The sequence below is a fragment of the Nicotiana tabacum genome, chromosome 17 (assembly GCF_000715075.1).
Source record: "Nicotiana tabacum cultivar K326 chromosome 17, ASM71507v2, whole genome shotgun sequence".
NCBI lineage: Eukaryota > Viridiplantae > Streptophyta > Magnoliopsida > Solanales > Solanaceae > Nicotiana > Nicotiana tabacum.
In genome coordinates this window covers 10,169,918-10,242,006 of record NC_134096.1, presented here as the reverse complement: position 1 = coordinate 10,242,006, position 72,089 = coordinate 10,169,918, and the positions used below count along the sequence as shown (strand labels likewise).

Below are 72,089 nucleotides of genomic sequence, written 5' to 3'. Positions count from 1 at the left end.
AAGCATCTATAAAGGAAAACAAAATAAAGTTTAGACTCACTTGACTTTTCAAAATGATGTTGAGGCAGGCCCTATGAATAATCATGATAAAGTTGAATCAAACCTTGCCTATAAAGATGATATTTTTGAAGGCCTTGCAGATATTACTCATTTAGAAGTTGGAGACTTCTTTGAGCGTCATAACTGAAGACTTATTATTGGAAAAAATTATAAGAATAAATGTATTTTTTTTATGAAGTTCATATTTTGAATAAAACTTTTTATGTTGTCAGTATTTAATTTCATAAATGTAGTTTCTTTTGTTCTTAAATTTTTCAATATTACTTATGATGTATTTTTTTATTCTTCTTGAAGAATATGAAAACTTCCCAGTCTTCAATTGTCCGTATGAATAATAAATAAGAAATATGTCTTCTGGATAGTGCTACGATGCACACCATATTAAAAGATAAGAGATATTTCTCTTATTTAATTATGAAAGAAGCCAATATCATAACAATATCTGGTAGTACTAAATTAAATAAGGGATCTGGAAGAGCGACTGTATTACTACCAAGAGGAACTATATTGGTTGTTAATGATGCAATATATTGTAGTAGGTCTCAAAGAAACTTGTTGAGTTTCAAAGATATTCGCCAAAATGGCTATCATATTGAGACTGCCAATGAAGGAAAGGTTGAATACCTTTATATTACTACAATAAAAGCAAAAAAGAAGTATGTGCTTGAAAAGCTTCCCGCATTTTCCTCCGGATTATACTACACTAATATTAGTGTAGTTGAATCACATGCCATAGTAAACAAGGAGTTTACTAATGATTTTATTATTTGGCATGACCTGTTGGGCCATCCCGGTTATAATATGATGCGCAAAATAATTGAGAATTCACATGGTCATTCATTAAAGAACCAGAAGATTCTTCAAACTAAAGAATTCTCTTATGTTGCATGTTCTCAAGGAAAACTGATTATTAGACCATCAGTAATAAAAGTTAGAGTTGAATTTCCTGCATTTTTGGAACGTATATAGGGTGATATATGTGGGTCCATACACCCTCCATGTGGACCATTCAGATATTATATGGTTTTGATAGATGCATCTACAAGATGGTCACATGTGTGCTTGTTAACAACCCGCAATTTGGCCTTTGCGAGGTTACTAGCTCAATGAATAAGATTAAGAGCACAATTTCCAGATTATGTAATTAAGATGCTTCGTCTTGATAATGCTGGTGAATTTACATCCCATGCCTTTAATGATTATTGCATATCAACTGGATAACAAATGAGCATCCACTTGCTCATGTTCATACTCAAAATGGTCTAGCGGTGTCACGACCCTAAATTTCCACATTCGGACCGTGATGTCGCCTAACATTTAACTTGCTAGACAAACCAACATTAGAATAATATTATCTATTTTTAAAATAATTTTAAAATTTATTAATAACAAAGAAACAAATGCGGAAGTAAAGTCTGAAATGTAGGAAATAATCCATAAAAACAACGGTGTCTAAATACAATCCCAAAATTAGTATCACAAGTGCACGAGCTTCTAGAATAATACAAATAAAGGTATGAATAAAATAAAATTGTCTGGAAACAAACACACAACTAAAGTAAAGTAGACGGGGACTTCAGAACTGCGAACGCCGTGCAGTTATACCTCAAGTCTCCTCTGATAGCTAAAATCCGAGCAAGTTTATGGTACGCCGCTGGGACCAACACCGAAATCAGCACAAGAAGTGCAGAGTGTAGTATCAGTACAACCGACCCCATGTACTGGTAAGTGTTGAGCCTAACTTCGACGAAGTAGTGAAGAGGCTAAGGCGGGTCACTTATATTAACATGTATTCAATATTAGTAACAACAAAAAATAATAGAAATAAATCAGATAACTCATTTATAATAATTGAAGCCAACTCGGCAGTCATAACCCATTATTATTTCAACCAATTTCCGTTGCAGCGTGCAAACCGCTCTGTAATGACCCAACCGGTCATTTTGACTTTTAGAACCTCGTTCCCCTAAATAAAACTTCTTGTATGTGCTTTTAATAATTTATGACTTGCGGGGATGGTTGGTTCGAGATTTGGAAATATTTGGGTTGAAATCGAAATACTTGGTTCCTTAAGTTGGCTTTAAAAGGCCAAGTTTGACTTCGGTCAATATTTTGAGAAAATGACCCCAGAATAGAATTTTGATGATTCCAACAACTCTGTATGGTGATTTTGGACTTAGGAGCTTGTTCAAAATTTTATTTGGAAGTCTGTAGTTAAATTAGGCTTGAAATGGCTAAAATAGGAATTTAAGTTTGGAAGTTTGACCGGAGAGTTGACTTTTTGATATCGGAGTCGGAATCCAGTTCCGAAAATTTTTATAGCTCTGTTATGTCATTTATCACTTGTGTGCAAAATTTGAGTTCAATCGGACTTAATTTGATAGGCTTCGATATCGAATGTAGAAGTTGGAAATTCTAAGTTTCATTAAGCTTGAATTGGAGCATGATTCGTGATTTTAGCATCCTTGTATGTGATTTGAGGTTTCAAATAAGTTCGTATGATGTTTTAGGACTTGTTGGTATATTTGGTTGAGGTCCCAGGGGCCTCACGTGAGTTTCGGATGGTTAATAAATCAAAAATTGGACTTAAAAAGCTGCTGCAATGTTTCTCTTCTGCTTGATATTCTGGGCTGTGATCGAGCCCAGATATCAAGCCCAGGATCGACGGCCAGGGTCGCAGCCAGAGACAAGGCTCATCCTCGATGCCCTGATCGAGGCCCTGATCGAAGGCCCAGGCTCGATGCCATAATCGAGGCCCTGATCGAAGGCCCAAGCTCGATGTCATGATTGAGGCCCTGATCGAAGGCCCAGCCTCGATGCCATGATCGAAGGCCCAGTCTTGATGCCAGGATCGAGGCCATGATCGAAGGACCAGGATCGAGGTCATAATCGAGGCCATGACCGAGGTCCATGCTCGATGCCATAATCGAGGCCATGACTGAGGTCCAGGCTCGAGCCTGTGATCGAAACCACGATCGAGGCCCAGTCCCGAAGGTTGCCTGGGCAGATTAATAAAAGAGGGCATTCGTCCCATTCTCCATTTTTAACAAATTGGAGCTTGAGCAGAGGCGATTTTGGATAGATTTTTAAGGAATTTTATTGGGGTAAGTGATTCTAACTCGGATTTGGTCTATATACACAAATATATCATTATTTTCACCATTTAATTAGTGTTTTGAGATTGAAATTTGGAAATTTTTTGAAATCTCATAGAAACGGATTTTCGAGATTTCGGTATCGATTCGGAGTCGGATTTGAGTGAAATTGGTACGGTTGGACTCGTAATTGAATGGGTTATCGGATTTCATAACTTTCGCCTGATTTTGAGATGTGGGCCCCACAGACAAATTTTTAATTAATTTCTGAATTTTTATTAAAAATATAGTATTTTCTTATGAAATTGATTCTATAATTTTTGGTGACTGTATCGAATTATTTTTGGTTAGATTTGAGCCATTCAGAGTTGGATATCGAGGAAAGGGTCTACTAGTAGTTTAAATTGGAGTAAGACGTGGTAAGTCTCTTGTCTAATCTTGTGAGGGAGAAATTACCCCATAGGTAATTAAAGTAATAATTGTTGCTAATTGTGGGGGCCGCGTACGCACGAGGTGACGAGAGTCCGTGCGTAGCTACTATTAATGCTAAAGTCTAGGTAGTTTAGGACTCAAAGCATGAATTACTTGTGTAAATTGTATTCTTTGTTTATTTAATTTTATTCGATATATATATATATATATTGTGATATGTTAGATAAAAAAAATATTAAAGGATGAAAATCTCATATACTTGATTTTCTGTTTAAATTAATTAATTGTTAAGAGCCTCCCGAATATATCTTGTAATAAATATACTCTCCTTCCGGAGGGACATAAGAAAATGTCCTCCTTTCTTCTAGAGTGGGCCGAACGCCTCGGCAGGATAGATGCATCTATGGATCGTGCCGCACGTCCCTCGGCAGTGTACACGACACTCTGGATCGGGTCGTACGACCTCGGCAGAAATTATGCTTAATAATAATAATTAAACGATATTTGGATAGTTTATTGCAGCTTGTGAAGCTAATTGATAAATTAAAAATCTTTGGAATTTAAAGAATTAATTATCTCTGCTTGTTAAGGAATTATTGTTATCCCTGTAAATGAGGCTAATTAATAGATGGGAAATTGTTGCATTTGAAGGAATTTAATTATTTCTGCTGGTTAAATAAATTATTGTTAACTCTCTGAATCATGTTGATTTAGATATTCTAGTTTTATTTCAATTATTATTATTGACCCATAGTGAGTGTCAAAGCCGGCCATCTCGTCTCTACCACTTCGAGATTAGGCTTGATACTTATTGGGTACACGTTGTTTACATGCTACACTTGCTGCACATTTTGTGTAGGATCTGAGGCAGGTACTAGTGGAGGACCTATCATCGCACATCCATGTTTTCCAGAGGCATAGTGGTGAGTTGCCTTTCTGAGCCGTTCTGCAACTACCTGTGCCTCTTCTTACATTTTATTCTGTCTATTTTTATTTCAAACAGTATTTGGAGTTTTGTATAATCTACTAGATGCGCATACACTTGTGACACTAGGTCTTGGCACACACATTGGCAGAATTTGGAATTGTATTATTTTCTTAGATTTAAGTTAATCGGTATCTTTTTTAATTTCTTAATATTGCTAGTAAAATAATAAAATTTCTTAGAAAATTATTCTGAAAATAATTGATATATGTTTAATTTATTTGTTGGCTTGCCTAGCTATAGTGTTGGGCGCTATCATGACCTACAGGTGAAATTGGGTTGTGACAATATGGTATCAGAGCACTAGGTTCACGTAGGTCTCACAAGTTATGAGCAGACCTAATAGAGTCTTGCGGATCGGTACGGAGACGTCTGTACTTATCTTTGAGAGGCTATAGGGTGTTAGGAAACTACCTTTCTTCATATTTCATCGTTCAATTAATGTAGTACTAAATATCCTTCTCTTATTCTCTCACAGATGGTGAAAACACGCTCCAATGAGGTTCCAGACTAGGGAAGAGCTACTCCTCCAGTTGCTAGAGGCCGAGGAAGGGCTCCAGCCCGTGGTAAAGGGCGAGGACGTCCCAGGACTGTTCCAGTTATACCACCAGTGGGTCCAGCAGAAAACCCCATTGTTGAGGAACAGGGTAAGGTACCTGTGGCAGAGCCAGCTCCGATGGATTTCACATCTGCACCGGAATTCCAGGATGTTATGGGTCGTATGCTGCGGTTCATAGACAATATGACTCAGGCCGGTTTATTTCCGGCAGACCCAGCCACATCCCAGGCGGGCGGGGGAGCACACACCCCTACCGCATAGGCTCATGGACAGGCAACTATTGTATATCATACCCAGGGTGCACTACCCGTGGGTGGAGCCAAGCCAGTGGCAGCAGCTATACCTGAGCCCAGGCCAGCTGCAGCCGCTAATCAGCAGAAACTATTGGACAGATGGACTAGACTACATCCTCCTATCTTTGGGGGTGAGTGACATGAGGATCCCCAGGATTTCATTGATCGGTGCAAGGATAGACTGTACAACATGAGGATATCAGAATCTCATGGGGTAGACTTTGCTACTTTTCAGCTAGACGGTAGAGCCCGTAGATGGTGGCAGTCTTATGTTCTTGGCATACCAGCAGATTCTCCTCCCATGACTTGGGACAGGTTCACCCGTATCTTCCTGGACAAGTATATTCCACCCTCCCAGAGTGAAGAGTTGAGGTTTCAGTTTGAGCAGCTCCAGTAGGGTCATATGTCAGTGACCGATTATGAGGTGAGGTTTTCTGAGTTATCTCGCCATGCACTTATGATACTCCCTACTAAGGCGAAGAGAGTACGAAGGTTTATTGCGGGTTTACATACTGGCATTCAGGCCACTATGGCTTGAGAGGTTGAGATGGGTACTTCTTATGAGCTAGTCATGGAGATAGCCCGTAGGATTGAGGGTGTACGTCAGCGGAGCCGAGAGCAGGTTATGAGAGATAAATGGATCAGGTATTCTGGAGAGTTCAGAGGTGCGCCGTCTGGGGGCAGAGGTCAGTTCATGAGAGGGCAGTCCAGCAGGCCCCCATATCCAGCACCACCGCCTCCTCTAGGTGCTCTAGTGCGACCTTATTTTAGTGCTATACCAAAGATTTCTTATCACCCACCAGCTATTTAGGGTCCTTCTAGTGGGTATTCAGGTCCCTAGGGCCAGACACTTAGTCAACAAGCCATCGCACCAAAGAGTTGTTACGAGTGCGGGGATCCCAGTCACATACAGAGATTTTTTCCCCAGGCTTCGGAGTAAACTAGTTCAACAGGGTCAGCAGCCTATGATTACCAGACCAGTTGCTCCACCAGTTTTTCGACCACCAAGAGGTGGAGGACAGGTGGGTAGGGGCCATCCTAGAGGTGGAGGTCATCTAGGTGGAGGCCAGCCAGTTGGCACTCCAGCTCGGCTCTATGCTTTTCCTATCAGACTAGATGCAGAGGCCTCAAATGCCGTGATTATAGGTATTATTTCTGTTTGCGGCAAAAATGCCTCAGTATTATTTTATCCATGATCTACGTATTCATATGTGTCATCTCTATTTGCTCCATTCCTGGGTGTTTCTCGTGAGTCCTTGAGTACTCTTGTTTATGTGTCCACTCTTGTGGGCGATTCTGTTGTTGTGAACCAGATCTATCGGTCCTATATTATTACATTCTTTGGTTATGAAACTAGAGTAGATCTTCTACTGCTTGAGATGACCAATTTTGAAATTATTCTAGGCATGGACTGGTTATCTCCATATCATGTTATTCTAGATTGTCATGCCAAGACTGTTACCTTGGCTATGCCAGCGTTGCCTAAGCTAGAGTGGAAGGGTTCGTGTGTTAGTTCATTTAATTGAGTTATTTCTTTTATAAAATCTCAACACATAGTTGAGAAGGTTGTTTGACTTATCTAGCCTATGTTCAGGATACTACTGTAGAGACTCCGGCTATTGATTCATTGCCTATAGTTCGGGAGTTCTCCGATGTATTTCCTTCAGATCTTCCAGGTATGCCACCTGATCGTGATATTGATTTTTGTATTGACTTGGCTCCAGATACCCAGCCTATATCTATCCCGCCGTATCGTATGGCTCCGAAAGAATTGAAAGAATTAAAAGAACAACTTGAGGAGTTACTAGCCAAAGGGTTCATCAGGCCGAGTGTATCGCCTTGGGGTACACCGCTATTATTTGTGAAGAAGAAGGACGGAACAATGCGGATGAGTATTGATTATCGCCAATTGAACAAAGTCACTATTAAGAACAAGTACCCATTACCGCGTATTGATGATCTATTTGACCAGTTGTAGGGTGCTCGAGTGTTCTCTAAGATCGCCTTGAGGTCGGGGTACCATCAGTTGAAGATTCGGGATTCGGATGTTCCGAAGACTGCTTGCCGAACCAGATATGGTCATTATGCGTTTCTGGTGATGTCTTTCGGTTTAACTAACGTCCGGTAGTGTTTATGGATTTGATGAACAGGGTATTCAGGCCATATATTGATCCATTTGCCAATATCTTCATTGATGACATTTTGATCTACTCGCGCAGTAAGGAGGAGCATGATCATCATATGAGAGTAGTGCTTCATACGTTGTGGGAACAAAAGCTATATGCTAAGTTCTCCAAATGTGAGTTCTGGCTAGAGTCTGTAGCATTTTTGGGGCATATTGTATCGGGCGATGGGTATTAAGGTTGATTCCAAAAAGATTGAGGCAGTTCAGAATTGGCATTGTCCCACTTCGGCGAGAGGAGAGAGGGCAGAGGTCAGATAAGAGGCCTCGTCAGTTCAGTGGTTTTAGTGGTGCCTCGTCTGGAGGCAGGGGTAATTTTGGTAGGGGTCAACCTCCCAGACCGTTTCATTCAGCACTTCATCCATCTCCCGGTGCTTCAGGGAGTCACGGTCCTATTATGCCCTACTCTGGGCAGCCAGTATTCAGTGCACATTCAGCTCCTATCAGTGCACCACCACTCCAGAGTTACTACAATGGTTATCCGGCCCATCTGGGTCAGCTTCAACTTCAGCAGCCACGACATCAAGATGGGTGATATGAGTGTGGAAACATTGGCCACATCAGGAGGTATTGCCCTAGATTGGCGAGTAACAGGTCTCGGCAAGATTCTCGTGCCATCATACCGGCACCGGTTGCTTCACCGCCTGCTCAGCCAGCTAGAGGTAGGGGTCAGGCAGCTAGAGGGGGAGGTCAGGCCATTAGAGGTGGAGGTCAGACCGTTAGAGGTGGAGGCCAGCCAGTTAGAGGCCGTCCCAGAGACACAGTTCAGAGTGGTGGGGCCCAGCCCCGATTTTATGCTTTTCCAGCTAGGCCTGAGGCCGAGTCATCTGATGTTGTGATCACAGGTATTATTCCAGTCTGCCATAGAGATGCTTCAGTTCTATTTGATCCAGGATCTACTTATTCATATGTGTCCTCCTATTTTGCTCCATATTTGGTTGTGCCTTGTGATTCTCTGTGTGCTTCTGTGTATGTATCTACATCGGTGGGAGACTTTATTGTAGTAGATCATGTCTATCATTCGTGTGTGGTTACTATTGGTAATCTTGAGACTAGTGTGGATCTTCTACTTCGTGATATGGTAGATTTTGATGTCATCTTGGGTATGGATTAGCTATCTACTTATCATGCTATATTGGATTGTCATGCCAAGACAGTGACCCTAGCTTTACCTCGGTTAGAGTGGAAAGGAACTCCTGGCCATTCTGCTAGCATGGTTATTTCTTATATGAAAGCTCGGCGTATAGTAGAGAAAGGGTGTCTAGCCTATTTGGCTTATATTCGTGATCCCAGTATGGATGTCCCTTCTATGGACTCAGTACCAGTTGTTCGTGAATTTCCAGAAGTATTTCCTGCAGATCTGCTGGGGATGCCACCCGATAGAGATATTGACTTCTGTATTGATTTGGCTCCGGGCACTCAGCCCATTTCTATTCTACCATACCGTATGTCTCCGCCATAGTTGAAAGAATTGAAAGAGCAGCTACAAGACTTGCTTGATCAGGGATTCATTAGACCCAGTGTCTCGCCCTGGGGTGCACCAGTATTATTTGTAAAGAAGAAAGATGGCTCTATGTGGATGTGTATAGACTATCGGCAGTTGAACAAGGCCACTATCAAAAACAAATATCTGCTGCCAAGAATTGATGACTTATTTGATCAGCTTCAGGGTGCCAAGGTATTTTTGAAGATCAATTTGAGGTCTGGTTACCATCAGTTGAATATTAGGACATCTGATGTCCCTAAAACAGCTTTTCGAACACGGTAGTTGGGTACCGATTTGGTACAGGATGCCTTGGATAAGGTCAAGATTATTCAGGTTTCACGAGTCACGAGCAAGCTTAGTAGAGTCTGAAGGATCGGTACGGAGACGTCTATACTTATCTCTCTGGGGCTATGAAGTTTAGGAACAATATCACTTCTTTCTTATTTTGTCGTGCGTTTTTATTCTATCGTCGATGATTGAACCATTCTACTCTTATTCTCTCTCAGATGGTGAGAACACGTAATACATCTACCGAACCCCCGGTGGCAACTATGGCCAGAGGTAGAGGTCGAGGTCGAGGTTGTGCTAGAGGCCGAGGCAGAGGCCGAGGTAGAGCTCAGTCCAGAGCTCGAGCAGTTGCACCTGTTGAAGAACCTCAGGTGGACCTTCAGGAGGAGGTTCCAGTTCAGAATGTACCAGTTGGACCAGTTCAGGTCCCGGAAGGATTCATAGCTACTCCAGTGCTTCAGGACGCTTTGGTCCGTTTGGTAAGTCTTATGGAGGGCGTGGCCCAGAATGGTACATTTCCAGTCACAGGTTGGGGGGAGCACAAACTCCCACTACTCCCGCTCCGGATCATATGGCTCCCGAGAATCAGGCTCCAGCAGCCCCGCCAATTGGAGTAGTTCAACCAGTTATTGCGGCACACATCGGTGATAGGCCCGCCATGTCTTTTGAGGCCTTATTGAGACTGGATAAGTTTACTAAGCTCTTTCTAGTTCACTTCAGTGGTACACCTTCTGAGGACCCACAGGATTATCTTGAACGCTGCCACGAGCTGCTACGGAACAAGGGTATAGTTGAGACCAATGGGGTTGATTTTGCTGTATTTCAGATGACGGGTTCTGCCAAGAGGTGGTGGAGAGATTATACATTGACCCAACAAGTCGGATCGCATGCACTTACCTGGGAGCAGTTCTCTCAACTATTTCTGGAGAAGTTTCTCCCTATCACACTGAGAGAGGAATTTCGCAAGCAATTTGAGCGTCTACAGCAGGGCAGTATGATTGTTACTCAGTATGAGTCCCGTTTTGTGGATTTGGCTCATCATGCTCTCCTTTTACTACCTACGGAGGGAGACAGAGTGAGGAGGTTTATTGAGGGACTCACTTACCCTATCAGACTTCAGATGGCCAAGGAAATCGGAAGTGAGATTTCTTTTTAGGCGGCTGCTAATGTCGCCAGGAGGATCGAGATGGTTCTTGCACAGGAGATAGGGCAGAGGTCTGATAAGAGGCCTCGTCAATTTGGTGGTTTCAGTGGTGCCTCGTCTGGAGGCAGGGGTAATTTTGGTAGGGGTCATCCTCCCAGACCGTTTCATTCAGCACTCCATCCATCTCCCGGTGCTTCAGGGAGTCACGGTCCTATTATGCCCTACTCTGGGCAGCCAGTATTCAGTGCACATTCAGCTCCTATCAGTGCACCACCACTCCAGAGTTACTACAATGGTTATCCGGCCCATCTGGGTCAGCTTCAGCTTCAGCAGCCACGGCATCAGGATGGGTGTTATGAGTGTGGAAACATTGGCCACATCAGTGGTATTACCCTAGATTGGCGAGTAACAGGTCTCGGCAAGATTCTCATGCCATCATACTGGCACCGGTTGCTTCACTGCCTGCTCAGCCAGCTAGAAGTAGGGGTCAGGCATCTAGAGGGGGAGGTCAGGCCATTAGAGGTGGAGGTCAGGCCATTAGAGGTGGAGGTCAGACCGTTAGAGGTGGAGGCCAGCCAGTTAGAGGCCGTCCCAGAGACGCAGTTCAGAGTGGTGGGGCCCAGCCCAGATTTTATGCTTTTTCAGCTAGACTTGAGGCCGAGTCATCTGATGCTGTGATCACAGGTATTATTCTAGTCTGCCATAGAGATGCTTCAGTTTTATTTGATCCAGGATCTACTTATTCCTATGTGTCCTCCTATTTTGCTTCATATTTGGTTGTGCCTTGTGATTCTCTGAGTGCTTCTGTGTATGTATCTACATCGGTGAGAGACTTTGTTGTAGTAGATCATGTCTATCGTTCGTGTGTGGTTACTATTGGTAATTTTGAGACTAGTATGGATCTTCTACTTCTTGATATGGTAGATTTTGATGTCATCTTGGGTATGGATTGGCTGTCTCCTTATCATGCTATATTGGATTATCATACCAAGACAGTGACCCTAGCTATGCCGGGGTTACCTCGGTTAGAGTGGAAAGGAACTCCTGGCCATTCTGCCAGCAGGGTTATTTCTTATATGAAAGCTCGGCGTATGGTAGAGAAAGGGTGTCTAGCCTATTTGGCTTATATTCGCGATCCCAGTGCGGATGTCCCTTCTATGGACTCAGTACCAGTTGTTCGTGAATTTCCAGAAGTATTTCCTGCAGATCTGTCGGGGATGCCACCCTATAGAGATATTGACTTCTGTATTGATTTGGCTCCGGGCACTCAGCCCATTTCTATTCCACCATACCGTATGTCTCCGCCAGAGTTGAAAGAATTGAAAGAGCAGTTACAAGACTTGCTTGATCAGAGATTCATTAGACCCAGTGTCTCGTCCTATGGTGCACTAGTATTATTTGTAAAGAAGAAAGATGGCTCTATGTGGATGTGTATAGACTATCGGTAGTTGAACAAGGCCACTATCAAAAACAAATATCTGCTGCCAAGAATTGATGACTTATTTGATCAGTTCAGGGTGCCAAGGTATTTTTGAAGATCAATTTGAGGTCTGGTTACCATCAGTTGAATATTAGGGCATCTGATGTCCCTAAAACAGCTTTTCGAATACGGTATGGGCATTACGAATTTCTAGTGATGTCATTTGGGTTGACAAATGCCCCAGCAGCATTTATGGATTTGATGAATCGGGTGTTCAAGACTTATTTGGATTCTTTTGTGGTTGTATTCATTGATGATATCTTGATTTACTCCAGCAGTCGAGAGGAACATGAGCAGCATCTTCGAAGTGTGCTTCACACCTTGAAGAATAATCAGTTATATGCCAAGTTTTCAAAATGTGAGTTTTGGTTAGACTCAGTTGCCTTTTTGGGACATGTTGTATCAACATAAGGCATAAAGGTGGATCCTAAGAAGACTGAGGCTGTTCAGAATTGGCCTAGACCTACTTCAGTTACAGAGATCCGAAGTTTTCTGGGTTTAGCGGGTTATTATCGTTGGTTCGTGGAAGGGTTTTCATCTATAGCAAGCCCATTGACTAGATTGACCCAGAAAGGTGTCCCAGTTCTGAAGCCCATCCGCAGTTCTGAAGTCCCCGTCTATTTTACTTTAGTTGTGTGTTTATTTCTAGATAGCTTTATTTTATTTAGACCTTTATTTGTATTTATTTTAGAAGCTCGTGTACTTGTGACACCAATTCTGGGATGGTATTTAGACACCGTTATTTTTATGGATTATTCACTATATTTCAAATTTTGCTTCCGCATTTGTTTTTATTATTATTAATAATTTAAAATTTATTTAAAATTTGGTTAATATTATTCTAACGTTGGCTTGCCTAGCAAGTAAAATGTTATGCGCCATCACAGCTCGAAGGTGGGAATTTCGGGTCGTGACAGAACTGTGGCACAGCATAGGCATAAATATTAACCAAATAATCACTAATAATGGCAGTTGGCTCGACTGTCTTAAAGATATAGACCCAAACATCCCCACTAAACTCGTCCCTTGGAGTATCCTACTTCCTTTAATTATATGGAACCTATGGGTTACTAGAAATAACAAAAATGTCAACAACACGTCAAAAGGTGTCTCCTTAACAAAAATGTTAATAATTGTAGGTTTAAATATGCCCCAAGCGTTAAATGCTTAATTAGCCATCAATCTTAAAGACCCGCTTTATTTTGTACATACCCACCGAACGCTCATGATTTTATATAATAGAGTAAATAATTTTTACATAGAATTTAATAGGTTATGGCAGTATTACTTTATTTTTCAAGTTATCATATTATGGTTGCTTTGAGAATTACATGTTGCAAGTCAACTTTATCCACTATAATAGTAAAATAACAAAAAATAAAATAACTGAATTATGTGTGTATGAATTATCGAGGTCAAATTTTCGATGTCAGATTATGACATGTTACTTATCACGTCGGCACTTTATGACATCTCTATAAATTCCACATCATAAAATTTATAAATTTCCACCTTGTAAAATTTTTGACTACCCATATTTTAAACAAAAGAAAATAAAAACCCATTTAAATGAACCAAAAAAAAGAAAAGAAAATTACAATAACAGTGTAAAAGAAGGGATTTGAGTATGAGAATGTTTTAGAATTGACCCACCCAGTTTCTTAATAGACTATCTTAGAATATGATAAATACTAATATTCTTCCCATAATACAAGTTTTATATCTCGGTTACTCCAATGAAGCTTTTGTCTTTTTTTTTTCCCGAACATAAAAGGCCAAAATTATTCCTTAAATCTACTTATTTGGGACTTCTCGACGGGAATATGGATTTAATCAAGCGCAATACAAATACTAACAAAAATATATTCAAGACTTAAAGAAGATTTTTAGGAATTCAATCTTTTAAGAGTTTTAACATTAAATTCATTTTACTTTTAGAATAATGGGTTTAAAATGTAATATTTATTAAATTTTGGAGGATTTTTACTATATATTTAGGCTTCGTGTCAAAAATAGTAGGTTTTGTAGTTTCTAAACTCCATCTGTCATTAAGTAGCGGACACCGAGTAAGAAACAAACAATAAATCTACTTATTTCACCTTGTTCTTGTTTTCCTCAATTCACTTTATATTCTAAGCATATGCCACTAGAATGACACTACCTATTTTACAAAGAAATCATCCCCTCTCCAATGCTTCTTCCTTTCTAGATATAAAAATCTAATTATGGATTCAGACACTACACATTCTTGTAACAACTTTTTCATTATCTTGAGATTTAGAATTTGCTATTTCTCACAATAAAAGATGGAAAATTCTCAGAGTTATGGCAAAAGAATTGGCATCCTCTTCTTATTTTGGGGCATGTTCTTATTGCTATCTGGTGTCAGTGCAGAAGGTATATTTTCAAGATTTTTTTTGCGTTTTAGAAAAATAATTCAAGTTTTAACATGTCTATATTTCATTCATCAGATAGGCAAAATCCCACCAAAAATGTGAATTTGGCCCCATTTATGCAGTGGAGAAGTGCTTATTTCTGCTTGCTAAATGTAAGTAGCTTCACTCTGTTTCAACAGTCTTTCAGTTTTTCTTTTCTGGTTTTATTTTTATGTATTGATAGTGGAAAAAATTATTTATACGATTTATCATTTATAAGGTAATTACAAGTAAATCTCTATAATCAAAGAAGGACTCAGGCAGTGGGGAAGCAGACTTTTCGCCAGGGGGATTCCAATAATAAAAAAAAAGTAAATATACAAAGAAACTAAGGAGATTCAATACCTAATATATATATATATATATATATATATATATATATATATATATATATATATATTGTAATTTTTGGCGAAAGGGGTTCGGGTGAAACCTTCCGCTCACCTAACTCCACCCCTGGATCCACGATATAAACTTGATAGTTTAGATTCTTAGCATTAAACTCATTGTTGTTTGAAGTTATGAGTTCAATATTTAATATTTATTGATGCTTTAATGCTTGTTTAACATATATATTAAGTTATTATACTATTATAATAATAAGTTATAAAATTATATTTTGTCATATTAAAATAACTAATCTTTACCCACTATAACAGTAAAGTCACAATTCGCGTTAATGCAACTGAACTATACCTACCTTAATAATAAAGTCCCAAAACTTTACTCACTGTAACACTAAAGTCACCTTGATGGTAGGTTAATGTTTACAAAATAAAAATACTTTTTTGTGACTTTACTGTTACAATGAATAAAGTTCAGGAACGAAACGTAAAATTTTCTAAATTTTTTTATCTTGAATACTGTTACTCATATGTTTTTATGATTCAACGCAGACATCTCCAGTTTGTTCAAAGAATCACACACTCACATTATCTGGATGGCTGAATGTGAAAAAAGAAGAAGGAAAAAAATTCTGTGAAAAAGGAGGATGCGCAGAACATACAAAAGGAGTACTCGACTGCATTCATCATGTCAAACGTGATTTTTGGTTTGCAAATAAGGCTACTGTTCAACATATCTATAACACCATTGACATTGGCTGCCACACCCCACAAGGTTTTTCTTTCTTATTTTTCGAGTTTAACTTCTCTGCATCAACGATATAAAACAACATTTACGCTATTACATTACTTAAAAGAGAACTATCCATTATAAACGGTACCAACTACATAGAAAATGAAGCAGAGTACCTAATATGTTATAACAGATTAAATTACGCTAATAATTTAAAAAAATTCTTTATGCTATTTTTGAACCGGGGATCTATCGAAAACAACATTTATACCTTCACAAGGTAGGGGTAAGGTCTGTGTACACTCTACCTTCCCCAGACCCCACTACGTGAAATTACGCTGTATTTGTTGTATATACGTGTTTCTCTTTGGTTTATGAGTTCAACTTGTATGCACATAAGTGTAAAATCTTATATTTAAAAGATACTAACTGATAACTACTCATAATACGTGCAACTAGTTGCAAGGAAAATAAGGCAAATAAACTGTTACAACATACTAAATTACGTTGGTAGTGTGATATTTACATGTTTAGATTAAATCCTTTTTTGACTTTCCTTCTATTCCTATTCCATGATTTGGTTAATGTCAATTGCAGGTTTTAATGGAACAAGCTTGTACCCCCACTAAGGGTTAAAATCAGCCTCAGCTTACTCTCTCTATACAGAATCCTGTTTGCTTTGGTGTGTGACGTTTTGTTGAGAGACCTAAAAGATCGTGTACCTGATAGACAATAAAAGGCAACAAATAATGCAATAATATAGGATGCTATAAGCATACTTGCCTTCTATATTTTTTCTATTTATGATAACAAATGTGTCTTCGTTGTTTATTATGACATTCATCTCTTCTAAACCAGTTTACCTTATGTGTTCTCACTAGGTTGAAGTGAGAAATAGCAGTTTATGTTTATGCAGAATTCAACAGAGCTGAAAATCTAGTATTTGATGGCAGTCACAAACTAATACGGTAAAATTGTCTCTGTGTGACCTATAAGTCACAGGTTCGAACCGTGAAAGCAACCGCTAATACTTGTATTAGGGTAGGCGGTCTATATCACACCCCTTGGGGTGCAGCCCTTCCCCCGAACCTGCATCAATACGGGATGTTTTGTGCACCGGACTGTAGTTCTTTACTGTAGGTAGAATTTAACAACACATTAATTATCACTCACACCAACTTAGTCTATAATTAGCGAGAGCTTATTTGTTCACATCCGCATACTGTAGTAGAAGGATCAGCAAAAATCAGAACAAATGTCTCAGAGCAGCTTGCCAATTACATGAAACAACAAACCCCTGTCGCAGTCTATGTTTTAACAAAATGAAGACTTGATTTCTTACTTGTTGATTTGCAATCAATAAAATCACAAACATGAAGCTTTTAGACCCGATCCACTGCATGGTACAGAAGGAACCTGACCGTGTATCATAAACAGCTCCATGGCACTATTGCTTGTCCAACACCGATAGACTTGACATACCATTATTCTATTTCATTTTAATAGCCATGACGTTTAAATCAGCTTTCGCACACCAATTACCCAAAGTACATGGTACCATACCATTATTCTAATTGCAAGCAAAAAAAATACTTGCGTCTGTCAAAATCTCAATTACCCACCATAAACATCTTTAAATGTACTGAAATTAATTCATATGCTAACACATAAGTATGCATTATTTTAGTGTATTTGTTTTGACAGCAAATTCCTTTGTCACTACTACTATTTGTTATCACTGCCTCTTTTTTCATCATTTTATATGAGGCTTGCTCGCTCATTGCTCCTTCAACTGACCATTCACTAGTTTGGCTATTCTCGATTACAACACTATATTCCCTATTCATGCACCTTGGCCCCTGCCATTGGCAGATAGCAAGCCAGCAAACATAACTACTTAGCCTATAATTTTGGCTTTGGAAGGGAAGCATGCCTAAACCCTTTGACTTCAATAAACAACTAAAGCTTTACGGTAAAGCGAAAAACTTCACCATCTGCCATTCAGCAACAATTACATTTTTCCTATTTTTGGCAAACGGTCTCATGTATCTGAACCTTCACAAAACTGAAGAAATAATACAATCAAAAATAGCACAGTAGCATAAAGTTCGTGACCTCATCATACATTTATATCTGTGCGAATTACCACGCTATTCTACCTACCATAAACTCTTGAACCATTTCTGTCGTACTTTAGACAGACCTAATACCATTTACTGGTACAATAATTCACCATACTACTAACAACTTGTAATATTACGGTAATCAGTAAACCTCCGTTTTCATTTTTAATATTTTGGTGTTAGAAAAGAGTTGAGGTCTATAATTGTGAATCAATACCAACTTTGAACGCAGAACCAAACAAGCCAGGCAAATTGGAAAAACTAGAGAAAGGCTCAGGTAAACTGGCAAACAAAGTAAAATTACATGAACATGAAGTTTCTCCCTTACTAATAGTCATCAAATAGATATTCACAAATTGAAAAGACATGTCTCTTGACAACCCACTTTAAGGGAGATTAAGAAGTAAACTAAAAGTTCTTTCGCCGAATTTATTCATTCACCACCAGCACAATAAGACATTGCTGTTACAAAGTCTCAGACATGCCTGGTGACGCCTTTGCCATTATCCCATAGCATATTTCTGAGTCCAGCTACGAGCAGTGGTCTCGTATTTGGACCTGTCGGTCTTGTACATGTGAGCAATTTCTGGTACAAGCGGATCATCTGGATTTGGGTCAGTCAATAGGGAGCAGATGGAGAGCAGGACCTGTAAGCATATCACCAGATTGGTCACACCTTCACACCCCAAGGCAACTCAAAAGGAAACAAAAAAGATCAAAAAAGAAACAGAAAAAACCCAAAAGCTTCTCCACTCCTTCACCCCCCCCCCCAAAACCCCCGTATTACAGAAAGTTCTTCTCGTGACACTGTGATAGATAAACCAACTATCATCCATTTTTTATGATAAAATCTTTTCTGAATGGTCAATTCTTCTATTAGTTTCTTACTTTCTTCTAATTGGTATTGTTACCCTTGTTTATCTCTCTTCAAATCCAAACATAGTGATAAGCTGTCATGTTCCTAGGCATTTTATCCAGATATTATCAACTTACAATTTGCATAATGTGAAAAACTGTCAGTGTCAAAGTATTAAATAATGCACAACTTTGTGTCAAATTTTTTGGCAGATTCTTCAAAATATTCTAGGTGGCTCTCACTACTAGGCAATAGATAAACCAACTATCATCCATTTTTTATGATAAAATCTTTTCTGAATGGTCAATTCTTCTATTAGTTTCTTACTTTCTTCTAATTGGTATTGTTACCCTTGTTTATCTCTCTTCAAATCCAAACATAGTGATAAGCTGTCATGTTCCTAGGCATTTTATCCAGATATTATCAAACTTACAATTTGCATAATGTGAAAAACTGTCAGTGTCAAAGTATTAAATAATGCACAACTTTGTGTCAAATTTTTTGGCAGATTCTTCAAAATATTCTAGGTGGCTCTCACTACTAGGCAATAGAGATTGTAATAAATTCCTCAAATAGAATCATTTGGCTGACCCAAGGCCATGATTCTTTTAAAAAAGAAGAGATCAAATTTGTGCAGGTGTTAAAAATCTTTTTTTGAGATCACATGGACAATTCTTCTCAACTATATTATGCACCACAACATCAATTCATCTTTGAGAACTACAAACATCATATAGGCTTTGGATTCATTTCAGTCATAAAAATAGAATTAAGTTGAGCTATGAAAGAAAGGCAAGCTACAAACCTTAGATATGGTTAACGCTGGACTCCACTGCTCTTTTAGAATATCCAGACAAATACTTCCATTGCTATTGATATTAGGGTGGAAAACCTTAGTTCTAAAGGCAACCTGAAATAACCAAGACAAAAAATTTAAAAACACCAACTCAAAATTCAAATGATATTATCTGGCAATGGAGAAAATTTATTCTCACAGTTTCACAAAAATGCAAATTGCTTGATGCAAAATTAACTAATCACTTTTTCTTGATGAAGCAGATTAACTACCAATTTAACTTGTTCTAACATTACATTAATGAGACGCCAGCTCCCTAGTACTGATAAAAATACAGAGACCAAAAATAGGAAGAAAAATTGTGACCATAACTCTGACACCAGTGGAAAAAGAGAATTGATAGAAGGCCAGGGACTTCAAAGAACTCTGCCTTACATCCCAAGTGGTGCGAAATATCAGGAGGAAGAGCGTTGCCTATGGAACGTAAATTCAACAAATTCAAAAGCACATACCAATATAACAAATATCAACAATGCGCAAACACTAACACACATGTTATATAAACAAAAAGAATTTGAGAAGTAGCCAATTTGAGTTAATTTTCTCAATATATACATGATCACTGCAAAATTTCAGACCTACATGTAAAAAAGCTTTACAGCTTATGCAAGGAGAGAAGTTTGAACAACCAACCCAAATAGTTGAGATGGATTTCCCAAGGCTCTCTATATATGAACAAATGCATGCAAAATGATTATACGTCTCCCTGTCTAGTTTAACAAGGAAATACAAGTGAACACGAAAGCAACAATGGATCCCTAAAGCTAAAGCATACCTTTGGAGGCTTGAAAGGATAATCCGGAGGGAAATGAATTGAAACCAAAAATACACCTCCAGCGTACGGGCTATCTGTAGGCCCCATGATTGTTGCTTGCCAATGGAACATATCCTCTGCTACTGGACCTGAATTAAACCAAATATCCAAGTGAACATGAGCATAAGGTTTCTTCCAGATTGCCGCTGAAAACAATGAAGCCTAATACATTTGAAGTGCATTCCATTACATATAATGACATTCGACAAAGGCTACAATCAGTGACATCATATACACGCTAGGTCTTCCTTTTACCCATTGTTAAAATGAAAAATTGGTATTCACAGAAGGGGGAAGCAGAACATGAAAAAAGACACGAAACGAAAGCATTAAAGTCAATAACACCTAAGGCCTAACCCCATCCATAAAGAATAATGCAGCTCCAGGGGCCAAATATGAACCGTGATGCCAATCAAACTGAGAAAAAGGAAAAGTACAACAAAGAATGACAGAATAATTGAAGCACCATTCTTCACTTTAAAATGGTTCATCTCCCCCCCCCCCAAAAAAAAAAAGTGAGGACATTACAAAGAGTTAATAGTGACACCAAAAATGCAATACGATCAGTTCCATTTCATTATAACGCACAAACCAGAAAGGAAAACTGAAACCACTAATGTTATTCAGACAACATTTTTACAATGTGATTCTGCTTACTATATAGGCATTAAAAGTAGACAGCTTAAAGTATTTTGATGTATCCACTTAAAATTAACCATTACCCTCAAAAAGAAGAAACCCCTATTTTCTTTTCCTTTTTTTCAATATAGTAGACTCCATAATCCACTCCAAACACCTAAGTGGAGCCCAATAACAGCCCTTTGCCGGGTGGCCTAAAACCCCCAACCTTTGGGTTGAGGTGAAGGGTCTTTACCACTAGGCTATCCTACCATGTCAAACCAACCTTCCGATATATTATTGAACAGTTACAACAGCATCAGCAATCCATGCATACACCTTCTATTCCAATTGGCTAAAAAAGTTCTACAGGTAACCCCAGAAACCAATAAATTGAACAATGGAAGAAAAGGTCTATCCAACATACCAGCACTGCATGATGTGGGAGGATCCTTCTGCAGATCCTTGAGCTCCTTCAATATCCTCTTCGACGCCATCAATTAGCCCCTTGAACCCTCAAATCCAAACACCGACCTGATATTCAATTCAAAACCTTCAGCCACAACCCATTCTATTTTATTTTATGTTTTAAGGTAAGGACCTTTTATCCAAAGCATAGATTTTCAAAATTCACAAAAGCGCCAACCAACAGGAACAAATCAGAAGGAAAAAAAATTATGCCAAGATAAAGACCGAAAGTAGGTTCGAAAATATTAATCACCAAGGTAAACTCCAGCCAAAAGTAAACAAAAAATAAGAACATCTACCAAAACAGTACAGATACATTATGAGCAGATCCACACTATTGACAAGGCATATCGTAGCACCCACTACTTTCAGCTAGTGACACATATTCGTATAGGTGAACATTACCAAATCTACTAACTCTAAAACCTGAATCCAAGCTAAGCACAGTATTAGTTAATTGTTCATAAGATAAAAACCGTAGATCTGATTCATTCCTCAAATAGAGCCATAAATTCGAGTGGATATATGCAAATTACTGCTTTCACCTCGTGACACATTAAAATAATAAACTGTACTTGCTCTGTTTCCACTTACTCTAAATCCTGAATTCTCAGCTCAGAAACGTATCCAAAATCTAATTATTTGTTAATAATTAAATAAAATTCTAGATCTATTCCATTCCTAGAATAGAACCAAACATTCAAGTGGATATATATACAACCACTGCTTTTTCAGCTCGTGAAACATATTTTGCATAGGTAAAAAAATTATTAAAAATCGTAAATACAGTAAATTTACTAGCTCCGAATCCATGACTCTAAATCCTGAATTTGCAGCTCAGATACGTATCCAAAAAATTAATTAATTGTGAATAACAACAACAAAAACTAGATCTGTTTTTATTCATTAATTAGAACAAAAAGAGATGTAGATTGAAGATTTTTAGGGTTTTTGAAATACCTGAAGGTGATGAACAGTGAGAGAGGTGGATTTGATCGACTGAAATTGAAGGAGACGGAGATTGCAGAGCTGGAAGAGGATTTTGAGGCAATAATAGTAGTACTACTTTGGAAGAAGTGGAAGAGAAGTTGAAATAGGAAATTAGATTTCAATATTATACAAGGAGAAGGAGAAGTGGGGTCCATTAAACATGTTCTAGAATCCTCTTGCGTAGTCATTATTTTTGGCGTACAATCAACGCTAACGCTACCCCTATCAGCTTTATACGTTGCCCTCTTGTTTTTCCTATCCGTTGGTGTTCTGGCTTGGATCCTTTTAGCTTCTTTTTTTTCCTTTTTAATACTTCATTTAATATAATTTACGTTATGCAATTTGATTGGTCATAAAAATAACAATAACAACAAAAAGTTTAGAACTTTTGATCTAAAATCAATTATAAACTTTGAAGCTAGTGGAGAGCAAAGACGAGGAGGAGAAGAGGGCATTTGGATAAAAGTATAACAAGGCAAAGAATGAGGCGAAGTTAGCAGTTACGACGGCCAAAACTATAGTGTTTAGTCGTTTATATAAAGAACTTGGGAACAAAGATGGGGAAAAAAGTTACACATGTTAACCAAGGTGAGAGAAAAAAGCCCGTGACCTGGACCAAGTGAAGTTCATCAAAGACAAAGAAGGTAAAGTATTGATAGAGATAGCAAACTTACTTTCATAGACTCTTGAACGAAGAGGGGGGACAGGAGCATTATGATGGGATGATTTGGAGCGCGTTGAGAGTTGCCGAAATTTTAAGTTTTGTAGGCGAATTAAGGTTGAGGAGGTTATATGGCTATCCGTAAGATGAGAAGGGTAAAAGCGACTAGGCCAGAAGAAATCCTGCTAGAATTTTGAAAGAATGCGGGCAGGGCGGGAGTAGAGTGGCTTACTAGGTTGTTTAATATCATTTTTAGGACGACAAAGATACTCGAATAATGGAGATGGAGCACGATGATTTTATTGTACAAAAACAAGGAGAATATCCAAAATTATAATAACTATACGGATATCAAGCTGCTACGGCACACTACTAAAGTTTGGGAGAGGATTGTGGAAGACAGGGTAAGGAGGTGTGTGTCTATCTCCGAGAACTATTTCGGATTCATGCTGATTGGTGGAGCAGTATAGGAAAAAGAAAAGAGACTTGCATATGGTGTTTACTGACCTAAAAAAAGCATACAATAAAGTCTTAATAGAGGTTTTATGGAGATGTTTGGATGTTAACAGTGTACATGTAGCTTACACCAAGGTAATTAAGGACATGTATGATGGAGCCAAGATTCGGGATGAGGACGGTGAGAGGAGACTTAGAGCACTTTCATGTTGTGATGGGGTTGCATCATGGATAAACTCTTAGCCCATTTCTAATTGCCTTGGCGATGGACATACTGACACAACGCATTCAAGGAGAGGTGTCATGGTGCATGTTATTTGCAGATGACATAGTACTAATTAACGAGACGCAAGGCGATATTAACACGAGGCTGAAAGTTTGGAAACAAACCCTAGAATCAAAAAGGTTTCAAGTTGAGCAGAACCAAGACAAAATACTTGGAGCATAAGTTTAGTGATGGAACTCATGAAGTGTACGTGAAAGTGATGTTGGATACACAAGTTATCTCTAAGAGAAAAAGTTTTAGGTACATTGGGTCAGTTATCCAAGGTAAAGGGAAGATTGACGGCAATGTTATCCATTGTATTGGGCATAGTGGATGAAATGGAGGCTTGCATCCGGTATTTTGTGTGATAAAATTATGTCACTTAAACTTAAGGGTAAGTTATATAAAGTGCTTGTTAGACTGATCATGTTAAATGAGACAGAGTATTAGCCGGTCAAGAACTTCAATGTCCAAAAGATGAAAGTAGCATAAATGGGGATGATGAAATGGATATGTGGGCACATCATGTGAGATAAGATTAAGAATGAAGAAATCTAGGAACAAGGTGAGAGTGGACTCCGAAGTGGACAAAAATCCGGGAAGCAAGGTTGAGATGGTATGGGCACGTGAAGAAGAGAGACACAGGTGCCCCAGTAAGGTGGTGTGAGAGGTTGGCCTTTGGTGGGTAGAAGTATTGAGGAGAAGTGATCATGCAACACATATCGCATCTTCGGTCCTTGATAAGAGGGTGTGGGGTAGAAAATAAGGGTAAAAGGTTAGTAGGTAGTTAAACGTATTTTTTATTTTATACCTATAATTTTCGTGTTATTTTTCGTATTCTCTTATTCTTAGTTATCTATTAGTACCTATTGTTTATTCCACTTTGGTATCTTATCATTTTATTTTGTTGTTGTTACTGCTTATTATCACTACTTTTGTCATCTTTTGTTGAACCGGGGGTCTATTGAAAATAGCATCTCTACCATCACAAGATAGGGATAAGGTCTGCATACACACTATCTTCCCTAAACCTCACTTATGGGATTACACGAGTTTGTTATTATTATTGTTGTTATTAATCTAAATTGATTATAAATATTTTGTACTATAAATTATCTTATTAACATAATGGTAAGTTTAAATTCAATCATTTCTACTTATAAAACATATGTTTTTGGACAGACTAAAATAGAAAGTATGTTACATATATTGGGATAGAGAGGCTATTGTCAATGCAAGACGAATGTACCACTATAGCATAACTTTATATGTAAAACTTTATTAAAATTGCAGAAATAGTAGATATGAACCCATAACTTTAAAAATATAATAGATTTAATGCTAAAAACTTTAATTTAAAGGTTAAAATCATAGAATTTAAATCTTAAATCTGCCTATGTGATAACGATATTTGGATTAGCTTGTGTACATCACTACTAATACCACTGCACCGGGCACATGTCCAACAACACCAAGAGATAAAAAAATAAAAAAAATTATACATATGGTATTTATTCTAATCTACTACTAGTATATAAGTAATTATACCTATCCTCCCTTTGTTTTTATTACTAATCATATAACTAATAGTATAATTTGATACAAACACCTTATCTAAGTAATTTCCTTTTCTAAGATGAAAAAAATTCACCTGTTGTGGCCTTTATTAAGGGATGTTCAGCTAAGTTTGAGAATATAGGTCTTCTATTTTCGAAAAAGTAGTAATAGTTTGAGTTGTTTTTGCAAAAAATGAAAAGAAAAAAACGATGTTGTTATTGTTTCTATACGGTTTTCAAACCCAGTTTTCCAAATTTAGAAACTCGAAATGGTAAGGCTTTTTCAGGAAAATTAGAAAACCGATTTCCGCCATCTTCAAAACTACTTCGTGTAGTGAATTTCTGCTAACTCCTAAGCAAATGTGACCTTATTATTGGGACTTTGGTTTTAAAAAATTCAAATTCTTCTGCATTTTCAAACTTTGTTTTTAACAAATGTAAAACAATTTATGGGAACCCTATTTGGTCGTCACTATTTAACTTATACCAACTTTATTTAAAAATTATAATTAGTGGGCGTTCGGACATAAGAATTGTAAAATTTCAAATAGGGGGGAAAAAAATTTCAAGCGAAAATGGTATTTGAAATTTAGAGTTATGTTTGGACATGAATATAAATTTGGGTTGTTTTTTAAGTTTTGTGAGTGATTTGAGTGAAAAATTTTGAAAAACAGCTTTTTGGAATTTTTCAAATTTTCGAAAATTTCCAAAATGCATCTTCAAGTGAAAATTGGAAATTTTATGAACAAACGTTGATTTCGGAAAAAAAGTAAAAAAAATTTGGGAAAAAGGAAAAAAATTCTTATGTCCAAACTAGTGGCGAAGCCAGAATTTTTGTTAAGGGGTGTCAAAATATATAAAAGTAAACATACCAGGAAATTAAGGGGAGTCAATACATAGTATATATACATAGAATTTATTTTTTTACCTAGCTACACTATATTTTTTTCCGCGAAGGGGTGTCAACACCCCTTCCTATAAGGTGGCTCCGACACTGGTCCAAACGGGCTCTTAGTACCCAAAGTACAAATAACTTCAGACTGTTTTTTCCTCTCTTTTTTTTTAGTTGCAGTAAAAACAAAGGTGGCAGTGAATTTATATGGTATTTGCTAGCAAATTTTAAGGCGATTTATGATGTTTTAGTTTTAGTGAGTTGTTGTGGCGCTCCGCTCTTTGCTACTACTTAGGGTATCTTCCTCTTCTTCATCTTAGTTGCAAAATGGATTTGTTAGATTTGTTATTGTTTTGGCAAACGTTTGGATTTTTCTTTATGATATTAGAAAGTTATGTTTCAAATTTGAGCTCATTTGGAAAAGATTGGATGTTGCATCTTGTGTTGGATTGTCGAAATTCGAAGAACACGTTTTTGTTTCTGAGCAATTTGCATTTTAAACTAAAAGGTGTTAAGTGCATGTAAAAATCAGCTGCACTTCAAATCAATAATGTCTTAAATGCATCTTAAATACAAGTTTTGTATTTTAAATTAAAAAATTAAATGTATCTTACGTTTGCAACTTCATACGCGAATTATTTTAAGTTCACATCCATTAAGTATGAAGTTGATCCTAAAACGATTAAACTTACATGTTTGATATGCAATACAGAGTATAGCACCTCAAAAATGGGTATATATGTAAATCCTTTACAAATTCGGGTCCGAATCTGATCCCTTTTTTGTATTTCTTTCTTTTCTTTTTCGTTGTCCTTGAAAGTTGAAAGGACCAATGGAATATTTTATACTCCAACAAGAAGGAAGAAAAAGAAAAGATGCGGAGACTGTTTTCTTTCGGTGGGCAATGAAATCTTGTAGTAACTATTTCCAAGTTATATTATGGAGAAAAAGTTGCAGTGGAAATTGACCCACGAATACATTAGTAAAATATTATGACGCGTCGCGCGTAGCCATGGTCAATTATTATGCAAAGAATATTCACATCTTACTAATGAAAATTTGAGGGAAGCAAGTGCCACTCAATCATCACTTTTAAAATCAGTATTCCTTACACTTGTCAAATGTTTATGATTCTCGCCATTCTAATCAAACTTTTGATGTGTATGTCTATATTATTTTTCTCTTCCAAGTGTCTAATTTTTCTGAAACAAGTATAACTGAAAGAGTAGATTTCTTCCATAAAATGAGTACTCTTAACAATTTACTTGCACCACTTAAAAGGACCAAAAACAAAACTAAGAAACTAAACGCAACAGTTGGTAAGCTCATGCATCGGAGTTGAGGGCTAATTCTAGAGGGGTTTGAGATTCTAAAACTTTTAAGTTATTGGGTTCTAAATTAATAATTTATACATGTTTAATAAATTTTTTAAGACAAATATATGGTTTGGACCAAAGCTACTAGGTTCGGTCGAACTACTATCCCTCCGCCCCTGGCTAACCCATTTGGTAAGCTCTCTGCCGTCAACAGTAGAAGTTGAAATTGAGGGCTCCATCAATAATGTAGCATTCCCCTTTACCCCACTCTCATATAATTTAAAAGAATAAAAAGTAAAAGAAATTACACGGATCATATTATTTTGTTCCATATTGTAGTGTCATAGAAAAGCAATTTGCCAAAATTAATGAGATCCACTATGAAAACTTTAAAGAAATACAATATGCAGATAACATAACCATCCTAAAATGTAAAATGCATGCCCACTCCTCTAGAGTTTTTTCTGAACCGTCAAGTATTTCCAGCGACTAGACTTGCGAAGATTAGCATGATTTATATCTAATGAGACTGCAAGAAATTTTAGATCCAACTCAAATTGAGTGGTCATTTTCTACCACTCCCAACAGCATATGCATCTCGAGGAGACCAGTTCATCTCACAGATAACCTTAATATGTGATACACTCTGCAGATTTACCTCTAAACATAAGGCCAGTAGAACAGTAAGTCATAAAAGAAAAGGGTATTTCTGCAGTTAGAGATGTCGGACGTAGTCGAGATCTAACAATAAGTTCGTACCTCCAGCAGAACCCAGTGCTTCCGTCAAACCCTATATATGTAGGGAAAACAAAAGGGTGTTTCTGCAGTTAGAACGTGCACTCTTTCAACTCAGAACTCAGTGCCTAGTTCTAAAACCGCCACTACTTGTGGGACAACAAGACATCCCACATGAAATGCATCATTGGAAACTCAATGTATCTTAGCAAACCTCCCTCACAATGAGAAAAACTTATGGCTTGAGACAGCACGTGAACGGCAAATAAGATGGGCGCACCCAAATTCAAACAATAGACAGCCTAACTAACACTTTCAGAGTGAAAGAACGATTGTACTAAAAGGCTGCAACCAGCCATTTAATATCCAATACACCAGGACTACAAAGAAAACATTCAGGGGCATACATATTAGATTTCTAAAGTATTTGCTTAGCCTTTAACAATAATCACTTGTAGAATTCAAAGTCAGTGTCAGGCTTCTTAACGTTGGTCCTGTAACCCTTTTCGAAGTCCTTGGGAAGTATGACATATCGATTCTTGCGCACTGCATGCATACCAGCTTCTTGACAGATAGCCGAAATCTGCAAATATTGCAACATACATTACTAATGCACCCACAAATTTCAATTCATTTTCATTTTGCATTAGTAGTCCAGCATATTTTATTTCTGTCTTGCAGAAATGAAGGAAAAAACCGTTATAGCCAATTAAAAAAGAAAAATTATCTCATTGGGGTTGGAGGTTGAGGGTTTGGTGAGGGCTTCCAAATTTTTTATCATTACCAGAGCATCCTACAGTCGCCCAATAAAATTATAGAGTTAAAAGACAAACCTCAGCAGCACTGATTTTATCAGGGCGAGAAACATAATCTTCCAAGTCAACCTCATCACCTAAGTTCATCTTAGCAGTGCATACCTGCCAAAAAAATAATCCAGCATTAGCTTGGTTCATTTGTACGAAACACAGGTAGACTGCAGCAGAAGCAGAAAAGCAATTCAGAAATCCATCTATCTAAACTTTCTACAATATTTTTCTCTTCACTTCTTATTAGGGGAGGAGAACGAATAAGAAGAAGAAGAAGAAGAAGAAGACGACATCATAATATAACATAAACCAAAACCCCACCTGAAAAACGAGCCTCTTTTGACGTCTATCAGGCAAAGGAAATTCGATCTTCCGATCAAGCCTTCCAGGACGTAAAAGTGCAGGGTCCAGTGTGTCAGCTCTATTAGTTGCCATAATAACTTTCACATTCACCGTTTGGTCAAACCCATCCATCTACAGAATACAAACCCAAGGGGAAAAGGTGGCTCATCAAACAGTGCAGAGTTTTGTATTCTTCCAGAACTACTTTAAATCTATGTACAAAAGCCTACCTGATTTAGTAGCTCCATGAGGATACGCTGGACCTCTCTATCAGCTCCAGTCTGAGCATCGAACCTAGCAGTAGCAATTGCATCAACCTCATCAATAAATATGATTGCTGGAGCATTTTCTTTGGCAAGGCGAAAGACATCACGAACCATTCGTGGGCCCTGCAAGAATCAGTGAATAAGTGTAAAGTGAGAAGACAAAAACTAGATTAATAGAAACAAATGGCGTCTCATCACTCTTCATGGACACAATCTGATCTAATATCATTCTTCAGTCAGGAAGAGAATGAAATTTTAACACGAACAAAGTTGTATGTTATCTGAAGTTGCATAGCAACTTGCAGTGACATGATATTGATCTGAAGCTGCATAAAGACTTGGGAAACATGATTGAATTCAAAGCTACTTGCCGAGAGAGCTGAACTGATCGGCTAGATTGGGTGCGATGAAAGCAAGATCTGTTTCTACAGCCACTTCTACATAAACTGTTGTATACAAGGTGTTTTACTAGTCAAGATGATCGGGGCAGGGGAAGTCCATGTTTCTATATCATTTCTATGGAGGAATATCAAGGACGTTCTATATTACTTTGTAGTGAGAGGATCTGAACAGGGCTTTTGTTACTCCGAAGAAGCTAAAATCAGAAATTAAAAGGTATTTAGGCAATTGCTATTGAGAGAGGTCTTGATTTTAAGTTCTAGAGAGCTACACTAGATACGGGAATTAGTCCATACACCAAAAGACTGAAGGTGAATTGATCGTTGGGAGGAGATGAATTCTAGCATGGAAAAGGGGCCAAAATTACTCCTATCGTTTGGTAAATGATTTAAAATTACCCTCCATTCGCTTTTTGGTCCAAAATACCCCCGTTGTTATTTTTACTGCTAAAATTACCCCTCGGGCCTTGTAGCAACTGTAAAGTTATCTGCGTGTGACTTATAAATCACGATCTGTGCCGCAGAAGCAGCTACTAATGCTTGCATTAGGGTAGGTTGTCTACATCACACCCCTTGGTGTGCGGCCAGACCTTGCGTGAATGTGGAATGCTTCGTGCGCCGGGCTACCCTTTTAAAATTACCCATCGATTTAACGGTTGAACCTGTGGGTCACGATTTTAATGTGTTGGCATCTTTTTATTGGGCCACGTGGCTCTTTGTGTAAGACAACAAATATGGGTAATATTACACACCCCATTATCCGACCCACCCCATTTATAATTCTCCTCCAATTTAGGGCTATCTACTAAGCTCTCTTTTTTTCTCTCAAAATTTTCCTCTTCATTGGAAATTTAGTAATTCCGAACAAGAACAAGTACCATCTTGATTTCCTCCCCGATGAAGATGATAAAGCTGATGGTAATGGTGATGGGATTATGGACATTTTATCGCTGCTAATTACTGAAAAATTCCAGTAATTTCATCGTTTGTCACTTCTTCCTCCTCTTTTATGGATAATGAACCAGAATTATAAGAGCCTCTCTTTTTCTTGAAATACTCTCTTCTGCAAAATGTAAGAGGGGTGATGCATTCAAAATGGTACCATTTTTTCTGCTTTCTTGACCTGCTGTTTGCAAGATTTTGAGGGTTTTCCATAGCATCTCTTTTCCAATGAAACTGAAACTGACAAATAGCCGAAACTTTCCAGCCAGGTAATGATCGCCGATTTTTCCTCACTCGCTCCTGAATTTATCTTCGAAAATATTCTGCCGCTTTTGCATCTAAGGTTAGGATTTTTGTTTTTTGTTTTAAGCTATATTTCAGATCTACCAATGTTGAATAAGTAAATAAATAATTTGGAGTTATGAATAATTTTGGTAATATTTAAATGTGACTTTTGCATGGGGATTATGAGATTTAGTTTATGTATTAAGGTATGAAGATGGAGGATAGTGTGAGATCAGGAGGGGTTGTACCGAAGAAAAAAAGATCTTCTGGTTGTTTAATTATTAAAAAGAAAGATGACAGAATGGACATAGGAGGAGGGATCAGGTTTGTAATGAACGATTATGAGTCAAGTGATGAGATATCGGAGTCAATTCAAAGAAAAACTTAGTTGGGCTATATTTTGGTAATGGTTATGTTGTTTATAAAAGGTTATTTTTTAACCGGGTAATAAAAGGAATGAGGCGGGGCGGATAATGGGGCAGGCAATATTACCCATATTTGTTGTCTGACCCAAAGAGCCATGTGCCCAGTAAAAAGATGCCAACACATTAAAATTGTAGCCCACAAGTTCTGCCATTAAATCGAGGGGTAATTTTAGCAATAAAAATAACGATGGGGTATTTTTGGAGAAAAAGGTGAATGGAGGGTAATTTTAAACCATTTACCAAACGATGGGCAATTTTGACCCTTTTCCGATTGTAACAACATTGCAATGTCAAAATACATTTTGAATTTACATTTTTTAAACAAAAAAATACATACATATAGGAAGGATTTACTTAGGGAAAGAGGGGGTCAACTACTTTGCTTGAATACAAAAAAAAAATACAAACTTTTCTCTCCTAATTAAAAACTAAAAGACAATTAAACACTACTTGTTACCACTAGGCATTTGATGTCAAAAGCAAGATTTTACATTGTTTCCAGAAAACTTCATTATCTAGTACTAGTCATCAAAGCTTTGACCATATTTAGGATAAACAATAAGTACTTTACTGAAAAAAGGACTATTTGTCTATTCGACAGAGTTACAACTCCCCCCCCCACCCCCCACCCCAAAAAAAAAAATTACCTATAGATGTAACTGTAGCTGCCAACCTACCTATAGAATAAAGGCCAAATGGCCTCCTGGCCACTTAAACTTGTATCAGTTTGCAAACCCGATACATAAACTTATATTTTTCCCATTTGAACACTCCAAGTTGACGGAATGGGTACTAATAAACACTTTCTGTTGAACGAGTTCGTCAATCGCTCTGACATGAATGCCATGTCATATGTTTGGACTTTATTATATGACACGTGGATTTGTGGGTCCTACATTTCAAAAAAAAAATCTTTAAAATTTTAATTTCTTTCTCTTTTTCTCCACCATACACAACCAATAGTCCGCCACCAACACCAAGCCTCAGCCATTTTTAACCACTATCATCTTCTTCCTCCCATAATCACCTACAACCGAATCCCCCCCCCCCCTCACCTGCCTTTATTCAGTAAAAATATATTGTTGTTCCACCACTTTTATTTTAAAAGTATTTTCGCTAAATGCCATCTGTGAATTCCTTTGAAGACAAAAAATTACACTTCATTTTTTTGTTCTTCTATCAAAGCAACCTAATTTTTTCTCAATTCACATTTGCAATCTACCAACTAAGTGTACTATGGAAGAAAGAAGAGAAATGGAAAAGGAAGAAGAAGAGAAAGGGAGGGGGGGAGGGGGGTTGATGGCAACGAATAATGGGTGAAGGTGCGAGTTATAGAGGAATTGAGGGAGGTTGGGACTAGAAAGGTGGGTGGAGACAAACAAATAAGAGAGAAGATTATTGAAGGGGGGGAGATGAAGGGAAAAAGAAACGGGGAAAGGGGAGGGGGAGGGGGAGGGAAAGTAGGATAGAAAATGGAATTTTTTTCGGACATGGGGTGGGAGTTTGCTAGGGAAGACGAGAAAGGTGGGAAGGGAGGGGAGGGGAGGGAAAGGTCTTTTTTCTTTTTCTTTTTTCTTTCTCATTTATGTTTTATTCTGATTCTAATATTTTTTTAATTAAAAAAAAAATTATCCACGCGCCTTGGCAGCGTGATTTGCACACAATTTAGCCATGTCAGCTATGCCACTTCCACATAAGCATGGTCGACAATCAAATGTGTTTCTTCGTATCTATTCTGTCAAGTTGGAGTGTTCAAAGGGGAAAAATATAAGTTTATGTATCGGGTTTACAAACTGATACAAGTTTAAGTGGTCACGAGGCCATTTGGCCTAGAATAAACTTAAAAAGTAACAGTAACTCCGACATTTTAGGTTTATAGATCAGCAGACAAGGGAAGTGCATTATGGATCTACCAATTCCAAGATTGTTCTTAGAAATTGAAGAATCTTCAAATAGTAGAAATCTAGTAGAAGTTTTTCTTTAATTGATCCTGCTTTATCTAGTTCAATCTTAATAATTTAATATACCAAGACTGCTGATGAAAAAGCAACCCAGAATAATATGAAGGAAGTATTCTTGTGGACTGTTGTTTAGACCTTCTTTTTAACATTGTTAAGCAAGTTAAGAGTCCCATGGACCTCCCTTCTCTATTATGATCCAGGCATATGATTCCGTTTTATCTAGTTCACTTACACTTGCAACTGGCCTTAAGGATGGGTACTATTAAGGTCAAAGAGTTTATATGAGGTACTCAGCACTTTTCTTTTCGAACATGCTTCTGAAACTACTTTATGGTCAAAAAATTGACTATATAACAACAAGTGCTTAGCAATTATACTGCCCTTGTCAACGGAGTAGTATGATCAAAGAAATGCATCACCAAGCACACGTCTATATGCCTATATGGTGGTTGTGATGCAACAACACTTCTGTATGACGGACAGACTGGAAGAGTTTAGGATGGTGAAAAGCAAAGATATTTGATTCTGACGAAAGCTGCTCTGCTAATCACCTCTTTTCAACTTGTCCTTTATTTGGATTTATATTGGATAGGTTTGCTGAACCCAACGCATCAACAAGTGCAGGGTGACAGCCTAAAGTAGCAGGATCATGCCCCCCAGTCAACAACAATTTTTTTTTGATAAAGGCAGTCAACAATAATCTTCTTTAGTTGCAACTTTCTTGTTGATTTCTATTTTTTTTAATTTAAAAATCGGGTAGCATCTTTCATATGGTTTCTATATTTTTAGCTTCTTTCAATGGTTTCTATATTTATATTATTTAATTTAAAAGAAACAAATAAATCAATATCCTATGCTAGACATTAATCCAGCGAATCCTCATAAAGCGAACTAGGTCATACAACTTCGAAGGAGATAGTAATAGCCCATTGCCTTATTCTCACTCCCAAACAAGGTTACTACATAGGAAATTAAAAAAATATAGACCATAGGAAGAGACTGAATGCTCTTTCAAGCTCTTTTTAGGAAATATAAGAACTTTAAGTGACAACTCTTTGTCCCATATGATGTTATTAAGATAGATTTAGCAAACATTTACACTGGTGATTAACAATATATTGATGCATAAAAATGACAATGTTTTGGGAATTCTAAGGCTTCAATACATACCTCACCCAAGTACTTCTGAACAAATTCTGAGCCAACAACCCTTATGAAAGCCGCGGTAGTATGATGTGCTACAGCCTTTGCAAGCATAGTTTTCCCAGTGCCAGGTGGACCGTAGAGCAAGACACCACGGGGAGGATCTATACCAATCTGCTTGTACAAGTCATGATGAGTCAGAGGTAGCTCAACAGCTTCACGGATTTCCTGCTTTTGTATGTCACATCCTCCAATATCCTGTTGTTAGAAAATATAAGCTCGGTAACTAACAAATAAATCATGACCTGCGAAAAGGGGGACAATGTGAAGGAAACATAATCAAAAAGCCTTAGAAGTCTATAAGAGTTCCTTTTCACAAAACTTGGAAGATGGTCCCTTTAGAAGTCCAACGATAATTTGCAAGGAAGGGTGCCAAAGAGCTTTCAAAATCTATGAAACAAAATGGTTTATTGAAGCTTTGCAAACATAAAAACTACTCTTCTTCCATCCTTCAGCAAAAAACACAACTTATCTCAAGTATACATAATGGGCCCTGAAAGCCAATTGACCAGCTCTAGAACAAGCTAATTAATAGTTATCCAGAAACGTCATAGAACCTACAAGATTTTTATTTTCTAACCGAGGAATCTTTGAGGACAGTGACACAACAACAACACACCCGGTAAAAGTAGGATTTTACTGGGGAGAGTAGAGTGTACGCAGACCTTACCCTTACCCCTACCCCAGAAGGTTAGAGTGACGGTTTCCGGGATACCCTCAGCTCAACAAAAGAGACAATAATATCATAAAAGAAACAAAAGAATAGATTTGTAACCACAAAAGAAACCAGAAAAATAATAACGTCGTAAGAGACAGCAAATAAGTGGAAGGGCAATAGCACAATACTATGCAAAACAAAAAAATATTGTGAACACAACATAAACCGCTAGCAGTCCTAGACAAAACTCTATCAGACTATCCGGTACAAAGAGGGAAAAATGCTCGACTACCCCCTAACCCTAATGCTCGACCCCCACACAGAAATCTGAAGTCGCGCCATGTTCTGCCTGATCACCTCGCCCCAATACTTCTTAGGTTGTTCTCTACCTCTTCTCGTACCTGCCAAAGCCAACCGCTCACACCTCTTGAAGACAGTGACACACGGTGCGAAATTAGGTGGAATATAGGACCACCCTTCTACCTTCTCCACTTAAACACAACTTTTGTCTACGACATGGTTCGAACCCAAGATGTGTGCCTAACCCACATATCACGTAATGTCCTCTTAGCACTATACCAAAGCCTTAGGAGACCATAGTGCCTAAATATATTAGTAGATTATGACTTGCTCCGTAACTACATATATTCTTCTACGCCCAACAGCCACATGTAGCTAGGTGTCTCATCGATAAGATGGTCACTAAAATCTACAGAATTTTGACTTTCTACTATATGAGATAAGTGAAGTTTGTCCCATAAAAAAATCAAGATCAAAATTGAGCTATGTCTTCTTCTTTTTCCCGAGGATGAAGCTACAGAAACCTCTAAGTAAAATTTATGCTGAAATATGTGTGAGATTCAGAAAACTTCTAATTTGCCCTAAAACACAAATGACTTACCAGTATAGGAACGAAATTTGGCCAAATAGAGTTAAGAAAATACAGAGAATTCATATAGACAAACCCAACTAGTTTCAAGAATGAGTCATGGTTGATTGACTGATTGATTGAATAAGACCCTGGTAGTAATTACTGAAACAAGCAGTACACAATCCCTAAGCAGATTTAACATATTTAAGCAGCACACAACCATATTTAAGCATAATAAACCCTAATCAACGTATAATTAAGCATAAACCCTACTTAAATAGTTCAAAGTTACAAAACTCACAGTGTACATAACATCAGGCTTCTCCGATTGACTAAGCAACGAAATACTCGAGTCAGCTTCAGGCGGCAAAACATCAACGAGCGCATTCGAATGGCGGTGCAAAGCGACAGAAGCCGAAGGCTTAAGCAGCTCGCGATTAATGGTACTTAATATCCTAACATAGTAATTCGACCCCGTAGTGGACCCTACAATAGCGTTATTCGTATCAATCATCTCCATGAACTGGCCGATCACTAACGGCACCGATTGGATCCGTTTAACTTCTTCCTGCGCACGTAAGTGTTCGCGGCGAAGATTTTTGAGCTCGTCTTTAACGTATTCTTCTTGGATCTCGATGAATTCGAGTTGGCGTTGAAGAGATTTGAGACGAGCGTAGAGGTCGTCTTCGCCGTCGGAGGGGGAGGAGGGGATGGAGGGTTCGGGTCGGGTTGAAGGGGGTTTGGGTAAGGGTGTGGGGTCGAGGACCATAGGGGAAGCCATTGTTAATGGATTGAGTGGGAGGGGGAATAGTAGGGATTTTTGAGGAAGAGAGAATGGGTGTTTGGACTTGGGTATGGATACGAGTGATCACATTTATGGCTGGGTGTTTGTCGATCATTACCGTAATGCATTTCTGTTTCTTAAAATGTCATACTAATTAAATTAGGTATGATTCTAATTTTTTACTTTCGGTTTCAGTTTATTAGGTTCAAAAACTTCAATTTATTCAGTTTGAATACTAATTAGTATATAGAGTAAAAAACTATAATATTCTTAATTAAAATACTCAAAAGTACAAAACTAAAAATTTTGTTGACAAAGGTTTTGTCCAAAACTAATAAATATCAACCCGGAGAGAGAAAACTGTACATAAAAGAATAAATTTGATCATTAGAAATATCTTGTTGTTTGTTTAGGGTTAATTGATGAACTTAGAGAATAAATAAAAGTAAAATTTTAGATTATTTTATATTTATGTTATAATTAATAATATGTATATTGTACAAAATAATATATCTTTTGGTACGATGTCGGTATTTCATTTTAAAATACCAAACACCATACCTAATACCATTTTTTTTTAAATTAAACCAAATACTATACCGAATACCAAAATATCGAATACTAAATACCAAAATTTTCAGTTTCGGTACGGTAATTCGATATTTACCAAATTATGCATAACCCTATTTATGGCTATGTATTTAGGAGTTCGACACTTTTTAAAAACAGAAAAGGGTCATTTATATCCCTCAAATTTTAAATATTGTATAAAAAAAACCTTCATTTACTATCTCACCTCTAGGGTCCTTACCGTCATAGTTTCAGTCGCAAAATATTCTTATTTTAAACAGGGAGCCACGTGTCGCCTCCTAAACGAATAACCCATCCCAAACAAAATAAACCCATATATTCCATTAATCGCCCCGTTACCCGACCCAATACCCTTTTAATTAATTAGACTCACACACAAATCATATATTATTTCTACATAACATCTCGTCTGAACCAAAACAACCTCTTCTCTCTCACTACAATGTCGGTTTGTTAGTAATGCACGAAGCTTTCCATGTAAAATCTTCGGCTGGTTATGTAATTTTCTCTTACATCTGCCGTTTATTTCAATATTTTTGGGCTAGTGGTATCCTTTTTAAATCAATCTTATTTGACTCTAGGGTTTTTGGATATTCTTACAAATGGAAATTTATGTGTTTGGATGTGTGTATTAGAGGTGTTAACCGAACGGGCTGGTCCGAGCTGGACACGAAAAAAAATAGCTCGTCCGATTATTGTTCCGGGCTAGTTAGTAGGTTGGGGTTCCGGACTCGTAGTGGGCTAGGATTTTGCGGTTTTTGGTGGGTCCGTCCGGGATCGGACTTAACGGGTCCGGACCGGGCTGGGTTACTTATATTTATCTTTTTTAGTATATTTTATTTTTCTTATTCAATGTTATTGATACTTAAGTGTTTGCAAACTTTTAAGGCTTAGAATTAAACTTTAAAGTTTTAAATTTGAAATTTTAAAATTTGAAATTTGAAATTTGAAAGTAAATGGCTACAAAAAATTATTTAATAAGACAAGTAGGCAATATGTATGGATCAAACTCTGTAGGCTTTCGTTTTATATTTTCATTGAATAATAAATAATACTTCAAATTAATTTGCAAGTTCTATTTTGATTTTTTGATTTTTTTGAACTTGCAAATTAAAAGTTTACAACAATTATAAAAATTAAGAAAGAATACATCACATGCTTTGCATCATTTTTGTAAGTTCATCCATGTCAACATGAGGTTCTTGATTTCCGGCATCGCTTGAATCGGAACCATAAACCATTATATCTCCAATTTCTTGGTCCTCCGCTTCATCTACCTCTTCACGCCCTTGATTTCGCCGTTCTGATCTTATCCAATATCTGAAGCACACTAGAACTTCCAAAGCGTTGCTGCCCAATGAATGACAGGTATCCCTAGTTGTTGCCTTGCTTGGCTAAATGCGCTCTCTGATGCGACTGTTGAAATTGGCACATTTAGCACGTCTCGAGCCATGGCCGAAAGAACATGAAATTAATTTGAGTTACTCCTCCACCAAACCAGCGGTAGAAATTCCTTTGTGCGGGGCTCTGGTGACTTTTGCAAGGAGAATTGGAGTTCATCAATGTTCTTGCTACTAGTTTGTTGATGCTCTCCTAGTGTAGACCAAATCAAATAATCTTCAACATCATCATTATCCTCCAAAGTACCGGATGCAGATGTTGAAACTGAATTTGAAGGAATATTTGTATCTACAGCAGTAGAAGCATCAACAATGTTAGCATAATAATTATATAAAGTTTTGTAAATGATTGTGTAGATCAGAAATACAAGTTTCAATATCAGGGGTTTCAGTTGGTCCAATATCCATATAAACATATAAAGCAGTGATTAATTGGCGACAAGTGGCCATTTTGATAGAAGGGTTTGAAATAGCACCAATTAGGTAAATAGGGGGGATTGGGTAGAAATATTTTTTAAATTTATCTAACATAGATTCAACAACAAAAGTATATCCTTCTTTCTTCTTCAAATTATGGAGTAAAAGAGAAATTTCAGCAATATGAACTAAACCATTTGCAATAGTAGGATAATAAGCTCCAGAAAATTCAAGTGTAGCCATTCAGGCATGAGTCTTGATTTTAGTCCATATTGTACACACTTTTCCTTAAATACATTTAACATATCACTTCTATTATTTCCTTGAATTACACCAACGACTCTTCTAACTAAAGTGATCTCATTTCTAAATAATTTAAGGTCACTATTAACAATTAAATTATAAATATGGCATGCACACCTCACATGAAATATTTCAGGAAGTGGTGGGTGTAGATGCAGTTTTAATAGTGTAATAGCAGAATTGTTGTTAGAAGCATTATCAAATGACATACACAAAACTTTTTCTGAAATATTGTAAAATATAGCAACTTCATGGATAGTATTACTTATAAATGCACCAGCGTGACTTTAATCTTCATCATATTTAAAAGCAATAATAAGTTTTTGCATACAAAAATTATCATCTATCCAATGGTATCTAAGAGTCAAATAATCATTTTCATTAACAGCACGACCAATATCATAAGTAAGATAAACTCTACAAGAAAGACTAGCGAACAAATAACGGATATATGTTTGATATTGTCCAAAAAGCCTAAAGATATCAACTTTACAAGTACTTTTAGGAATACCTTTAAACAAAGAGTTATAAATTCTTTGAATATAAGTAACAGGATATGGTGAAGCAGCAAAACTATAAGGTAAACAATCTAAAACAATTATTTTAGTTAATTCTTCCTGATCTTTCACTATATCGTATTTACCCATTAAACCATCAGTACCCGAGTTAAGTTTCTACTACGTGCCTACGAAGTTGACATGTTCCCCCTTGCTTACCTCCGGTCTCATGTTTATAAATTTCCTTACAAATTTGACATTACATATTACATATTTTTATCTTTTTCTAGTTTTCAAAAAAAATTCCAACACTTACTTCTTAATCTTCGATTCTTCTTAATAGGAAGGGAGGCCTACTTGTATTACCACGACCTCCACCCCTAGTATTTTGACTAGTAGTACCAGGTGTAGGTGATGGTGTTTTAAGATTATCAGGTGATTGAATATCATCTAAATTATCATCTATACCATAATTTTCTTGAAGTCGCTCATAATCTACATTTAAATTTGTAGGTGAACTTTCAGAAATATGTGTAAAGCTACTAGAAGAACCAACACCGCCTCTTGATTTTTTAGACGTTTTACTCTTACTACTACCACCCCTACTAGTACACGCTTTGTTGGTTGCTCTAAATATATCCATTATGTAAACTAATTTAAGAAATTAAATTAATAATTCTAAATAATAAAATAAAAATATACACCAAAGAAGAGAAAGAGATGAAACGAGTGTACCGAAATTCTGGATGCCGCACTAAATTTGATATCAACCTTCCGTTGATATTTGATGATATTGAATTATTGATATCACACTTCACTTGAATACTTGATATTTGATAATTATAATTTTGTAGTGACTAAAGTAAATATTTGATGAAACTTGAAATAATAAGTAATTGAGAATTTAAGAGTAATAAACAATATTATCAAGAGAGAATTAGAGTAGTAAGAGAGCAAATTGTGAGAAAAATGAAGAAGAAGGGGGGCAATTTATAGTTTTTAAAAGGTTAAAATTATAATTTATCAATTATTAGGGGTGGGGGCTATTTTCTTAAGGGGTAGGCCGAAATGGCCATTTTGCAAAAAATGGTTGTTGCCCAACGGTCATTTTTGAATTTGACCGTTAGCAACGGTCCAGAAATAAATAAAAAATTATAACGGTAACCGGGATGTAGCTCGGTAAAAATTCGGTAACAGATAATGGGCTAACCGAGTTCTGGTTACCAAAATTTGTTCATTATCCCCTGACTCACAGCCCAACCCATACCTACCCCCTAGCATACTAGGCTGACCCGGGTTGAATCGGGTTGTGATTGGGCTGGGCCGACCCCGATTAACATGCTTAGTGTGTATTCCTCGTATATTTTGTTGTTTATTGTGTCACTTTGGTGTTTATTTTGTATGCATATGCTTTTAACATGTGGCCCCGAAATGGTAGTTAGTGTTTAATGCATTTCGACTTTTGTTTTATTGTTTTGGGCCCCTTTATGTTAAACAGTTATTTCATAAGTGGGAAGATAGGTTCTTTGTTCCATTGTGCATGTTGTTTGTCAACAAGCATTTGATTGATGTCGGGTGTGTGTGTGTGAAAATATGGTTCATTTCAGTTTTTTTAATCTGCACAGTTTATTAATGTGGTCCCTTGTTGGTTTAATGGCTCTAAAATAGTTGTATGTATCTTTATGGAGGGGTCCCTTGTTGGTTTATTTATTCTCAATTGATGATGTATCTATGTGGAGGGTGTCCCTTATTGGTTTTGTTTATTCTTATGGTCCCTATTTCCAGTTATTTTATTTCTTAATTTGCTTTCTTCTTTTTAATATTATCTAGATTATTAATATTGTTTACTTAATTATTTTTAGGTTATTAAAATGGTTAATATTGACTTGAGGTTCAATCATGATGGTGAGTGGATCAAGGAACCACATTTCCTCTACAACAAGAAACTAGTTCATTTTTTAAAAGGGTATGATCCTGATTTACTGTCCTTTAAAGATATAATTGATGAGTTTATTTCTGGGTTAGGTTTTATAGGTTTTCAACAATTGATAATAATTGGTCCTTTTGGAACTTATTATGAAATAGCAGGGGATGATAGTATTAGGAAGTTAATGTCTCTTGTATCTGATGAATACTGTACAATTGACATATTTGTTATGGATTAATGTGAGGTAGCTGTAGATGTTCCAAATATATCCCACAATGTTGAATCTTTTTTATCTACAATTATTAAAACTGGAACAGATTGTAGTGAGGGTGAGAGTGAGTCTGAACATGTGCATGGTTCTAAAGAGTATGACTCTGAAGAATTAGAGTCTATTGTTGCACAAAAGATAAAAGAATTGTCTGAAGGTCTGAATAACTTCAAAGAGTTAGTTAAAGGGATGGCTTTCAAAGATATACTAGAAGAAAAAAAATAAATTTAACTTTATTCACTAGCTACCATGAAAGAGTTAAGAGTAGATAAAAGTGATAAAAAGGGTTGAGGTATGAATGTGTTGATAAAGGGTGCCCATTTGTATGTCATTTATCTGGGAATGGGAAAAGTCATGGGGTTAGAATTAAAACCTTAAGGCCCCATGAAGATTGTGGGCCGGCATTTGATAATAGTATGGTAGACTACATCACCATAGCTCACTATTTCAAGAAAAAGTTACAAGATAATCCAAAAATGAAGGCTAAGGAAATGAGAGCTAATATGAAAAGGGTTTTTAACTTAAATACTAGCGAAGCAAAGTGCAAGAGAGCTAAAAGATGGTCCTTGAAATATTAGAAGGGAGCTTTAATGATGGTTACAACAAACTAGAAGCTTATGCCAATGAATTGAAGGAATCCAATCTAGGCTCTGATGTTGTGATTAATCTGTCTAAAGAGGCACTTTCACAGGGTAAAAAAAATTCTTAGGATGTACATCTGCTGCAATGCACTAAAGTTAAGTTTTAAGAAGGCTTAAAGACACTTTATTGGGTTAGATGGTACTTTTCTCAAAGGAAAAGCTAAGGGACAATTGTTAATTGTTGTTGGTCAGGACAATATGAACCACTTCTACTCTTTAGCTTGGACAATTGTGGATAAGGAAACTAAGAGGACTTGGAAATAGTTCCTTTAGCTTCTTAAGCATTCATTGGAACTCCAAAGTGGGGAAGGAATAACCTTCATGTCATACATGCAGAAGGTATGAGATTTCAATTGTGTATTTGCTTTTTATCTTTGCTAATTTTATCATTGAATTCTTTAATATTTCAATTGTTTGTCTGTTATATGTAGGGATTGATTGATGCTATAAAGATTGTCCTTCCTGAAGCACATCATAGGTTTTGTGTAAGACACATTAAGTCAAAATGGTGCTGAAGATGGGGTAAAGGTGAACTGAAGAAGTTGTTATAGTGGTGTGTATGGTCAACTTATGAAGAAGAGTTCAAAGACCAACTGAAAGACTTAGGCAATTTAGATGCAGTTGTGCAAAGGATCTGTTGGATTATTCTCCCCAGACGTGGTGCAGAACTTACCTTGACACAGTATGCAAGAATCAAGTAGTTGACAACATTCTAACCGAAACTTTCAATTATTGTATACTAAAAGCAAGACACAAGCCCATCATTGGGATGTTGGAGACTATTAGGGTCAAAGTAATGAATTTGTTGAGAGAGCACGAGGAGTCAGTTGTGAAATGGACTGGTGAATTCAGACCTCGGTCAATGAAGTTGTATAATGAGTAATTGAAGATAGCACATATCAGTTGTAAGGTTTAGAGCAGTGGAAACCATGGATATAGGATATTAGAGGGATCTGACAAACACATTATAAATCTAGTGATTAAGAGGTGCACTTGTAGGTCATGGTACCTTATTGAGATCCCATGCCCACATGCAATTAAGGCCTTTCAATACAAGAAGATTGATCCCTTTACTGAAATGCATTGGTATCATAACAAGGAGACGTTTCTACTAACATTCAAGCATAAGTTGCAACATGTGAAGGGAGAAAATTCTGGAAAATAGACCCTTCTCAAGCAATGGCACCACCGGAAATGGTCAAACTTATTGGTAGGCCTAAGGTGGAGAAAAGTAGACAAAAATATGAGCCTATTAAAAAGAAAGGGGAATGGTCTGCTGCAGGGAAGGGTAGAGTAATGGCATATGGCAATTGTGGACAGCCAAATCATAACATTAGGTGTCACGACCCAAAATTTCCACCGTCGGGACCGTGATGGTGTCTAACATTTCACTTGCTAGGCAAGCCAACGTTAGAGAATAATTAAACCAAATCCTTATTTCCATTCAGTAAATAACAATAACTAGCTAAGATGAAATATAATAAGTGCGGAATAATATAAAAATTACCTTAATTACTACCACCCGGATCTGGAGTCACAATTCACGAGCATTCTAGAATTCACTACAAGCAATAGTCTGAGAGAAATACAACTGTTTAAATGAAAGGAACAGTAAAACATAAAAGATAGACGGGAACTTCAAGGTTTGTGAACGCTGACAGATCTACCTTGAGTTTTCGGATAGCGGGTCCAACAGCAAAAATCTCGATCAATCCGAATCGGTACCAAAATATGCACAGAAAGTGCAGAGTGCAATATCAGTACAACCGACCCCATGTACTGGTAAGTGTCGAGCCTAACCTCGACGAAGTAGTGACCTGGCTAAGGCAAGGTACCTACAAATCAACCTTTGCAGTTTAACAATGTATATACAAATAACAGTAATGAAGAATTAAACAGGAGATATCGGGAGGGGGAAACATGCTGGGGGAAATACGAGATAAAGAACTACAGTAGAATGATAATTGAAACAACCAATATATTATGAATCAACAGGAACAGGGATACAGTAAAGGAAAAATGCACGACATCACCCTTCGTGCTTTTACTCTCAATCTCACCATAAAATCAATAGAAACGGCACGACATCACCCTTCATGCATTAACTTTCATATCATGGCACGACATCACCCTTCGTGCATTAACACTCACAATATGGCACGACATCACCCTTCGTGCTTTTACACTCACAATATGACACGGCATCACCCTTCATGCATTAACACTCACATTATGGCACGACATCACCCTTCGTGCATTAACACTCTTCTTTACCATAATGCAATGCATAAATAACAACAAGGAGATAGAATAACAAGTACAAGCCTTACTTCAACATTTGGTTCCACAATATCAATCTCAACTTTGAAATAAATTTTCAATTTTCACCAGAAAATCCGTAAACATGATAGGAACGATCAATTAAACAACACTAATATAAACACGTAGCAATTAGACATAGGAAAGAGACAATATAAGAAAAAACGGGAGAAAATAGGGAAAACATGTAAGTTGGCAGCGCATAAGTACTCGCCACCTCACACATGCGCCGCTCACATGAATTTCACATAACAAATAGTCTGGGGCTCCTAGTTCCCTCAAGTCAAAGTTAGACACAACACTTACCTTGCTCCGAAGGCCACTTAATACTCAATCACAGCTTTTCCTCTAGAATTCACCTCCAAACCACTCGTATCTATTCAAAAATGACTCAATAATATCAAATATTGCTAAATGAATTAATTACATTGCATAAATTTAGATTTCCCAAATTTTTCTCCAAAAACATAAAAATCGACCCCGGACCTGCTTAGTCAAAACCTGAGGTCCGGACCAAAATTTATTTACCCATTCACCCCCGAGCCCGGATATATAATTGGTTTTTGAATCCGACCTCAAATTGAGGTCTAAATCCCCAAATTTTCGGAATCCCTAATTTCTACCCTAACCCCTAATTTTACTATGAAAACTCTAGATTTTAGGTTGATAATTCATAAAAAAGTAATGGGTAATTGAAAGAAAATGGTTTAGAATCACTTACCAACACTTTGGGAAAGAAAATAACTCTTGAAAATTGCCTCTAGTCCGTTTGATTTTGAGAAAATGAAATAAATGGCCAATTCCCATTTTTGGATTATGTTAAGTGTTGGGCGACAATGTGCATCATGTTCGCGAGGCCACTATCGCGTTCGCGAAGAGCATTGGCTGTCAAGCCTTCGCGTTCGCAACGAGCTTGTCGCGTTCACGAAGGGTAACACCCTCATCACTTCGCGTTCGCGAAGAAGAAAATTCCGGCCTCATCAGTTTACTCTTCGCGTTCGCGGGAGTACCCTCGCGAACGCGAAGAAGGACATGCCACAACACCTGTTGCAGCAAAATACCAGATTTTCCCAAGTCCAAAATATCCTGTAGCCTATCCGAAACTCACCCGAGCCCTCGGGGCTCCAAACCAAACATGCACACAAGTCTAAACACATCATGTGAACTTGCTCGTGCGATCAAATCGCCAAAATAACACCTAGAACTACGAATTTAGCACCAAATCGAATGAAATTTTCAAGAAAGCTTTAAAATTCCTATTTCCACAACCGGACATCTGAATCACGTCAAATCAACTGTGTTTCTCACCAAAATTTTACAGATTAGTCATGAATATTATATTGGGCCTATACCGGGCTCCGGAACCAAAATACGTACCCGGTATCAACAAGGCCAAACATCAACCAATTCTTAAAAATAATTAATTTTTAGATTTTTAAATTTTCATAAAAAATTCATAACTCGAGCTATGGACCTCCGAATTCGATTCAGGGCATACACCCAGGTCCCATAATTCGATATGAACCCACTGGGACCGTCAACATACGGATCCGGGCCTGTTTACCAAAACCATTGACCGAAGTCAACTAAAATTAACTTTTAAGACAAAAAAAATCTTATTTTCATAAATGTTCAACATAAAAGCATTCCAAAACACGCTCGGATTGCGCACGCAAATCGAGGAGGGTAAAAATAAGATTTTTAAGGTTTAAGAGTGGAGAATCGAGTTCTAAAACATAAGATGACATTGTGGGTCATCACATTCTCCACCTCTAAAACAACCGTTCGTCCTCGAACAGACATAGAAAAGTACCTGAGCTGGTGAAAAGGTGGGGATATCTACTTCTCATATCGGACTCGGACTCCCAAGTAGCTACCTCAATAGGCTGACCTCTCCACTGCACTCGAACTGAAGGGTAACTCTTTGATCTCAATTGGCGAACTTGCCGAGCTAGAATAGTCACCGGCTCCTCCTCGTAAGTCAAATCCTTGTCCAACTGGACAGAGCTAAAATCTAACACATTGGACGGATCGCCGTGATACTTTCGAAGTATGGATACATGGAATACCGGATGAACAACTGCTAAACTAGGGGGCAACGCAAGCCTGTAAGCCACCTCTCTCACCCTCTTTAGAATATCAAAAGGTCCGATATACCTAGGGCTCAATTTGCCCTTCTTTCCGAACCTCATTACATCCTTCATAGGTGATACCCGAAGCAACACTCTCTCCCCGACCATGAATGCAACTTCACGAACTCTGCGGTCAGCATAACTCTTCTGCCTGGACTGAGTTGTGCGAAGTCAATCCTCAATAATCCTGACCTTATCCAAGGCATCATGTACTAAGTCTATGCCCAACAACCGAGCCTCACCCGGCTCGAACCACCCAACCAGCGACCGACACCGCCTACCATATAATGCCTCATAGGGAGCCATCTGAATGCTCGACTGGTAGCTATTATTGTAGGCGAACTCTGCAAGGGGCAAAAATTGATCCCACGATCCTCCGAAGTCTATAACACATGCGCGGAGCATATCCTCCAAGATCTGAATAGTGCGCTCGGACTGCCTATCCGTCTGAGGATGAAATATTGTGCTCAACTCAACCCGTGTACCCAACTCACATTGTACTGCCCTCCAGAAGTGCAAGGTGAACTGTGTACCTCGATCAGAAATGATAGACACGGGCACACCGTGAAGACGGACGATCTCACAATGTAAATCTCTGCCAACTGCTCCGAAGAATAGGTAACTGCCACATGAATGAAGTGCACTAACTTGGTCAGCCTGTCCACAATGACCCAAACTGCGTCGAACTTCCTCTAAGTCTGTGGGAGTCCAACAACAAAATCCATAGTGATACGCTCCCACTTCCACTCAGAAATCTCTATCTTCTGAAGCAAACCACCAGGTCTCTAATGATCGTACTTTACTTGCTGATAATTTAGACACCGAGCTACATATGCAACTATGTCTTTCTTCATCCTCCTCCACCAATAATGTTGCCGCAAGTCCTAATACATCTTGGTGGCGCCCGGATGAATAGAATACCGGGAACTGTGGGCCTCCTCAAGAATCAACTCATGAAGTCCATCCACATTAGGCACACAAATACGACCCTGCATCCTCATAACTCCGCCATCTCCAACAGTAACATGCTTGGCACCACCGTGCATTGTGTCTCTAAGGACAACAAATGAGGATCATAATACTGCCGATCTCTGATACACTCAAACAAAGAAGACCGAGCAATTGTACAAGCTAGAACACGACTGGGATCAGAAACATCCAACCTCACGAACTGATTGACAAGGGCCTAAACATATAATGCAAGTGGTCTCTCACCAACTAGAGGCTACCCATACTAGCTGACTTTCTACTCAAAGCATCGGCCGCCACATTGGCCTTCCCGAGATGATACAATATGGTGATATCATAGTCTTTTAATAGCTCCAACCACATCCCCTGCCTCAAATTGAGTTCCTTCTGCTTGAACAGATACTGCAAGCTCCGATAATCCGTGAATACCTCATATAGCACGCCGTAAAGATAGTGCCTCTAAATCTTCAGCCCGTGAACAATGACCGCCATCTCTAGATCATGAACATGGCAATTCTTCTCGTGAACCTTCAGCTGCCGCGAAGCATATGCAATAACCTTGCCACCTTGCATCATTACCGCACCCAGACCAATATGAGATGCGTTACAATATACTGTATAAGATCCTAAACCTGTGGGTAATACCAATACCGGTGATGTAGTCAAAGCTATCTTGAGCTTCTGGAAGCTCGCCTCACACTCATCTGACCACCTGAACGAGGCACCCTTCTGGGTCAACCTGGTCAACGGGGCTACTATGGATGAAAACCCCTCCACAAATCGACGGTAGTAGCCCGCCAAACTCAGGAAACTACGGATCTCTGTCGCTGATGTGGGTCTAGGCCAGTTCTGAAGTGCTTCAATCTTCCTAGGATCCACCTGAATACCCTCTACTGATACAACGTGACCCAAAAAAGCAGCTGAACTCAACCAAAACTCGCATTTTGAGAATTTAGCATATAACTGGTTATCTCTCAAAGTCTGAAGAACGATCCGAAGATGCTGCTCATGCTCCTCTCGGCTGTGGGAGTAGATCAAGATATCATCAATAAACACAATCACAAAGGAATCCAAGTAGGGTTTGAACACTCAGTTCATCAAATCTATGAATGTTGATGGGGCATTGGTCACCCCAAATGACATCACTAGAAACTCATAATTCCCATATCGAGTCCGAAAAGCTGTCTTAGGAACATCGGATGCCCTAATCCTCAACTGATGGTAGCCAGATCTTAGATCAATCTTAAAAAACTTCTGGCACCCTGAAGCTGATCAAATAAATCATCAATTCTCGGCAATGGGTACTTGTTCTTGATAGTGACTTTGTTCAACTGTCGATAATCTATACACATCCTCATCGATCCATCTTTCTTCTTCACAAACAATACATGTGCACCCAGGGAGAGACACTAGGTCTAATAAAGCTCTTATCAAGCAAATCTTGCAATTGTTCTTTCAATTCTTTCAACTCTAGCGGGGCCATGCGGTATGGCGGAATAGAAATGGGCTGAGTGCCCAGAGCCAAATCAATGCAGAAATCAATATCCATGTCTGGTGGCATTCCCGGCAGGTCTGCAGGAAACACCTCTGGAAACTCATGAACAACTGGCACTGAATCCATGGAAAGAACCTCCGCACTAGAATCGCGGACATAAGCCAAGTAACTAGACACCCCTTCTCGACTATATGTCGAGCCTTAACATAAGAGATAACCCTGCTTGTAGAATGGCCAAGAGTCCCTCTCCACTCTAATCGAGGCAACCCCTACAAGGATAAGGTCACCGTCTTGCGCGTGACAATCTAATATAGCATGATAAGGTGACAACCAATCCATACCTAGTATGACATCAAAATCAACCATATCGAGAAGCAGAAGATCTACATAAGTCTCAAGACTCCCAATGGTGACCACACACGAACGATAAACACGATTTACAATAATAACATCCCCCACAGACACATACACATGAGCACTCAAAGAATCACGGGGCATAACCAAATATGAAGCAAAATATGATGATACATAGGAGTAAGTAGACCCAGATCAAATAGAACTGAAGCATCTCTACTACAAACTGAAACAGTACCTGTGATAACAACATCAGATAACTCAGCCTCATGCCTTGCTGGGAAAGCATAACACCGGGGCTAGGCCCCACCACTTTGAACTATGTCCTTGGGACGACCTCTAACTGGATGGTCTCCACCTCTAACGACCTGACCTCTACCTCTAACAGTCTGGCCTCTACCTCTGGCTGCCTGACCCCTGCCTCTGGCTGGTTGAGCTGGTGGTGCAGCAACTAGTGCCGGAACCATGGCACGAGAACTCTGATGTTGTGATCTGCCTGTTGCCTTTAGGGCAAAATCTAGCAATGTGCCTTGGATTACCACAAGTATAACATAACCTCGGTTGTTGTGACTGCTGACCCTGAAACTGACCCTGTCGACCTTAATAACCACCCTGATAATTCTGCAGTGGAGGTGCACTAATAGGAGCTGGTGGTGTACTGTAAGATAGCTGGTCGGAATACGGCATATGAGGACCACGACCACCTGAGGCACCATGGGATGCCTGTAGTGCTGAATGAAACGGCCTGGGAGGATGGCCTCTACCAAAAGTACCCCTGCCTCTAGATGAGGCACCGCTGAACTCACCGGAATAACTAGGTCTCTTGTCAAACCCCTGACCTCCCTGAGTAAGAACCATCTCGACTCGTCTGGCGACATTAGCAGCCGCTTGAAAAGAAATCTCACTCCCAGTCTCCTTAGCCATCTGCAATCTGATAGGCTGAGCAAGTCCATCAATAAACCTCCTCACCCTATCTCTCTCGGTGGGAAGCAGAAAAATAGCTTGACAGACCAAATCCACAAAACGGATCTCATACTAAGTAACAGTCATACTGCCCTGCTAGAGACGCTCAAACTGACGCCGATGCTCCTCTCTCAATGTGATAAGCAGAAACTTCTCTATGAAGAGCTGAGAGAATTGGTCCCAAGTAAGAGCAGGCGACCCAGCTAGTCTGGTCAGCAAATAATCTCTCCACCATTTCTTGGCGGAACCAGTCATATGAAATGCAGCAAAATCGACCCCATTGGTCTCCACTATACCCATGTTTCGTAGAACCTCGTGACAAATGTCAAGATACTCCTGGGGATCCTCTGAAGTAGCACCACTGAAGTAAACTGGGAAAAGCTTGGTAAACCTGTCCAATCTCCACAAAGCCTAAGAAGACATAGCTGGCCCATCTCCGACCTATGCCGCAACAACCGGCTGAGCTACTCTGACTGGCTAAGATGCTGGAGCCTGATACTGGGAGCTATCTGCTCCAGAGCGGGAGTAGTGGGAGTCTTAGCTCCTCCTCCAGCCTGAGAGGCTGCTGGTGCCATGGGAAATGCGCCAGTCTGGGCCACACTCTCCATAAGGCCCGCCAAACGGACCAAAGCGTCCTGAAGTACTGGGTGGCAATGAACCCCTCCGGAACCTAAGCTGGCCCAGCAGGAACAGTCTGGGCTGGAACCTCCTCGTCAAGCTCTATCTGAGGCTCCACGACTGGGGCTGCTGCTCGGGCTCGGGCTGAGCCTTGCCCCTGCCTTGACCTCTTGCACAGCCTCGACCTCGACCTCTGCCCTGTGTAGGAGCTGCCACTGGAGGCTCTGGATGCTGCTCAGCTGAGGAAGCGGTACATGTTCCCGCTATCTGCGAGAGAATAAGAGTAGAAGAGTTCAATCAGTATTGAGAAAACAACATTGCACGACAGAGAAGAATATAAGTGAAATTTGTTCCTAAACTTCATAGCCTCCGGAAGATAAGTACAAACATCTCCGTACAGATACTCCAGACTCTACTAAGCTTGCTCGTGATTCGTGAGACCTACGCAACCTAGTGCTCTGATACCAACTTGTTATGACCCGAAATTCCCACCGTCGGGACCGTAATGATGCATAATATTTCACTTGCTAGGCAAGCCAACGTTAGAGAATTATTAAACCAAATCCTTATTTCTATTCAGTAAATAACAATAACTAGCTAAGATAAAATATAATAAGTGCGGAATAATATAAAAACTGCCTTAATTACTACCACCCGGATCTGGAGTCACAATTCACGAGCATTCTAGAATTCACTACAAGCAATAGTCTGAGAGAAATACATATATTTGAATGAAAGGAACAATAAAACAGAAAAGATAGACGGGAACTTCAAGGTCTGTGAACGCCGACAAATCTACCTTGAGTTTCCGGATAACGGGTTCAACAGCAAAAATCTCGATCAACCCGAGTGGGTACCAAAATCTGCACAAAAATTACAGAGTGCAGTATCAGTACAACTGACCCCATGTACTGGTAAGTGTCGAGTCTAACCTCGACGAAGTAGTGACGAGGCTAAGGCAAGGCACCTGCAAATCAACATGTGCAGTTTAACAATGTACATACAAATAACAGTAATGAAGAATTAGACAGAAGATATCGGAAGGGGGAAACATGCTGGGGAAAATACGAGATAAAGAACTACAGCAGAATGATAACTGGAACAACCAATATATTATGAATCAACAGGAACACGAATACAGTAAAGAAAAAATGCACGGCATCACCCTTCGTGCATTAACTCTCATATCATGGAACGACATCACCATTCGTGCACTAACACTCACAATATGGCACAGCATCACCTTTCGTACTTTTACACTCACAATATGGCACGGCATCACCCTTCGTGAATTAACACTCACATTATGGCACGACATCACCCTTCGTGCATTAACACTCTCCCTTACCATAATGCAATGCATAAATAACAACAAGGAGATAGAATAACAAGTACAAGCCTTACTTCAACATTTGGTTCCACAATATCTAAACTTTGAAATAAATTCTCAATTTTTACCAGAAAATCCGTAAACATGATAGGAACGATCAATTTAATAGCACTAGTATAAACACGTAGCAATTAGGCAAAGAAAAGAGACAATATAAGAAAAAATGGCAGAAAACATGGAAAACAGGTAAGTTGGCGGCGCATAAGTACTCATCACCTCATATATACGTCGCTCACATGAATTTTATATAACAAATAGTCTAGGGTTCCTAATTACCTCAAGTCAAAGTTAGACATAATACTTACCTCGCTCCAAAGGTCACTTAATACTCAATCACAGTTTTTCCTCTAGAATTCACCTCCAAACCACTCGTATCTATTCAAAAACGACTCAATAATATTAAATATTGCTAAATGAATTAATTACATTGCATAAATTTAGATTTTCCAAATTTTCCTCCAAAAAGTTAAAAATCGACCTCGGGCCTGCTTAGTCAAAACCCGAGGTCCGGATCAAAATCCATTTACCCATTCACCCTCGAGCCCGGATATATAATTGGTTTTGGAATTCGACCTCAAATTGAGGTCTAAATCCCCAAATTTCTGAAATCCTTAGTTTCTACCCTAACCCCTAATTCTACCATGGAAACTCTAGATTTTAGGTTGATAACTCATAAAAAGGTAATGGGTAATTGAAAGAAAATAATTTAGAATCACTTACCAATACGTTGGGGAAGAAAATAACTCTTGAAAATCGCCTCTAGTCCGTTTGATTTTGAGAAAATGAAATAAATGGCCAATTCCCATTTTTGGATCATGTTAAGTGTTGGGTGACAGTGTGCATAGCGTTCGCGAGGCCACTATCGCATTCGCGAAGAGCATTAGCTGCCAAGCCTTCGCGTTCGCGAGACAGTGTTCGTGTTCGCGTAGGCTACCCCCTGGCGTTCGTGATGAAGGAAAGACTGACCCCCCCCTAGTGCCTAAAACTATGCGTTCGCGACGAGTTTGTCCGTTCGCGAAGGGTAACGCCCCCATCGCTTCGCGTTCATGACCAAGCCTTTGCCTTCGCGAATAAGAAAATTCCGGCCTCATAAATATATTCTTCGTGGGAGTACCCTCGCGAACAGTAAGAAGGACATGCCAAAACACCTGCTGCAGCAAAATACCAGATTTTTTCAAGTCCAAAATATCCCGTGGCCTATCCGAAACTCACCTGAGCCCTCGGGGCTCCAAACCAAACATGCACACAAGTCTAAAAACATCATACGAACTTGCTCGCACGATCAAATCACCAAAATAACACCTAGAACTACGAATTTAGTACCAAATCGAATGAAATTTTCAAGAAAGCTTTAAAGTTCCTATTTCCACAACCAGGCGTCTGAATCACGTCAAATCAACTCCGTTTCCCATCAAATTTCACATATAAGTCATGAATATTATATTAGACCTATACCAGGCTCCGAAACCAAAATACGAACCCGGTATCAACAAGGCCAAACATCAACCAATTCTTAAAAATAATTAATTTTCAAACTTTTAAATTTTCATCAAAAAGTCATAACTCGAGTTAGGGACCTCCGAATTCGATTCCGGACATACGCTAAGGTCCCATAATTCGATACGGATCCACCAGGACAGTCAAAATATAGATCCGGGCCCGTTTACCAAAAATATTGAGCGAAGTCAACTAAAATTAACTTTTAAGGTAAAAATTCTTATTTTCATAAATTTTTAACATAAAAGCTTTCCATAAATACGTCCGGACTATGCACGTAAATCGAGGAGGGTAAAAATAAGATTTTTAAGCTTAATAGCACAGAATCAAGTTCTAAAACATAAGATGACCTTTTGGGTCATCACATTAGGAGTTGTGACAAAGTAATTACTTCATATACTAAATTTTGTTAGTTCTATTTTACCATTTCTTTATCTAGCTGATCTTTTTATATGGCAACCAAAACAAGAAAAAGTAATCCCTAAGGGAAAGGAAAAGCATACTAGAATGAGTTTAATTGGTGAAAAAGTAGGGAATCCAACTGAAGAAGACCTTAATTTGTCAGACCCCTAAGAGATACGAAACAGTCAAACCAGGAATGGTATATTTATGTCTACACCAATTTCAGACTTTGAGGAGGAAGAATGCCATATTCTAAGGCCTAAGGTTGTCTCAGAAACCCTCACAGACTTCAAAAGAGACAGCAAAAAACAATATCAACTACTATAATGGAAATCAGCTTCAGAGGAAACAATGCAGGTGTTTGTGAACCAACAGAACTTTCTTACTCACTAAATAACTTAACTTCGAAGGGAAAAATTGTTATGACTACAAATCAGTTGGAAGTAGAATGTCAAAAAAAAACAAACAATTTGAAGCCAATGAAGGGACAATATCAATAGTGTTTCAGAAAAAGTATTAGTAGTATTTTGATGATGTAATTACTCTTATGACAATACTCATACTTAGGTGATTTGGTAATGTACAGATGTAATTGCTGCTTAGTTACAGTACACTTAAAGATTTAGATGCCATATTATGATTCAAGTTGTGTAAGTTTTTAGTGATGTTATAGTATGGCATCCAAATATATATTTTAACTGTAACTGCTACTGGGATTAAAGTTGTATGAATCTCCGGTTACTTTGTGTATCTTTTGAATTTGTGTGTGCTGATTCAATAGCTACTTTGTGTATCTTTTGTGTTTGTGCCTGCTGATTCAATAGCTGCAACCACATACATTAATCTCCAGTTATTTTGTATTGGTTTTTGACTCATTTAGTGCTGAAATAACCAATTCAATAGGGATCAATTGGCAGTGACGTCTCTATATTTTTTATCATTATTAGGAAAGACATTAATTTGTCATTTGATGTTGAAATTATGATGTAAAGTGTTGCCAATAAATACTAAAAAAACATGTGCAAACTTCACCAATGATGAAAAGAGAGTTTAGGATAAACAACGGAATACATCATATTTTCGGAAAAATTGACTACAACGTCAATTTTATCCAGTCAAAATAAAACATAACATAAAAAAATACAAAAAAACTAACATAATACATCACTTCATCAATTGTGAAACAATAAATCCAACCAACAGAGCGAATGAAATCATAATCAACATCTTCATCTTCACAATTTTCTCTTCTAATTCCCTTGATTTGTTGACTTGATAGTTGTTCAAACCTTCCAAAGCATAAACTTTTTGCTTCCAATTGTCTCTTTCTATCTTACCCGCATCCAATGCAGTATTCAAAGTATGGATTTGAAATGATGTTGCCTCTAATTTAGCCTTTAAATTACTAATTACCACCAATGCTCTATCTGGTTGCTCGTCATCGTGCCACTCGTAACCACAAGAATCTTGTTGTCCAACCAAAACCAACAAACATCGCATTACCAACCATTATATAGAGAGTAAAAACTGAAAATTAGAAAACAACAAAATTAAAAATAATAAAAAATATAACTTACTTCAAGTTTCAGACATATGTAAAATCTCCTTCCAGAATTATCAATGCTTTTAGAGGTGGAGAAGTTGTCAATTTCACCATAATAACATGTCCTGTTCGATGCACAATTTTTTCTCGACATTATACAATTCTTAATGGTTAGATAAATACGAAACTTAGAAGAAACAAGGTGAGAATAACGCTAAGACTCAATGAATCGAGGTGGAAGAGTTAAGAAGTTCAATTTTTGAAGGAACCCTAGAGGAAAAGTTACGTGACGAGATTTTAGGTGGAAATGAGGTATGATTTGTGTGTGGATCTAATTAATTGAAGGGTATTGGGTCGGGTAACGGGGCGATTCATGAATATATGGGTTTATTTTATTTGGGGTGGATTATTCGTTTAGGAGGCGACACGTGGCTCGCCGTTTAAAATAAGGATATTTGTGACTGGAACTATGACGGTAGGGACCATGGAGGCTAGATAGTGAAACAGAGGGGTTTTATACAATATTTAAAAGTAGCGGGATATAAATGACCATTTTTCGTTTTAAAAATTAGACTCCTAAATTAATAGAATAATACATAATTATCCCATTTTGTAGTAGCACATTACCTAATGCACCCTCTAACTTTGTGGGGGTCCTATGATCCCGTATAATCGTTTAAAATTGTATAAATGTCCCCTTTTCTAACAAGCACCAATTTCACAAATAGATGTGAAACATCATTTTAATTTTTATTTTCTCTATTTTCTGATTATTCCTTTTTCATTTTTCTCCATCATTGATTTTAGTCACTTTCAGTCATTGTATCCACCACCACCATTGTCATATCTATCACCTTCATTGTAGCACACCACCAAACACCATTTAATCACAACTAAAATAGAAATTAAAAATTAAATCATCACAAAACTATAACTAAATCAAATTATAAAAATTAGAATTGCCACCAAATCACCACCACAAAATCCGAAAATTCAAAAGTCACCACCATCACCGCTACTGTTCCGTCATTTTTCGACCACCTTGTATCCAAAGCTTAGTATCCTAAAAACCCATAAGCTTGTGAAGATGAAAATAATAGTTCCTTTACCGTCTTTATATATTCATATTTATTTAATCTTTGTTTATAAGATTCCATTTCTGGATTCCAAGCATTTGACAAAGGAATTCCATAAAAAGGCCATGAAATTTGCCAAGAAGTTGAAGGTCTGGAAAATTTGTGTATACTCCAAGGACAACAATCATCGAAAAATTCATGTGATAAAAAAAATCCAAATATTTCTTAAAGCAAAGGCAGAGAGCAAGCTCGGAAAAACTGAAAAGGTAAAGAAAAGAAAAAGAAAAAGGGGAAAAGTTTGGTGGAAGATGCAGAGATGTATGGAGATGGTTAAATGGATAAAGAGTAATAGAAAAAAGAAAGCAATAGAGAGAAAAACAAAAAGAAAAAAAGAAGAAGCTATTTTGGAGCTCTTCACGCGCACTACGCAACAAGTGCCACGTAAGGTCAAAATGAGGTAATAATTACACTAAAAATAAAGACAATGGGGTCACAAGACCCTTGTAAAGTACAGATGCATCGTATAATATGATATAAACCCAATTGGGTAATTATATATTATTTCTAAATTAATTTTTATAATTTTGAAATGTTAAACTTAAGGGATGTGTTTGGTACCAAAGGAAAATATTTTTAGAAAAATATTTTTTAATTTTCTTATGTTATGTTGGTTTAAATGGTCTCTTTTCGTCTTCTTGAGCCGTGGATCTTTTGGAAACAACCTCTCTACTCCATCGGGATAGGAGTAAGGTCTGCATACTCACTACCCTCCACATACCCTACTTGTGAGATTTTATTGGGTTGTTGTTGTTGTAGGTTGACTTAAATGATAAGGAAAATATTTTCCCTATCAAGAGAAGAGAAGGGAAAACATTTTCCAAAATTTTTTTTCAACCTTTCCCACCCTGTTTCCCATCCCCAATAACCCACCCCCACACACCCAAGGCGACCCCACCCCCAAAACCACCCTACCCCACCACCCCACCCCTACCCTCGCCCACCACCCAACCCTCACCCTACCCACGTACCCTAAATAGAAATGTTATTAAGAATACTTTCTTTTCATGTTGTAGATATATTATTTTCTTTTTTATTTTAACAAAATGAGTATTTTTTTTTCATGATGTACAATTTTTATTTTTATTTTTTCATTTTAACAAAACGAGTACTTTCTTTTAATGGTGTAGAAAAGTAGTATTTTTTTTTATTTCAACATAACGCGTACTTTCTTTTCATGACGTTGAACAAGTATTATCTTTCATTTCAACAAAATTAGTATTTTATTTTCTTGTTGTAAAAAGAGTACTTCATTTTTTAACAAAAAAATGAGTATTTTATGTTTAGTTATGAAACTCAAATTTCAACATTGTTCTTGTGTGAAAATTAAATAGCACATTAGTCTCTTTTGGTTTGTATGAATTTTTAAAAGAATAATTAAATTCTTGAAAAGAATAGAGTCCTGAAAACGTTGGTATTTATTTATTTTATTTTTTTTTGGAGAGGGGGGGGGGAGGTGAGGCACAAGAAACATGGGGATTTGATGGAAGGGGGGTGAGGAGAGTAGCATAAAAAATATTTTTCTACAAAATTGTTCTACTCTCTAACCAAACACTATAAATGTTTTGGAAAAAATCTTTCACTCACAAACCTAACAATGAAAAATAAGTGATAAAATCATTCATTCTTCAAGAAAATATATATTTTTCAAGAAAATATTTTCCATGTAAAACATTTTCATTCGTACCAAACACACTCTCAGGTGATTGATTTTTGGATCAATGTTTAAATTATTATTTTTGTGCATTTTGCTCTTTATTTACTTTAATATTTATGCGAAAGACTGATTGATTTTCAAACTCGTAAAAGTAAATAAGTTGTTTCTATTGTTCTTCTTTTCTATTGTTTGTAGTAGTGTAGGACAGAAGATGAACTTCTCAACCACGAACCACAAACTTGAAATTAAACATATTGTTCTAAAATTTCACTTGCGTAAGCTTGAATCTATCTGGAGTTTCAGTTTTGTATAAGTACCATACCACCCATAAAATTATCCTATTATAATTTTCTTTATATATTTTTGGATTGAAATTATCTAAATTATCCCTATTTTCTCAGGTACCTTTGAAGTTTATTCGTGAGTTTCAATTTCTACTAGTGAAACTCAGGAAGGAGGAAGAGAAGGAGAAAAATAATCGCTTTTTGGAGAAGAAGTTGTTGCGTTCCGCTGATATGTGGAGAATTATTATTACTCAAATATTATTTACTTATAGAAGAATGAATTTATTTCAATTAATTTTGAAACAGTGACCAATTATTCCATGGGCATCCATAAAAGTGGCTATTTATTAAAATCATCCTCAAAATATTGGGGCAAAAGCCTCGCTTCCCTCTCCCCTTCACTTATTAATTAAGTGGAAAATAGTCGTCGGCATTCTATAAGCGACTTGACCGAGTCTACGAAGCTTTGCTTTTCTTGTAGTCGGCCCGTAATGCCTCCCTTCATTTGCTTGCCTCCTTTCAGCTCAGAATGCCTAATGCCTATTATTTAGTGCTAGAAGCTAACCGCCATAAGCTCACCCTTCGGGTCTCGCTAAGCCGGCCGGCCAAAGAGAATCAACTAGTTTAGTTCTGATCTGAGTAGGCTCATAATAGAGTTTAGGCCCCTAATTCGGTCTATGTCTGGGTTGCTGCCGTACTCAAAGGCGAGGGGCTCCAAAAGCGGATGCGATCGGCCTCAGAGGAGAGGGGCTCCAAAAGTGGATGCGATCGGCCTTAGAGGAGAGGGCTTTTAGCCCCGAATCGATCGAGGGCATTTCACTCCTAGCCCAGAAGGGAAGGGCTTGTTTGCGACTAGCAGTAGCTGGCAACGGTCTTTGACGCATCTATTAGCTTTGAAAATGAGTCCTTAAACTCCCCTAGCGAACTGGGATCGCTCGCCAGCTAGGTCAGATTGGAGCAAGATTTTATGAGAACATATTCCCCATATTCGGGGTTTTCTAGTCTACCAGGCGACCGAGTGCTCCATGAACAATGAGCGCTTCCTGCTCCGCCCGCAGCGCTTGCTGCCTCTCCTCCAAACCCTCTATGCGCTCTCTGGTAGCGCGAATGCTCTCTGGCCTATCATTTGTTGGTCGATCCGGCTGGCGGCTCCTGCATCTCCTGCCTCTCTATGGGGGCCCCTTTTTTAGACTAGTTTGTTGCTAGGTCCTGCTGGAAACCCTCGCCTTCGGCTCCATACTGAAAAGGCCGGCCATGAAGGGACATCACGACTATCCTTTCTGGGAATACCAGGCTTTATATGATCCTGATCAGTGATCAGTATATTTTAATATTCTGGATCCTTATGTGCCACCGGGTCCATGTCGGAGACAGCGGGGCAGTCGGCTTATCTGTCAGTCGCGTCGGGTCTGCCGCTCAGTTGAAAACTATGAAACAAGTCTGCGGTAGTTCAAAACTGGAATTGGCACAATATCGCGAGAGAATGGATATGCCAATTACTACTCTGCGTATCTGATGTGTGCTTCGGAGTATTGGAATGCTGATCAGAGGCGGGTGACGGTAGAAGGAGGTAAGAGCCGGGTTAGGCGCTCCAGCAGCTCTAGGAGTTCCCGTTCTCGCTTTTCTTGATCTTCCAAGCTTGAAGCTCGCTTGCTTTATATTAAAAGCACGAAAGCCCTTAGCGAAATGCCGTTCGTCTTTTTTACCCTTTTAAAATAGTATTCACACTGGATAAAATAGTCATTTGAGTATTTTGCCTAATATTTAGGAATAGAACTTTAATTATTTTCCTAAAAGTTAAAAATAGTCATTTAATTATTCGCAAGTATTTAAGATTTTAAAATTAATTAAAACTTTTGTTATTAAGTCTTTCTTTATTTGAATTATGTAAAATCTTTTAATATTTAGGAATTCAAAATTAAATAAAATTTTACTTATTTATATTCTTCCCTTATTTGAATTGCATAGACTCTTAAATGATAGAACTTTCAATTTTTATTATCGAATATTATGAGTCCCAAATTATTTGAGGTTAAGAATTGTGTCTCCAGCTTCAGTGCGTTGAGGCAATGTTAGACAATGACTGTTAAATATGTTTATGGGTTCCTAATAAAGAACTTGAGTTAGAGTATTTATCATAAATACAATAACTTTTTTATTAATTTTTTTAATGTTTAGGACTTTACAGTCCACTAAATTATTTATTAAATTCTGTCTATTTTGGTAAATTTTAATATTTAGTACTTTAAAATAAACTAAAAGTGTAATTACTTTATATGAATTACTTTCTTAATTGAAAATAAACATAATTGTAATTCTTTCCATGCTACTGCAAATATTCAAACATGAGATACCTAAACATTAAATTTGAGTCAACGAAAAATAAATAGTCCCTTAAAATGTTGAGGCCAAAATGCTAATTAATTATTGAAAGAATCCAATTCAATCATTTTCAAAATTGATCATATAAGTAAAATTATCTATACTATATTAAAAGCACGAAAACTCTTAGTGAAATATCGTTCGCCTTTTTTACCCTTCAAAAATAAATTTTACATTGGATAAAATTTTAATTTAATAATTTTTCTAATATTTAGGACTTAGAAATAAACTACAATTATGGTTATTAAGTCATTCTTTATTTGAAATATGTAAAATATTCTAACATTTAAGATTCTAAAATCAAATTAAATTTTAACTCTTATAAACAATTCCTTTTTTAAAATAGGTTTGTTATTTTTGTCTTTTCCCCTAGGTTTTTTTCCCCACGAAAGTCCTAGCTAATTTATACTTTTTAACGGATTCTTGATCAAGAGCATGTCCAAAGGAAGCAAAATAGGTGTTGATAAGTTAGGAATATAATGTTATTACGAGTTTGCTAAAAGCCTTTAATTTGCTCAAGCAAAGAATATTCTAAGACTGATAATAGTATTATACTGATTTAAAATTGAAGTCCTTATAAGGATTTTAAGGTACGTCCATGTATTTCTATTTAAAAATTAAATTCTTTTAGTTTTTATATATCTTGCAAATTATATTTGTTTAGTTTGTAGCGTGTTTTTTTAGTGTCGTTTGTTACTCAATTTAGCTGATTTATTTCAATAATTGAGATTAGGTTATTTGATATATTTATTCGGAATGGATTGTATCTTTGTGAAATTTAGTGTGACATGTACCAAATTAGTAGATTTGTCTAATGAGTGAAGGTATTACTAAATTTAGTTTGAGTATTGCATGAAGCTAATCATATTTCATATTACAATTGAAGTGAAATTTGTCGAACCAAGCGGGTTGCACATAGCATATGGTTAAGGGGATCTTTAACAAGTTAAAGATGAAGTCTAAATGTAACGATCCGACTGGTCGTTTCGAGAGTTGTAGCCTCGTTCCCCCATTTACTGCTCCGTTTGTGCTTTATAGCTGTTATATGACTTATCAGGTTAGTTGGTTTGGGTCCAGAGAGATTTCGGAATGAATTGAGACATTTAGTTTCATAATGGAAAGCTTAAATTGGAAAAGTCGACCGGATGTTGACTTATGTGTAAACGACCCCGTATTTGAATTTTGATGGTTCCGTTGGGGGATTTTGGACTTAGGAGTGTGTCCGGATTGTGATTTGGAGGTATGTAGTTGAATTAGGCTTGAAAATGGCGAAAGTTAAATTTTTGGGAAGTTTGACTTGGAGTGGACTTTTTGATATCGAGGTCGGATTCCGATTCCTAAAGTTAGAGTAGGTTCGTGTATCATTTGTGACTTGTGTGTAAATTTTGAGGTCAATCGGACGTGATTTGATAGGTTTCGGTGTCAGGTGTTGAGTATGGAAGTTTCAAAGTTCATTGGGCTTAAATCTATGTGTAATTTGTGTTTTTGATGTTGGTTGAGGTGATTTAATGGTTCGACTAAGTTCGTATGATGTTTTAATACTTGTTGGTATGTTTGGTTGAGGTCCCGAGGGCCTCGAGTTGATTTCGGGTGGTTAACGGACCAAGGTTTGAAGTTGAAAAATTGCTAAAGATTTGCAACTGTTGGTGTAATCGCACATGTGGATTGGGAATCGCAGGTGCGAGCCCGCAGAAGCGGGAAGGGAGCCGCAGAAGCGGGCTAGGAAGGAATTGGCAGAGGTCGTAGGTGCGAGGTCCTTTCCGCACCTGCGAGGCGAGGCCGCAGATACGACGAAGAGGGCGCATAAGCAGAGTGTGAAGGAGTTGAGGGGCGTAGACTGCTTCCGCAAAAGCGGATCATGGGCCGCAGAAGCGCATCCGCAGGTGCGAGCCCAGGTGAGTTAAGTGACTTTCACAGGTGTGGAGTTTTCACTGCAAAAGCGGGAACGCAGAAGCAAATTTTGGGAGCACAAGTGCGGTTTTACTGGGCAGAACGTATAAACATAAGGGCTCGCGATTTTCTTCATTTTCTAATGTTTTGAGCTCGAATTGTGGAGGTTTTTGAGAGGATTTTCAAGGGGATTCTTGAGATAATGTGTTCATCTTTCTTCAATAATTATGTTTCCCTACTGAGTTTCCACCTAATTGGTGTATTTTTTAGGTGTAATTTGGGGATTTGAGGCTAGGGATTGGAGAGTTGATTTTGGGAATTTGAATGGCCAGTTGGTGTCGAATTTTGATGAATTTGGTATGACTAGACTCGTGGATGGATGGGCTTTCGGATTTGTGAGTTTAGTTGGATTCCGAGACATGAGCCTAGGGGGCGATTTTAAACCAATTTCGAATTTTGAGTTATAACTTAGTAATTTCGTGTAGAATTGATTTTTAGCCCGTATTAATTGTATTGTACTGTTTGTGGCTAGATTCGGGTCATTTGGAGGCCGATTTGTGAGGCAAAGGCGTATTAGAGTAGGGATTTGCTCGAATTAAGGTAAGCAACACTTCTAAACTTGGTTATGAGGGTTCGAACCCCACCCCCAAACTTATGTGTTATGTGATTAGTATTGAGGAGGCACACATGCCAAGTGACGGGCGTGCACCGCGAAAATTGTGACCTGATCGATTCCATGGCATTGTGTAGTAGTTCTATCTTGTTGATATATGTGTTTTCATCATGTGATAAAGTAATTAAGCTATCACTCATGCTAGATATCATGTTTAGGCTTTATGCCGGTACTGTTGGGACACATAGTGGTCGTTTCTTGCTGTTGTCTAACTGATTTCATTGATATTTCATACTCATTCATTTCATATCATATCTCAGTCTCTGTTGTTATTTATCGATACATAATATCATTATTTTCGGGCTAGTATCATGACATTGTGAGCCCGTGAGAGAGACTGGAGAGATTGATGATTGAGCGGGGCCGAGGGCCTGATTGTGAGGACACATTTATGGGATCGAGCTGCACGTCGCATCAGTTATACTGATTATGATAGCGCTTGGGCTGAAGGTGATCCTCCAGAGTCTGCACACGCACCTAGTGAGCGCGGTTGATTATATTGAGGGATGGATCTTCCCTGGACATGGATCTTGTCTGTAATGACCCAACCGATCATTTTAACTTTTAAAACCTCGTTCCCTAAAATAAAACTTTTCGTATGTGCTTTTAATGATTTATAACTTTTGGGGATGGTTGGTTCGGGATTTGGAAGTGTTTGGGTCGAATCGGAACACATGGTTCCTTAAGTTGGCTTTAAAAGGTCAAGTTTAACTTCGGTCAATGTTTTGAGAAAACGACCCCGGAATAGAATTTTGACAATTCCAACAGCTCCGTATGGTGATTTTGGACTTAGGAGCGTGTTCGGAATTTTATTTGGAAGTCCGTAGTTAAATTAGGCCTGAAATCGCTAAAACAAGAATTTAAGTTTGGAAACTTGACTAGAGAGTTGACTTTTTGACATCAGGGTCGAAATCCATTTCCAAAATTTTTTATAGCTTCGTTATGTCATTTATGACTTGTGTGCAGAAATTGAGGTCAATCAAACTTGATTTGATAGGTTCCGACACCGAATGTAGAAGTTGGAAATCTTAAGTTTCATTAAGCTTGAATTGGAGAATGAATCGTGATTTTAGCGTTGTTTGGTGTGATTTGAGGTTTCGACTAAGTTCGTATGATATTTTAGGACTTGTTGGTATAATTTGTTGAGGTACCGAGGGGCTCGGGTGAGTTTTAGACGGCTAACGGATCACTTTTGGCCTTTGGGAGACTGTTGATAGTTGCTGGTATTTTTCTTCTGATTTCCTTATACGCGATCGCGTAAGTTGGTCTGCGATCGCGTAGGGTAATTTGGGCAGAGATGAATTTGTTCTTCGCGATCGCGTGAATGGGGTTGCGATCGCGTAGGCTTAATTTGAGCAGCTGGAAATATTGTTCTATGTGATCGCGTGGAAACGTCCATGATCGCGTAGGTTGGGCCAGTCTGTGCATCGCGATCGCGTGAGGAACTTCGCGATCGCATAGAAGGAATCACTGGGCAGAAAGTTTAAGTTCTGAAAATGGGACTTCGTCCCATTTTTCATTTTTAACGAGTTAGATCTCGGATTTGGACGATTTTTGGGAGATTTTCAGAGAAAATAACGTGGTAAGTGTTCTTAACTCAATATTTGTTAAATTACCCAAATCCATCACTGTTTTTATCATTTAATTGGTGAATTGAGTTGGAAAAGTTGAAAAACCCTCTTGGATAAATTTGAGGATTTGAGGGTCGAATTGTTATCGAAATTTAATGATTTTGGTATAGGTATACTCTTGGTTGAGTGGACGTTGGATAATCGTGGAAAAAGCCTTCTATTGGATTATATTTGGAGCAAATTGAGGTAAGTCTCTTGTCTAATCTTGTGAGGGGAAAATTATCCCATAGATAATTAAAGTAATAATTGCTGCTAATTGTGGGGGCTACGTACGTACGAGGTGACGATATTCCGTGCGTAGCTACTATTAATGCTAAAGTCCGGGTAGTTTATGACTCAAAGCATGGATTACTTGTGTAAATTGTATTCTTTATTTAATTAATATTATTTGATATATATATTGTGAATTGTTAGATAAAAATATTAAAGGATGGAAGTCTCATATACTTGATTTTCTGTTTAAATTAATTAATTGTTAAGAGAAATTATTCTTCCTCCTGGATTTATCTTATAATAAATATACTCTCCTTCCTGAGGTACATAAGAAAATGTCATCCTTTCTTGTGGAGCGGGCCGAACGCCTCGGCAGGATAGATGCATCTATGGATCGTGTCGCATGTCCCTCGGCAGTGTATACGCCATTCTGGATCGGACCGTACGACCTCGACAGAAATCGTGCTTAATAATAATAATTACACGATACTTTGATAGTTAATTGTAGCTTGTGAAGCTAATTGATAAATTGAAAATATTTGGAATTTAAAGAATTATTATTCGTGCTTGTTAAGGAATTATTGTTATTCCTGTAAATGGGACTAATTGATAAATTTGGAAATTTACTGAAATTGAAGGAATTTAATTAATATATTGAGAATTGTTGCATTTGAAGGAATTTAGTTATTTGTGTTGGTTAAATAAATTATTATAAATTCTGTGAATCATCCTGATTTAGATATTCTAGTTTTATTTCAATTATTATTATTGACCAAAAATGAGTGTCAAAGTCGATCATCTCGTCTCTACTACTTCGAGATTAGGCTTGATACTTACTGGGTACACGTTGTTTACGTACTCATACTACACTTGCTCCACTTTTTGTGCAGGACCTGAGCCAAGTACTAGTGTGAGACCTATCGTCTTACACCCACGTTATCCAGGGGCATAGTGGTGAGCTGCCTTTCTGAGCCGTTCTGCAGCTACTAGTGTCTCTCCTTGTATTTTTCATCCTGTCTATTTTTATTTCAGACAGTATTTGAGGTTTTGTATAATCCACTAGATGCTCATACACTTGTGACACCACGTCTTGGCACACACATTGGTTGAATTAAGAGTTGCTTATTTTTTTTTTGGTTATTTTAAATTACTAGTTGGCTTGTCTAGCTGTAGTGTTGGGCGCCATCACAACCTATATGTGAAATTGGATCGTGACAACATGGTATTGGAGCATTAGGTTCACGTAGGTCTCACAAGTTATGAGCATACCTAATAGAGTCTTGCAGATCGATACGGAGACATCTGTACTTATCTTCGAGAGGCTATGGGGTGTTAGGAAACTACCTTTCTTCATATTCCACCGTGCAATTAATGCAGTACTAAATATCCCTCTCTTATTCTCTCACAGATGGTGAGAACGCGTTCTAATGAGGTTCCAGACCAGGGAAGAGTTACTCCCCTAGTTACTAGAGGCCGAGGGAGGGCTCCAACATATGGTAGAGGGCGAGGACGTCCCAGGATTGTTCCAGTTATGCCGCCAGTGGGTCCAACAGAGAATCCCATTATTGAGGAACAAGGTGAGGTGCCTGTGGCAGATCCAGCTCCGGTGGATTTCACATCTGCACTGGGATTCCAGGATGTTATGGGTCGTATCCTGTGGTTTATGGACAATATGACTCAGACCGGTTTATTTCCGGCAGACCCAGCCACATCTCAGGCGGGCGGGGGAGCACATACCCCAACCGCGTTGGCTCATGGACATGCAACTGTTGTATATCATACCTAGGGTGCACTACCTATGGGTGGAGCCCAGCAAGTGGTAGCAGCTACACCTGAGCCCAGGCCAGCTGCAGCCGTTTATCCTCAGAAACCATTGGACAGATGGACTAGATTACATCCTCCTGTCTTTGGGGGTGAGCGACATGAGGATCCCCAGGATTTCATTCATCGGTGCAAGGATAGACTGTACAACATGAGGATATTGGAGTCTCATGGGGTAGACTTTTGCTACTTTCCAGCTAGAGGGCAGAGCCCGTAGATGGTGGCAGTCTTATATTCTTGGCAGACCAGCAGGTTCTCCTCCCATAACTTGGGACAAGTTCACTTGTATCTTCCCGGACAGGTATATTCCACCCCTCTCATAGAGAAGAGTTGAGGTTTCAGTTTGAGCAGCTCCAATAGGATCATATGTCAGTGGCCGATTATGAGGTGAGGTTTTGTGAGTTAGCTCGACATGCACTTATGATACTCCATACTGAGGCGGAGAGAGTGCGGAGGTTTGTTGCGGGTTTACATGCTAGCATTCAGGCCACTATGGCTTGAGAGGCTGAGATGGGTACTTCTTATGATCTAGTCGTGGAGATAGCCTACGGGATTGAGGGTGTACGTCAGCGTAGCCGAGAGCAGGTTACTAGAGATAAGCGGTTTAGGTATTCTGGAGAGTTAAGAGGTGCTCCATCTGGGGGCAGAGGTCAGTTCGTGAGAGGGAAGTCTAGCAGGCCCCCATATCCAGCACCACCGCCTCCTCGAGGTGCTCCAGTGCGACACTATCTCAGTGCTATACCAGAGAGTTCTTATCGCCCACCAGCTATTCAGGGTCCTCCCAATGGGTATTCAGTTCCCCAGGGCCAGACTCTTAGTCATCAGCCTATCACACTGAAGAGTTGTTATTAGTGCAGGGATCCCAATCACATACGGAGATTTTTCCCCAGGCTTCGGGGTAAGCTAGTGCAACAAGGTCAACAACCTATGATTACCGGACCAGTTGCTCCACCAGTTGTCCGACCACCAAGAGGTAGAGGACAGGTGGGTAGGGGCCGTCCTAGAGGTGGAGGTCAGCCAGGCGGAGGCCAGCCAGTTGGCGCTCCAGCTCGGTTCTATGCTTTACCGGCCCGACCAGATGCAGAGGCCTCAGATGCCGTGATTACAGGTATTATTTTTGTTTGCGGCAAAGATGCCTCAGTATTATTTGATCCAGGATCTACGTATTCATATGTTTCATCTCTATTTGCTCCATTCATGGGTGTTTCTCGTGAGTCCTTGAGTACTCATGTTTATGTGTCCACTCTTGTGGGTGATTCTGTTATTGTGAACCGGATCTACCGGTACTGTATTATTACATTCTGTGGTTATGAAACTAGAGAAGATCTCCTATTACTTGAGATGACCAATTTTGAAATTATTTATGACTTGTGTGCAAAATTTGAGGTCAATCGAACTTGATTTGATAGGTTCCGACACCGAATATAGAAGTTGGAAATCTTAAGTTTCATTAAGCTTGAATTGGAGGATGATTCGTGGTTTTAACATTGTTTGGTGTGATTTGAGGATTCGACTAAGTTCGTATGATATTTTGGGACTTGTTGGTATAATTGGTTGAGGTCCCGAGGGGCTCGGGTGAGTTTCGGATGGCTAACGGATCACTTTTGGCCTTTGGGAGACTGCTGATAGCTGCTAGTATTTTTCTTCTGATTTACTTATACGCGATCACGTAAGTTGGTCTGCGATCGCGTAGGGTAATTTGGGTAGAGGTGAATTTGTTATACACGATCGCGTGAATGGGGTTGCGATCGCGTAGGCTTAATTTGGGCAGCTGGAAATATTATTCTATGCGATCGCATGGAACTGTCCGTGATCGCGTAGGTTGGTCCAATCTGTGCATCGCGATCGCATGGCATTGTTTGCGATCGCGTAGAGAAAACTCGAGAGAAAGCTGGGCCACGTGTTTGTACTACGCGATCGCGTGAAGAGGGATGCGATCACGTAGAGTTGGAATCTTGTGAATCGCGATTGCGTGGCATTGTTTGCGATCGCTTAGGGTTATTTTTGCCAGTAAACATTTGTGTTATGCTATCGTGTAAGGAAGTACGCGATCGCGCGGAAGGAATCACTGGGCAGAGAGTTTAAGTTGTGACGTCCCATTTTCCATTGTTAACGATTTGGAGCTCGGATTTGGACGATTTTTGGAAGATTTTTAGAGAAAACAACGGGGTAAGTGTTCTTAACTCAATATTTGTTAAATTACCCTGATCCATCACTGTTTTTATCATTTAATTGGTGAATTGAGTTGGAAAAGTTTGAAAACCCTATTGGATAGATTTGAGGATTTGATGGCCGAATTATTATCGGATTTTAGTGATTTTGGTTTGGGTAGACTCGTGGTTGAGCGAGCGTTCATATTTCGTAACGAATTTTTAATTAATTTCGGACTTTTATTGAAAAATGTAGTATTTTCTTATAGAATTGATTCCTATAATTTTTAGTGATTGTTTCGAATTATTTGGGCTAGATTCGAGCAAGATACAGTTAGATAATCGTGGAAAATGCCTTCTATTGGATTATATTTAGAGCAAATTGAGGTAAGTCTCTTGTCTAATCTTGTGAGGGGGAAATTTCCCCATAGGTAATTAAAGTAATAATTGTTGCTAATTGTGGGGGCTACGTACGCACGAGGTGACGAGAGTCTGTGCGTAGCTACTATTAATGCTAAAGTCCGGGTAGTTTAGGACTCAAAGCATGAATTACTTGTGTAAATTGTATTCTTTGTTTAATTAATATTATTTGATATATATATATATATATTGGGAATTGTTAGATAAAAATATTAAAGGATGGAAATCTCATATACTTGATTTTCTATTTAAATTAATTTATTGTTAAGAGAAATTGTTCTTCCTCCTGAATTTATCTTATAATAAATATACTTTCCTTTCGGAGGTACATAAGAAAATGTCATCTTTTCTTGTGGAGCGAGCTGAACGCCTCGGCATGATAGATGCATCTATGGATCTTGCCGCACGTCCCTTGACAGTGTACACGATATTCTGGATCGGGTCGTATGACCTCGACAGAAATCGTGCTTAATAATAATAATTAGACGATACTTTGATAGATTATTGTAGCTTGTGAATCTAATTGATAAATTAAAAATATTTGGAATTTAAAAAATTATTATTCCTACTTGTTAAGGAATTATTGTTATTCCTGTAAATGGGACTAATTAATAAATTTATTGAAATTGAAAGAATTTAATTAATATATTGAGAATTGTTGCATTTGAAGGAATTTAATTATTTCTGCTGGTTAAATAAATTATTGTAAATTATGTGAATCATGCTGATTTAGCTATTTTAGTTTTGTTTCAATTATTATTATTGACCATAGTGACTGTCAAAGTCGGCCATCTCGTCTCTACCACTTCGAGATTAGGCTTGATACTTACTGGGTACACGTTGTTTACGTACTCATACTATACTTGTTGTACTTTTTGTGCAGGACCTGAGGCAAGTACTAGTGGGGGACCTATCATATTACACCCAAGTTATCCATGGGCATAGTGGTTAGCTGCCTTTCTGAGTCGTTCTGCAGCTACCAGTGTCTCTCCTTGTATTTTTCATTCTGTCTATTTTTATTTCAGACATTATTTGAGGTTTTGTAT

General features: G+C 38.2%; 3 protein-coding genes across 3 annotated transcripts; 1 reads left to right on the top strand and 2 right to left on the bottom strand.

Moving 5' to 3' along the window:
• Positions 1–14,234: 14,234 nt before the first annotated feature.
• On the top strand, positions 14,235–16,501 carry LOC142171514 (uncharacterized). The gene is made up of 4 exons (XM_075234019.1): positions 14,235–14,401; positions 14,476–14,552; positions 15,336–15,558; positions 16,114–16,501. The coding sequence occupies exons 1-4, from the start codon at positions 14,311–14,313 to the stop codon at positions 16,143–16,145; spliced, it is 423 nt and encodes a 140-aa protein (XP_075090120.1). The 5' UTR covers positions 14,235–14,310; the 3' UTR covers positions 16,146–16,501.
• Positions 16,502–17,891: 1,390 nt separating this feature from the next.
• On the bottom strand, positions 17,892–22,351 carry LOC107770438 (ubiquitin-conjugating enzyme E2-17 kDa). The gene is made up of 5 exons (XM_016589747.2): positions 22,212–22,351; positions 21,211–21,317; positions 20,127–20,254; positions 19,301–19,405; positions 17,892–18,286 (listed from the first exon to the last, which is right to left on the bottom strand). Exons 2-5 carry the CDS (start codon positions 21,278–21,280, stop codon positions 18,143–18,145), a joined length of 447 nt encoding a protein of 148 aa, XP_016445233.1. The 5' UTR covers positions 21,281–21,317; positions 22,212–22,351; the 3' UTR covers positions 17,892–18,142.
• Positions 22,352–28,435: 6,084 nt separating this feature from the next.
• On the bottom strand, positions 28,436–37,168 carry LOC107770439 (26S proteasome regulatory subunit 6B homolog). The gene is made up of 6 exons (XM_016589748.2): positions 36,581–37,168; positions 34,718–34,948; positions 29,501–29,659; positions 29,250–29,402; positions 28,956–29,039; positions 28,436–28,705 (listed from the first exon to the last, which is right to left on the bottom strand). The coding sequence occupies exons 1-6, from the start codon at positions 37,058–37,060 to the stop codon at positions 28,571–28,573; spliced, it is 1,242 nt and encodes a 413-aa protein (XP_016445234.2). The 5' UTR covers positions 37,061–37,168; the 3' UTR covers positions 28,436–28,570.
• Between the last annotated feature and the right edge of the window lie 34,921 nt (positions 37,169–72,089).

Coding starts and splice junctions, on each gene's coding strand:
- LOC142171514 (XM_075234019.1), top strand. CDS start 14,311: ATGGAAAATTCTCAGAGTTATGGCAAAAGAATTGGCATCCTCTTCTTA. Junction 14,402..14,475: donor ATCTGGTGTCAGTGCAGAAG/GTATATTTTCAA, acceptor TTCATTCATCAG/ATAGGCAAAATCCCACCAAA. Junction 14,553..15,335: donor CTTATTTCTGCTTGCTAAAT/GTAAGTAGCTTC, acceptor GATTCAACGCAG/ACATCTCCAGTTTGTTCAAA.
- LOC107770438 (XM_016589747.2), bottom strand. CDS start 21,280: ATGGCGTCGAAGAGGATATTGAAGGAGCTCAAGGATCTGCAGAAGGAT. Junction 20,255..21,210: donor TCCCACATCATGCAGTGCTG/GTATGTTGGATA, acceptor GGTTTAATTCAG/GTCCAGTAGCAGAGGATATG. Junction 18,287..19,300: donor CAGCGTTAACCATATCTAAG/GTTTGTAGCTTG, acceptor ATATGCTTACAG/GTCCTGCTCTCCATCTGCTC.
- LOC107770439 (XM_016589748.2), bottom strand. CDS start 37,060: ATGGCTTCCCCTATGGTCCTCGACCCCACACCCTTACCCAAACCCCCT. Junction 29,660..34,717: donor TTCAGAAGTACTTGGGTGAG/GTATGTATTGAA, acceptor TGATTCTTGCAG/GGCCCACGAATGGTTCGTGA. Junction 29,403..29,500: donor TCATGGAGCTACTAAATCAG/GTAGGCTTTTGT, acceptor TGTATTCTGTAG/ATGGATGGGTTTGACCAAAC.